General features: G+C 38.2%; 1 protein-coding gene across 13 annotated transcripts; it reads left to right on the top strand.

The window, feature by feature from the left end:
* Positions 1-11,725: 11,725 nt before the first annotated feature.
* Positions 11,726-71,536, top strand: LOC132627114 (ABC transporter C family member 12-like). Of its 13 annotated transcripts, none has more exons than XM_060342237.1 (29): positions 11,726-11,868; positions 12,387-12,886; positions 18,374-18,552; positions 23,361-23,400; positions 23,874-24,030; positions 24,329-24,443; positions 24,533-24,613; positions 24,754-24,778; positions 26,321-26,377; positions 27,258-27,323; positions 29,172-29,246; positions 30,082-30,189; positions 44,528-44,662; positions 45,635-45,741; positions 45,838-45,931; positions 46,417-46,584; positions 47,712-47,852; positions 52,619-52,819; positions 52,992-53,090; positions 53,239-53,391; positions 54,220-54,599; positions 60,439-60,555; positions 61,303-61,483; positions 61,825-62,148; positions 67,128-67,881; positions 68,680-68,855; positions 69,736-69,981; positions 70,090-70,516; positions 71,206-71,536. In XM_060342237.1, exons 2-29 carry the CDS (start codon positions 12,557-12,559, stop codon positions 71,301-71,303), a joined length of 5,034 nt encoding a protein of 1,677 aa, XP_060198220.1. In that variant the 5' UTR covers positions 11,726-11,868; positions 12,387-12,556; the 3' UTR covers positions 71,304-71,536. The 13 variants fall into 13 exon arrangements, 11 of the variants coding, with proteins under 11 accessions (XP_060198220.1, XP_060198221.1, XP_060198223.1 ...); XM_060342238.1 differs by having other exon boundaries at positions 11,864-12,002; XM_060342240.1 differs by lacking the exon at positions 11,726-11,868 and adding an exon at positions 11,950-11,970.
* The last annotated feature ends 553 nt before the right edge of the window (positions 71,537-72,089 follow it).

Below are 72,089 nucleotides of genomic sequence, written 5' to 3'. Positions count from 1 at the left end.
TACTGATACTACTCTTGCTGCGCTTTTGTTGAGTGCAGAGTACGAACCAGGTTCCAGTTCTACACCCCGTGGCTGATACGCGAGGGTGACATCTCTCAGTCATTCAGGGTGAGCTACTTGGTCATCCGTGGCCCCTGAAGGACCTCCTTTATTTATTTCTGTTTTTTGTATTCGACATACAATTTGCAGCCTTCAGGTATTTTCAGACTTTTATTCCATACTATGTTAGCGCTCTTGTACCCTCTGACCAGATTTTGGGGTTGTCGTGACATTTCTAGTTATGATAAGTATTTAAGACTTGATAACTTATTTTTATTTAATTTTTCGCTTATTTAACTTGTTATTAGTAATGTGGTTCGCCTACTCGGAGGGATAGTGTAGGTGCCACCACGACTCGCGAATGGGTGACACTTGTGCAGCTCACATTTTTTCCTGTTATGCTCCATCATTTTTTTGGGTTTTGGCATCCATCTCCCACCCTCTGCTAATATGGCTTTGGCATGCTTTGTTCTTATCACAAACCGCTCCACAACATGCATGAAAGTCATTCTAACCATTGCTGTAACGGGTAGTCCCCGAGCAGATTTTAGCAAACCATTGAATGACTCAGAGCTGTTTATTGTAAGCATCCCCCATCTTCTTCCTTCAGCAGCATGTAATGTCCATTTTTCAATTTCGATTTTCTTAAACCAAATATATGCTTATGGACTCACTGCCTTGATCATCTCTATCCTTACAAGCCATTTTTTTTGTTGATGCTCCATCGCAGCTGCACATATCAATTTTTTGAGTGTGCTATTTCCAAACTTCATTTGAAAATTTGCCTTAATGTGCCTTAAACAATAGCGATGGTAAGCAAAGGGAGGCTGCCACCCCTCCAAAGTAGACATATTGTGCAATAAGTTACCTTGGGGTTTTCGCAACGTCTTTAAGTAGCACTTAAGCAATCATATTTATATCTAAATTAAAATGATCTGCTCGATTCTCTCCCATATCACAAGTGTGATGTTGGTGGAATTTTGTGATAACTCACATACCATCGCACTTAACAATTCCCCGAAGCATCCATTGACAGCCTTGATACTGTCATCTACAAACTAGTCTTCATACTTTTATGGTGGAATCATCAACCCTATACTCCCGCATTCCCTTGCAACTATAAATTTTGATTTTCCTTTGCAATGCCTTTTTTATTCGAACATCATGCCTTTTTCAAGGTAACAATTATCTTTTATAAAATCGGCCAGTTCTTTTCACATTTTTTGGCGACTTTGATCATCTTCTCTGGTGAAGACAAAGGCATTAGCACGACCTTGAAGATTGTCAAGATATGGAATATTGTTTGAATGCCATTGCATTGGGCTTTCAAGAATTGGGTTTTCCGGCATCGGACCTTGCATCATTTCTATTAAATCTGTTTGCTGCATACCGGATTGAACATCGACCTCTTCGTCATCATCCGTTACTTCTGCATTTTTCGGTTCGCTATCACTTGATGATGTCTCACAATAATTTGGACAATCATCACCATCTAGGAAAGGCCTCTTCCTACACGAATAGTAACATATTTTAAATACTAACATCAAATATATATGAATTATTTAATATCAAGGTGATGAAACTACTGATATTGATTTATATTGTCGTGGTTTGGAGAAAGATCAACTCCACTGAACTAAGAGGATTGCCCAAAATCAACATTTGGTACCATTGGCGAGTTTTGTGAATAATTTTCATTGTAATTTTGATTAAATTATTGGTTTGGAGAAAGATCAACTCCATCGAACTGAAAGTTTTGCCCAATATTACTCATATCAAGTGTATAAGCCCTACAAAGATACCAAAAATGGATATTTTCAATAAATAAAATAAACACGTGCTACTACACAAAATAATAATTTTAAAATGGATATTTACCAATTTTTAGTGTAAGTTTGATTAAATTGCTGGCTTAGAGTTTCCAACGACACTTGACCACTCAAAATGTGTTCATAAGAACTAAAGTCCCTATAAGTGTTATCATGAGTAGGCTGGACTTGAGGGACTTCTTAAGGTATCTTTTCAATATACATTTCAAGAACGTAAATGACGACTAAATCCCTATGTTCTTCAAGTGCCCTCAAATACTCCCTCAAAGAGTCATCATCATTGGTATTCCACACACCATAAAGCTTTTGAAACGGTGTGTGGATATCTGCCTATTACAGATAATTCATACTGAGTGGGATTAGTTTTCATTTTTTTGTGTAAGTAACTGACTAATGTTTCGCAATTCAAGGTTGTTGGAAACTTTACATAGGCTTGTGGTTTGATACTATAACGAACGGTATTATTGTCATCAAGTATATCTCCATCCCAAAATAGAGAAACCTTAACAGTTGAAGAAGGAGAAGACATTTTTTCTCTGAAGTTTGGTTTTTTTCAAGAACTTAAAAGACTTAAACTTACCTCATCCAACTTTCATATTAAATAGAAAAAACTTGAGCGCAAAAGTGAACATTTAAAAAATGTGGGATTAACCCCTATTGCGCATAAAAACACTACGCAATACTTTTGTGCATGAAAACACTGGGCAATAGGATAAGATTTCTAAAATAATGCAGCATTGTTGTCAAATCAGGCATAGTGTGTCATAAAAAGCGGTTAAATAATGTAGCATGGTGTTGTCAAATCAAGCATGTCATCTATGGCTCATAATATAAGTTAGTGTCATAAATAGCAGTCAAATAATGCAGCATTGTGTTGTCAAATCAAGCATAGTGTGTCATAAAAAGCGGTCAAATAATGCAGCATTGTGTTGTCAAATCAAGCATAGTGTGTCATAAAAAGCGGTCAAATAATGGAGCATGTTGTTGTCAAATCAAGCATGTCATCTATGGCTCATATATTATGCATTTAAATGTTGCGCAATATAAGTTAGTGTCATAATAAGCGGTCAAATAATGGAGCATGGTGTTGTCAAATCAAGCATGTCATATATGGCTCATATATTTCGCATTTAAATGTTGTGCAATATAAGTTAGTGTCATAAAAAGCGGTCAAATAATGCAGCATGATGTTGTCAAATCAAGCATGTCATTCTGAAACTCATATTTTGCGCATTTAAATGTTGCGCAATATAAGTTAGTGTTGTCAAATCAAGGAGTAGTATATAACATGATTGATGAACAACTAGCATTCACATTAAAACGAGTTATCATGTCATTCTATAACTAATTTGTTGATATTAGTTCTTACATGTTTTACCCCAGCAGACATATTCGAAGCAATGAGTAGTACATGAGAACTAGATGATGATTTTAAATACTCAAATAACCCGAACAACAGATTCAATCGACAATACAATAATACAATGAGAGAGGAGTGGGATTAGCTTATCAGGGAGGCTGCAGCAATGGAACAAAACTTGAGGTCATTAGGGCTTGAACGCCAAAAAAAGTGCTATGTCAATGCCTCGTGACACTCCACAAGAATTAAATTTTGCTCTTAATCATTTTCGCGAAGAGAACAATCGGATGAAAATACGTTGCCTAAGGATAGAATATGGTCAAATGGTTACGTAAGATTTAGATCCAAGTGGGATTCGGACTGTGAGATATCCGATGAAGATTAATATTTTCTTATAATAAAGTAAGTAGGTAGGGTCATAATGACCACCCCCGAGGGTACTTGGGGGCTTGCAACTGTATAAGTAGCCTTTTATTTGTTATTAGACTACAACATATTCAATGTCGAGTAGTAGAAATGTAGATTGGTCTTTTTTCCAAATGATTCGAATAGCAGTGGTGATGATAGTTCAAATCATAGTAGCTATTCCAGTGAAACAAGTTTTCTTGATAACAATGATTCAAACTAGACGATTTGAAACCCCGCCTTCTTATAAAGCGTAATGATGATTTTTGCAGCCTGAAATATTCAGATCCACAAGAATATTATTGCGGGTTACGCCGAGAATGGGCATATCGGCATGCCAATTCAGAATGTCTTGGTCCTGACTTGGAAAATCTTAACGCTCAAATCCCAACAAGGTACTCAATAACCATGCCTCTAGTAGGTCCAAAAACTTGCGAGCTTGTAGTACACATGATTAGAAAAGAAAACAACAGAATGCTAGCAAGACGTTGTAGATTTTACATGCTAAAGTTAGCCGAAGAACAAGCATCATCAACAAGTAGAGAATTAACATCTACAGAAAAATGATATGTCTTAAGAAACCAAAATATTGTTCTGAGGATGATATTGAGGACTTCTATTCTGATGATGATTAGGGGTTATTTTGGTTCACTCTCTTAGATTTTGGGTCCTTTAAATTTCGGACTCATGCAGTTAATTTGTATTTTTAGTTTATAATGAAGTCATCAATTTGAATATTTTTAGTATGTTTTTAATTTGCTTTGATTGTTATAGTCTATTATTAATTTATATAATCTTCTTAGAGTTAATAATACATAAAAAGTTTAATAATTCACAATTTAAAAAAACACACACACAAATAAATTAGTACATAAAGGGTGCGGATTACATAATAAATGAAAACGTGTAACTAGTAAAAACAAAGTACATAAAAATAACAAACTAAATAGAAAATACATAGAAATATCTTAATAAACAAAATACATAGAAATATCTTAATAGACAAAATACATAGAAATAATAAACAACAACAACATAGCAGAAATAATCTTCCAAAATTTCAGTTTTTCTTTCAAAACATTTTTCTCGTGTTGAGTGTCTCTAAGGTTAGCCTTGAAAAAACTTTATTTTTCTTTGGATTCTTTTAGCAAGACCTCCAAAAGGTCAATTTTTTCTTCAGCTTCCATAAGCTTAAACTACAAGTCAAACTTCACGGTATCTCTAGTAATATGTCGGGGTATCTCTATCAACATGAGACTTTTAAAACTTCGCCGCCACCGTTTTATCCACGGGAATGCTATCTTCCCAACGAAAATGTTTACAACCGCCCATATCCTATAAACATTACAAGAAAATAAGTTTTTAAAGTAAAATATGTAGATAATGTGAAAAACATTTAAACCCTAAAAAATTATAAAAACACTTACTTCGGGCACTTTACAACGTCAAAAACGACGCCTGGGATTATCTTGAATCCTTGATGTTCTTAGCTTATAATAATGACCACATTCACAAACATCGGGTTCTATAGAAAAGTTTGACGTTTCAGAGCTTTGAGACATGGTTTTAGGGTGGGGGGGCTAAAGTATGTTGAAAGAGTGAAAATGGAGGAGGTGAAGAAGAGTAACTTGGAAAAATGAAGTGGTAGGGTTTTTATTAACCTCTATTGCGCACTAATTTAGTGCGCAAATGGTAGTTTGGTCACTTTTTTTTAATGAGTTATTTTGGTCTCAAACCCCACTTTTTGGGTCATTTAAGTTGCAGACTCGAGTTATATAGCTCTCTCGAAGAAAATGAAGCTATGGCCGTTGGAGAACTTTGAAAGTACACTAATGGAGAGTGTGAGTATGTGGGACTTTTGGTTGTTTTGTGTTAAGTGACAATTTTACTCCGTGGCGGAGTAGTGAGTGAGGAAGAAGGTGATCGTTTTTGTACATGGCAAACATGGCTTTACTGTGAAAATAAAAGAATACTCCATAATTAAATCGGGTAAATAATTGGTAGTTGGATAAAATTGATATTCCGCCTCAATTTATATGACACACTTTCTATTTTAGTTTGTTCCAAAAGAATGTTATTTTTATAACTAGAAATAACTTAACTTTAAAGTTCATTTTTTATCATTAATGAAAGAGAAAAGGGTCAAATATACCCCTAAATTTTGCGATTTAGAGCATATATACCCTTTATTAAAAGGCGGTGCATATATACCCTCGTCGTTACACAATTTTTTACTATATATAAGGGAGAATACCAATTTTTTGTAGTCTTCACAAGAAGTTTTTTGTCTCTTTTTACCCCTAATTAATTTTTTTTATTACTTTGTGAATCCTCACACATTTTGATAAATTTTGAGAACTTTAAGGGACTTTTTCATACCACCAAAAATGATGATCAAATGCAAAAGGTGATAGTGGACCCCACAAAGTACAATCATACATATTTGAATTAAAACATTGTTCTTATAATATTATTTAGTATTATATATTGATGCTATTTACCATTTATCATTTACTATATTAAATTTTTATTCGTCCGATTAAACGTAATGTTTATTTTTTTATTATTTTCTCCTATAATTTTATAAGGAAAAATAAAGCTTAAAGTAAGAATAATTTAATCTCATTGAATTTTCAATATTTTTTGTTTGATTTAATTTGAAAGAACATCTACAAGAGTATCTTGCAATGCCAAGGCTTTTAATTATTTATAAGTTAACTTTAATGATTTCAATATTGTAGCATTATATATTTTTGATCATAGTTAAATACAACATATCTTTGGCAAAAAATAAGAGCCAATATGGGTTCACTTCAGAGAAACAAATGAAATCAATTTTACATATGATAAAACTCAATTTGAATCATTGGAGAGTATAATCTCAAAGAATTTCAGTAAAATATAAATTAAAAGAGCTTTTGTGCATGCATATGCTTGATCTTTTTTGAGAAACAAAAGTTTAATATTTAAAATAAAATATATTCTCCTTACTATTTTGTATTCAAATATTTTAGAAGTCTTTAGAAAGGGTCAACTGATGTTACATAAACAACAAAGTAAGAGCAAATTTTTTGAGAAGAAAATCAAGAAATTTAATTTTTAATGTTAATTTGGGCTCGGGCTTAGCACGGGCCAAGTGACACTAGTGGTACGTAGGGGTGGGCCTGGTACAATATTTGAAACTTCGGTATGGTAATTTTGGTTTTCAGTTTCTAAAAATACTATACCATTATCATACCAAATTAATTCGGTATTTTAAAGTTCGGTTTCGATATTTTATGATATGGTAAATCGGTATCATAGTTTGTCCGACTTCGACTTACATATACTCATATCGTGGAGAATTATGACTTCCGCTACTTAAGAAACGTCTCAATTATTATGTACTAAACACCTTACACATGTAAAAATATTCAAAAGAAAGTACAAGCAATCCCCTTCGTAAATCAATTGCACAAAAAAGATATTTAAATCAAGATAGAGTAGTCAAAGTTCCAACGTTTAAACAATTAGTTTTCTAATAATACTAGTTTACATATTTGTTAGTATTATAATACTAAGATATATAAATTGTATATGCAATTATATATTTCGGTATAATATTCGGTATTTCGATATAATATTCGGTATTTCGGTATTTTTTTTATGAATACCGAATACCGTACCGAATATCAAACATTTTAAAAATGCATACCAAATACAGTATCAAATATCATAATACTGAAACCGTGATATAAAAAATTTCGATTTTGATATGGTAATGGTATCTACTCTACCATGCCCACCCCTAGTAGTGGTACATATATACACAAATGGTAACATGAATTGCAAAGTTTAGGGATAGTCACAAAAATGTCTGAGATTTGTTTTAAATCACGAATTTCAAGTCTTTTGTATTTACAAACTTTTTGTCTTTTCAAATAGTGCCACATAAATTGGGGGATTTGTTTTGACACAAAGTGTAATTTTCCGTATTTTAGAGAAACAGGATATATGTTTTCGGTATGTTTAAATTTGAACCCTCTTGTTAAGGCGGTCAACTTTATAATTCTACTAACGTCCACTTCCAACTTCTCTTCTACTTTTATTTTTCTACTATTAAGAAAAGTGAGTCCAACTCACTTTCGTCGTCCGTTTTCACTTTAGTTTTAAAAACAAAAATTGTGGGCCCCACCCATATATATTAAACAGCCTCACTCATATATATTAAACAAAACAACTAATATAAAAACAATTGTGGGCCCCATAATTCTATGGTATATATATATCTGTTTCAATTTTTTTTTAAAAAGTTGTGGGCTCCATATATATTAAACAACAACTAATATTAAAAAAATATTGCAAATTAATAATGTCAAAAAAAAAGTGCACCCCATATTAAAAAATCAAACAATATTCATGTAATTTTCAAAGTATCTCATTAAGTCAATAATGATGGATTCATTGCCACGTGCGTATTCGTAGCAAACACTAATATAATAAAGTTTTAAATACGGAGCACAAACTACAATAAGAAAAGTGAGTCCAACTCATTTTCGTCGTCCGTTTCCATTTTTTTTTTAAATTGTGGGCCCCATAATTCTATGGTATATATATATCCGTTCCAATTTTTTTTAAAAAGTTGTGGGCCCCATATATATTAAACAACAACTAATATTAAAAAATAATGCAAATTAATAATGTAAAAAAACAAGTGCACCCCATATTAAAAAATCAAACAATATTCATGTAATTTCCAAAGTATCTCATTAAGTCAATAATGATGGATTCATTGCCACGTGCGTATTCGTAGCAAACACTAATATAATAAAGTTTTAAATACGGAGCACAAACTACAATGTCATATTAATCGTGTTTTGAACAAAAAAAAAAAATTGTGGACCCCATAATTCTATGGTATATATATATCCGTTCCAATTTAAAAAAAAAGTTGTGGGCCCCATATATATTAAACAACAAATTATATTAAAAAAATAGTGCAAATTAATAATGTCAAAAAAAAAAGTGCACCCCATATTAAAAAAATCAAACAATATTCATGTAATTTCCAAAGTATCTCATTAAGTCAATAATGATAGATTCATTGCCACGTGCGTATTCGTAGCAAACACTAATATAATAAAGTTTTAAATATAGAGCACAAACTACAATGTTATATTAATCGTGTTTCATGTAATTTCCAAAGTATCTCATTAAGTCAATAATGATGGATTCATTGCCACGTGCGTATTCGTAGCAAACACTAATATAATAAAATTTTAAATACGAAGCACAAACTGCAATGTTATATTAATCGTGTTTTGAACATAGTAACTCATGTGTGTGTGTGTGTGTGTATATATATATATATATATGCATAAAAATAGTGCAAACTAATAATGTCCAAAAGGGTGGGTCCCATCCTAAACAACACCAAGCAATATAAAAAATAAAAATAAAAAAAGAAGAAACTATATAAAGCATGGGTTTAGACCCATGCTTCGTCGTCCGTTGTCCCTTAAAAAAAAGGGTGGGCCCCATACTAAATAACACCGAGCAATAAAAAAAAAGTGGAACTCACCATCTCCAAACTCATGGGAAAAAAAAAGTGGACCCTATATTATCATAATCAAGCAATATAAAAAAAATAAAAAAAATAAAGGTGAACCCCATATTAAAAAAAATATAATGTTAGAAAAAAAGTGTTGACTTTGTATTTTGTAGCAAACACTAATATAATAAAGTTTTAGATACGGAACACAAACTACAATGTTATATTAATCGTGTTTTGAACATAATATATGTATATATATTATATGCATAAAAATAGTACAAACTAATAATGTCAAAAAAAAAAAGTGCATCCCATAAAGGGTGGACATCATACTAAACAACATCAAGCAATATAAAAAAATAAAAAAATTGGAACCCACCATCTCCAAACTCACTGTAAAAAAAAAAAAAGTGGACCCCATATTAACAAAATCAAACAATATAAAAAAAAAAAAGGTGAACCCCATATTAAAAAAATAATAATGTAAAAAAAAGTGCAGACTTTGTATTCGTAGTAAACACTAATATACTAAAGTTTTAGATACAAAGTACAAACTACAATGTTATATTAATCGTGTTTTGAACATAGTGTGTATATACTAATATACTAAGGTTTTAGATACAAAGTACAAACTACAATGTTATATTAATCGTGTTTTGAACATAGTGTGTGTGTGTATATATATATATATATAAATAGTGCAAATTAATAATGTAAAAAAAAAAGTGCACTCCATATTAAAAAATCAAACAATATTCATGCAATTTCCAAAGTATCTCATTAAGTCAATAATGATGGATTCATTGCCACGTGCGTATCAATCCATTAGTGGGAGTAAATAAAATTGTTTTTCTTCAAAAAGTTAAGTAGTCAAACCATACAGTTTTCTTTCTTTTTTTATATTATCCTGAGATCTAATCTAGATATTAAACTGTTGTATTTGCTATTCCGCCATGTCATTTATTTATTATGTTCACTAAAATAAATATACTTAAAATTTTTATATTTTAAAATAACATAGAATTTAATTACTTTTTTATTTTGATCAAATAATGAATAAGGTAAATTAGTCAAATTATAATTCTAATCGACATTTTCTTAAAAAACCATGCAAAAGACAACATGACAAGTAAAATGAGCTAAACCGAGAATTTGAATTAGAATTATCCAAATCAAAATTTGATAAAAAATAATAAGTATTTTACACCTTTAAATTAATCGAATTAAAATTAAAAGTATCAACTGATGCTTAAATATTGCTATTGTTTTATCTCAAAGAGAGGAAAATAGTTTCCTTTTAAACAAGTCTTCTCTTTTAAAAAATATTAATAAATTTGCCAATTTTGTATTCGTAACAAACATTAATATATTAAAATTTTAGATACGGAGCACAAACTACAATGTTATATTAATCGTGTTTTAAACATAATATATATATATATATATATATATATATATATATATAATTACTATTCAAAGATAACTACATATACATAGATGCATTATAATCTAAAGTGTTGAGCCCGTGCGCAGCACGAGTATAGACTGTCTAGTATTTCTTCTATTTCCCGGTTCAACACCAGATGCTTCCAAAATTGTTAGGGACGCTTATATTTTTGTTTCTGTCCATATTTAAATTTAATTATTTAAAGTAGCACTTCAACTCCGTAAGCCATGACGCTAGCAGTTCTAACATTGTTATTTGGACCTATTCAGATTCTCTGTTGGAGGATTCAACTTCTTTTCTTATTTCCACTATTTTTGTCTCCACATAATTGGATGCTCATTTTTCTATGTCCCCAACTTCACTCTTTCAGCATGACTGATGTTAATCTAAAAAGAAAAGAAAATTATAATTACTCTGTTTTGATTTATATGAACTCATTTAACTGGATACGATATTTAAAAAAGAGGAAAGATTTTTAAAACTTATGGTTCAAAATAAGCCTTAAAAATTTGTGTGACTGTAAATCATTCATTAAGTGAATTTGTTTTCAAATTAAAAAAAAAATTATTTATTTGAACATGAACTAAAAAAAAATAGATTCAAATAAATTAAAATAGAGGGAGTAGTAGTTAAGATATCTTAATCAACAACCCCTTTTTTTTTTTTTTTTTTGGTTATAACCATGGTGTCCGTGGACACCTCAGCTCAATTGGTAGAGGCGAACCTCTCGGGGTTGAAATGATGCTGAGGTTCCGGGTTCGAGCCTCCCTCGGGGTCTGCATGGCCTGATTAAACGAGGGTATAAATGGTCGAGCTGGCAGTACCCTGCATGGACAATTTCTGAGTAAGGGTGGGACCCCGTGGGGATGCCTTCGCCTAAAAAGACGCCTTTTGTGACGACCACCCTCAGGGGACCCACTCCAGGTATTGTCCGTACTCAGTCGCTCAGTATTCGACCATTTATACCCTCGTTTAACCAGGCCATGCAGACCCCGAGGGAGGCTCGAACCCGCGTCCCCAAGCACTTTTGTTCCCCCGAAGAGGACGTCTCTTACCAGTTGAGCTGCAAAGTATTCCATAGGCTACTTGATACCAGTTACCAATACAATAGAGTTACCAATACAATAGGAATAAGTAAATTTCTTAATTCAATCAGCCCAAGCCTAAAACCATAATTATTGGACGGGAGGGAGTACTAATTAAGAGAAAAACTCCTGATAATGCTCATAGTCCAACATTTTGATACTACTTTTAAGTATGACATTGCTTAAATATCACAATTTGAAGTTATCTACTCAAATTTACTGTAAAATTTGAAGAATTTTGGGGCTAAGGGGTATATCTAAGCAATTAAATGGTTAGTGTCAGTACGCCTAAGTCAATGTCATGGTATTTAACTCCGCTCTCTCCCTTTCCCGCTTAGCCTACAGATTTTCATTATAAATATTAGGTTCAAATAAGTCTGGTTTTTGTTAGATCAATAAATATAGAATTGCAAGGACCCTCCACCGTGGTGGATTTCAGTGGGTATGTTGTTGTTAATAAATATAGAATTCCATGTAGGAAAACAATGCTCATCCGGGTGTGAAGCTTTTTTGGGTCTTGTGTTATTTTGTTTCTTTGGTCGTTGTCTACTTTCTGGCTAGTATCTTTCTCATCTTTTCCCATTTTTGAGAAAGCTACAACTTTCTAGTCTTTCTGTGGTGGTCGTTTCCGCGCCTTGATTGCTTGGCGTCTAGCTAATGGCTGCGTATGTTTTTTTCATAATTGCAGTAATTTTTTGCACACAACTGTGAGAAATTCTTGGTTGATTGAAAGTGATGAAGGTTTGAATATGCAGAGACTTTAGTGCACTCCAGATTATTTCATTGGCATACAGAGGACCACTATTTACAGCTAACCCCTACAGTGGACCTGTATTGTGGTGAAAGTAGTTAAAGAAAATGAGTTCCGATGCACTAGTTTGGTATTGCAAGCCGGTGGCAAATGGGATATGGGCCAAAGAAACTGACACTGCTTTTGGTGCTTATACACCTTGTGCTATTGAAACAGCTGATTGCATATGTTATGTGGTTCTTTTTGTGTTGTGTGCGTATCGCTTATGGCTGGTCAGGATGGACCACAAAGTTCGGAGATTCCAGTTGAGGTCGAAATACTACAATTACATATTGATCCTCTTGGGAAGTTGTTGTGCTGCTGAACCCTTGCTCAGATTGTTTATGGGCATTTCAATCTTCAACCTGGATGCAGAAAATGGCCTTGCTCCTTTTGAGGTTATATCTACTTCATGCTATAGTTTATGAGCTTTCATATTTCTCCCATGCACTTCTGACATCAGCATTTTCCTTTCTTTTATACAAAACTAATCTTGTTTTCATTCTCTTACCACCAACCTGTTTATGCATCTGCAATTGCATGTACCTATCAGAAATAGAGAAACCTACAGTTTGCGTGTATAATCATGGCTCAAAACTATGCACAACTTCTCCTTTCAAAGAAATTAAATCATCCTCATCGTTCAATTTCTTAGGTATTTGGTAGGTGACTGACTTATTGTCATACTGTGTCTACTTTCCTTCTTCTTGTATCGTTCGGACGGTAGTTAAGTTTGGTTTAGGGCAATAGGTGGATAGGTGACATTCTTCTCTTTGTTTCTTATATGATTCTTATTTCCATGATTCTCCACTCTCATCATTTTGTATCTCAGAAGGTAAATCATTTTCTTGAAACTTTCATCTTTTCCATAACCTTGATGTTTAGAGAGGAATTTGATCTTGCTATTCTCATAGAAGATTTGTTTCACAAATTTAAGATGTCTACATCTCCCAATACTATAGCTTTCTCAATAGAAGGCTGAAGTCCTCATTTTTTCTTCTATTTTGTTAAGTAATGATCAAGTTTTCTTTCGTCCTTCTGAAGTAACTGTCAAAAGGAGAGATAAAATGTTATTCTGTATTTTTATCATCACAATGTACAACATAGGGGTTTATATACATAAATTGCAAATAAAGCCAGTTAGGGATAATTCTCTACAAATCAGGGAAACAAATCAGATCTGAACTTCCTAGGATAAACATGTAACAGTATATCAGCTATTTACAGAAATATATCTTTTTAAAAGTTGTCGTACAACTGTAACAAATCTATCCTAATCTAACACTCCCCTTCAAGCTGGTGAATAAATATCTTCCAGTGCCATCTTGGTAAGAAGTCCTTCAAAAGTGCTGCTTTGTAGTCCTTTCATGAGAATGACCGCAAGGTGATGCCTGGACGACATGAGTGAAGCACAAATCAGCCCACTATCCAATTTTTCTTGGTTGGACTGTCAATCAACTTTTTAGATCATACTGTACCGAATTATGGGCTGTACTTGTTGCTGACTTATTATCACAGTATAGCTTTGTAGGTGCCTCCCACTTTACTTTCAGGTCTTCAAGATTTATTTTGAGCCACAACAGCTCACAAACACCCTTGCCATTGCTCTGGACTCTGATTCAACACTTGACCTGGCCACATCATTCTGCTTTTTTACTTCTCCATGTCACCAGATTACCACTCAAGAAATTGCAATACTCTGAAGTTGACTTCTGGTAGACTAGGGACCCAACATAGTCCACATCCGTTTATTTTTCTGAAGTCAAGGTGCCTTTCCTTTTGAATAGAAGTCCTCTTCCAGGCGTCCCTTTCAGATATTCTAGTATTTTGTGTGCTGCTCTGAGGTGGACTTACTTTGGATTCTGCATAAACTGCCCTCACGGCATAGACTATATCGGGTCTAGTGTGGGTAGGAAAATTAGCCTTCCAACGAGTCGTTGATATGACCCTTTATCCACAACAAGATCTTCTGATGCTTCCCTCAGCCCGTGATTGTACTCAATAAGTGTGCTGCCCAATTTCCCTGTCTCCTTTAGCAAATCATAGACATATTTTTGGAATAGATATCGAGTGAAGGTTACTAATGAACGCTTTATGGCTTGGCGAGAAATTTTGTAGGTCATGAGTAGCGATAAGAGATGTTTTGTAATATTTCTGGTTCCTTTTCTAAGGGCAATGGGTTGGTCTAGGCCAAGTAGTCAAATGCGGAAAAACACAAAAAAGATTCAAATCCTGTTGGAGCACAACTAAAGCATGAGCTTTAGTGAAGAAAACACCAATGAATAAAAAAAAAAAAAGAGGGTGTATTGCAAAATAAAAGAATTTAACTATAAATGGTCGAGTCCAGTACTCACGCAATTGTACGTGGTCGACAAGTAATATAATGATAAGAGAGATATCGTTCCCGCAAGGTCTTTCATGATTAACTTTCCGGATTAGATCAAACAGTTGCAGTAATTATCTAAGAGTTTATCAAGAGTTAAGTATCAAGTATCGAAAACAGAAGTCGTAAACTAAAGTAATATGCTTTTGAGATTATCAGACGAGAGAGATATTCAGGGTCACGGGTACATGTCTCCAATCCTGTTGTTTATCCACTTTAGTTAGCTATTTCGAGAATCCGGTTTACTAATCACAGGTTAATATGGCTAGTGGGCTCTTCTTGATACCCCTTCCCCTATTCAAACTACCACAACACCTATATTCTTGTGGTTGTCACAAGTATTAAGAACATAGTTGCATCTCCTGTATTTGACTAAGCAAGGCATTAGGTATATATCCAGACCCCACTTGTGAGATTACACTGGGCATGCTGTTGTTTATTGTTTGTTAAGGCAGTAAGGACTTACACACGGTATTCATCGACCTAGAAAAGACTTATGACAAAGTTCCAAGACAGATCCTATGGAAATGCTTGGAGGCTAAAAGTGTACCTGTGGCGTACATTAGGGTGATCAAGGACATGTATGAGGGAGCCAAAACCAGGGTAAGGACAGTAGGAGGAGACTCAGAGCACTTTCCAGTTGTGATGGGGTTGTATCAAGGATCAGCTCTTAGTCCGTTTTTATTTGCCTTGGTGATGGATGAATTGACACGGCAAATTCAAGGTAAGGTGCCATGGTGTATGTTGTTCGCGGACGACATAGTCCTGATCGACGAGACTCGTAGCGGAGTTAACGCTAAGCTGGAGAGTTGGAGACATACTCTGGAGTCTAAAGGGTTTAAGCTGAGTAGGACCAAGACAGAGTACTTGGAGTGTAAGTTCAGTGAAGCACCTCAGGAGGCTGGCTTGGAAGTGAGACTTGGTACCCAGGCCATCCAGAAGAAAAGTAGTTTCAAGTACCTTGGGTCTATTCTGCAAAGCTGTGGGGAGATTGACGATGATGTCACACATCGTATTGGGGCAGGGTGGATGAAATGGAGGCTTGCTTCCGGAGTGCTATGTGACAAGAAGGTGCCACCAAAACTTAAGGGCAAGTTCTACAAAGTGGTGGTTAGACCGACTATGTTGTATAGGGCGGAGTGTTGGCCGGTTAAGATCTCTCACGTTCAAAAGATGAAAGTTGCCGAGATGAGAATGTTAAGATGGATGTGTGGCCACACCAGGAGTGACAGGATTAGGAATGAGCATATTCGGGATAAGGTGGGGGTGGCCTCGGTGGAAGATAAGATGCGAGAAGCGAGATTGAGATGGTTTGGGCATGTGAAGAGGAGAGACACAGATGCCCCAGTGCGGAGGTGTGAGAGGTTGGCCATGGATGGTTTCGACGAGGTAGAGGTAGACCGAAGAAGTATTGGGGAGAGGTAATTAGACACGACATGGCGCAACTACAGCTTACCGAGGACATGACCTTAGATAGGAGGGTTTGGAGGACCCAAATTAGGGTAGAAGGCTAGTAGATAGTCTCGTTTTCCGTTCTTATTAGTAGTCGCATTATCGCAATATAATTTCTTCTGCTCAGATTTATGCTATTATCTGTTATTTCTTGTGCTTTGATTATCCTGTGTTATCTGTGTCGCTTGCATTATTTCATTTCATATCGCTTTGATTCTCTTAACCTTATCTGACTTCTTTTTATGCTTTTATTGAGCCGAGGGTCTTTCGGAAACAGCCGTCCTACCTTGGTAGGAGTAAGGTCTGCGTACACTCTACCCTCCCCAGACCCCACGATGTGGGATTTCACTGGGTTGTTGTTGTTGTAGCTCTACTTTACCTATAATGCAATTCTAAGTAAACCAATTAAACCAATAAGTGAAAATCAATAGGTGATAATCAAATATATGCTAACATAAAGCTTCAAACTACAACATTCATGGATAATCCTGCAACCCTAGAATAAGAAAGCTAGCCATTCATGCTTGTAACGAATATTCAATTCAACTATAAAAATAGGAGAGAGAAGAAAAAAATTGTGCGAATCTCCGCTCCACGGTGCTCTAGCCCTCTTTGTGATCTTTGTCTCTCCAAAGTCTAATTCTCCCTTAAAAAATGTCTAAGATGTAATTATAATGTGTAGAATTGACCTTGGGCCGAAATATCACTTCTAGTCCAAAACTGACCTGGACTGCCAAAAATATGGCTTGGTGCGCCGCAAGGGGTAGCACATGGCACTGGGCACCAAGTCAAAACTTCAGAGAGTCAGAATCTGCAAGTTTTTCTGAAACTTGCATTTGTGTGACGCAAGCCCTGGCAGGCTACACGTCAGGCCATTTCCTACGCTATCTCATTTTTTTTTCAACTTCTTTTGATGCGTACTTGGCCCTCGGGTCCTCAACTCAATCCGAATGTTTGCTATTGACTTCTACTCAGACTTCAAAGCCATTTTCATCTCTTTGTAGCATCGAATCATCATCTTTTCATCAAATCACCTCTTACACATTACACAAGAAAAACACAAATATTAAGAATAAAGTGAACGACATGATCTTAAACACAAGAAAAAGCACAAAATAAGAGGTAGAATATAGCTAAAAGCATGTACTTCTAGCCGTCGATCAATAAACAAAAACAATAATTACTTGGACAAAAGAATGAAAAAACTATAGTTAAGCTATATGTGTTGCTGTACCCTTTAGTAAAAACTCATCGGTGAAGGTACACACACCTTAGTACCTTAACGTGTACACTAAATTAAGCAAGGCGTAGCACACAACATGCGTCAACCAACACTTTATTTTGAGATGACTCAACAAAATCTAACTAGAACTCATCTTTGGGACTATCTTCATTCACAGTCTCCCCTAAATATAGGAGGTGCTAAAGGACTTGGATTTTACAAAAGTGACATCGGAAGAGACAAAATTTTCTACTTTGTGGGTGATGACATTTGTAACCTTTTGAGATGATCACACACTGAAACACGGTATCAGAGCAGGTTGAGGTCCTACATTCGAGTCTGATCATCACCCATTATCAAAAAGAATTTCGCGTGCTTGGCTGAGGAAAAACAACCATGTCGGAGGTGTGGTTGAAGACATAATTAAGTAAATAAAAGTGCGCTCTCTCAGACAACTTAAGCTTTTAGATGCGATGGTCACACACTTCAACTAAAAGAAAGCTATAGGGTATACATCTTTTGATAATTATGATACAAAGATGCTTGGACCATCTTTTGCTGGGTATTCAAGTATTGGTGCTCATGCCTCTTGGAAACATCAAACAGTCAAGACACTTGGTCACTAGTTTGCAATATGATTAGTAGGTCTGGACTGTGGAAAAAGAAAGAGTTGCATGAGAACATACATGTTCATCCAAGATTTGATCAGCTCTTTGCATTTAGTTATACCTAGCAGTAGCAATTTTGATTACTCCTGCTTGTGGACCAGTCTAGTTATGTTTTTGCTTCATTATCTAGCCAACTGATATATTTACTCTTTTCTTTCAGAGGGTTTCTTTGAGCATTCAGTCACTTGCTTGGATTTCCATTGTTCTTATGAATCTAGTGGAAACTAAAGTCTATATCAAAGAGTTCCGATGGTATGTCAGATTCGGAGTAATCTATGTTTTGGTAGGTGAACTTGTGGTGCTCAACTTCATTCTTTCAATGCAGAGTTTCTACTCAAGGTGAGTTTGATTATATTATTTTTGGTCAAATTAGCTGTTTGAAATATTTCCCATCTCAAGGCTACTTAATGTTGTCAAGTCATCTGGTCAACTTCATTAATGTTGGGTGGCCGATGCAAGTGCCTTCCTATTAAGGAAAAAGAAATTAGATACCAATAATTCAGGAAAAATAAGTGCAGTTAGATATTATTATACTCCCCATTGATTTTAAGAATTTGATAAAAGTGGCTGTAAGTAGTAAAATACGAGGATCCCCGACAATTTCAGAGACTAAATGAGTTTGAGCAATCAACAAAATTCGCCACCTATCTTCCTCGTAAGAGCAAACAAGGGTTTCACACCGAACTTAAAAAAGAAAAAAAGCACTCAGGAGATGAATCTCATGGTATTAAAAATAGCTCCTGTATATGAAAGAGAGCTCTGTATCTTGTCAGATAGTTCTCATTAAGAAAAAAAAAACTTGAAAGAGCTGAAACATGCGAAGTCCTTGGCATTATATACTAGGAACCAACAATTGAGAAATCAGATGGTAAGAAAATAATAAAACAAGCTAGGTGTGTTTTTGGAGCCTTGGCACAAATTTAAACTTCTGAAACGTACATGCCAATCTGATTTGTTTAAGGATGCTGGAAAATAAAAGATCCAGCCACCATATTGCCAAATCAGTAGATATTAGCTTGCTGATTTTCAGATTTGTTTGCTGAATCTTACAAATTTATTAGCTGATTTTCTTCTTTACAGACTTAGTTAAATATTGTAAATTAGAAAAAGTTTACTCTTGAGGTAAGGTGAGTTGCACCGATATCCCTTCTGCATTCTTGAGTAACCTATAAATACATACTTCCAAGTATGAGGGGCTAACTTGTCTTTTCCTGGAGTAAGGTTTTCTTCGAAATATGTGCTCCCAAATACACCACAAATTTGGCCAAATTAGTCCTTGGTGTTCTAACGAGGTTATTAACTCTTATGGAGTGGGGGTTTGGAGAACAATCGGAAACCTTTGGCCAAACTACAAAGGAATATTGGCATCAAGGTGGGTAATGGCACCAGAACAAACTTCTGGAAGGACATCTGGGCTGGTCAAGGTCCCTTAAAAGTTTCTTTTCTTGACTTATTTGTGCTATGTAACAACTCTGATGTGATTATCAGTGATTGTTGGACTCATCAAGGGCGGAACTTACTATTTAGAACGCACTTGAATGACTGGGACTGGGAAGTGGGGAGGGTGGCAACTCTGTTGAAGGAGATTGAGGGCTTCACTGGTATCACAACTGGTCCTGGCACAATGAAATGGAGACATATTATGGATGGAGTACTCTCAGTCAACAAGATTTACAAGAAGGAGAACAATGTAGAAGATGGGGGATGCGCAAGGATATGGAAGAATATCTCAAAGAGTATGACACCTATGAAGGTGAAATATTTCACATGGTTGGTGGTTAAAAGGGCCCGCGTCACTCATGAAGTTCTTCAGAAGAAGGGTATGCCATTTGTCACTAGGTATTTTCAGAAGAAGGGGAGACCAGCAACCATTTATTTCTCCATTGCAAATTTACTGCCCAATTATGGGCTATGTTCTTTAGTCTTACAAAGGTCAACTCTATTCCACAACATACTGCTGACTTGATGAACTGCTGGATTAGAAGGGGGGCAGTAAGAGCCAGAAGAAGTGGTGGAGGATTATACCTTCTTGCATTTGGTGGGCTGTTTGGAAGGAAAGGAATGGCAGATGCTTTGAAGATAAACTCAATTCCATCCATGAAGTGAAATGGCATTGTATTGTATCTTTATATTTTTGGTGTAAAGAGATCTGTATAGAGGAAGAGAACAAGTAGATGGCCTTGTAGAATTTTTAGGAGCTCTGTAAATCTGTTTTTGCTGTACTTTCTTTTTCTGCTAATTTTTGGAGGTAGCCAGCATACCCTTAATGCTGAGGGGGAATACAATAGTACCAGTTAAAAAAAAAAAAAAAAAAAAAAAACTCAACATAGTCCAAGACTTGATTTTTGATAGCTAAGGAAGACATATGATTAATAAGATAGCATGATGAGAGAACTGCATCCCCAAAAGTGCAACCGAACGTGATATTATGAGAGTAGGGTGCGAGCAGTCTCATAAGATGCCTATTCCTCCTTTCAGCTACTCCATTTTGTTGTGATGTGGAAGGACAAGATGTTTGCTGAATGATCTCATGAGAATTCATGAACTACTGAAACGGAGTGGATAAACTATTTGGTGCATTACAACAATGAAATGTATAGATAGAAACCCATTGATTTTGGGTTTCAGCATGAAAAGGCTAGAAAATGGAAAACAACTCAGATTGATATTTCGTCAAGAATATTTAAGTGCACCTGGAATAATTATAAATGAAACTGACAAAGTTAACAAATCACAAGGTAGAACTAATTCGACTAGGACCCCAAACATCTGAATGAACTAAAATAAAGGGAGACTGTCCGATTTTCAGGATGTCCAGGAAAAGGGAAATGAGTATGCTTACTGAGCTGACACCATTCACACTCTAAAATAGACAAGTGAGACAAGCCAGCCTTTGATAAACGAGGATATCCCAACCGTCTATGTAATAAATCAGGTGAATCAGTAACAGGATAAGCCGTGGAGGGAGGACAATCTATGAGGGATTTAGGAAGGATAAGGTAATAAAGTCCACGTGGTTCACGCCTGGTACCAATTATCCCTTCGGTACTGCTTTCTTGCATGACAACAAAGTTATTGCAGAATGTCACTTAGCAGTCAAGAGTTTGTGACGAGCGACTAATAGATGATATGAGATTAAGAGGACAACCAAGAACATAAAGAACTGCATTCAAAGTTAAGGAAGTAAGTGAGCTAGCTTGACCTATTCCGGTAGCCACGGTGTGAGATCCATTGGCCACTATAACTGTCAGAAGAGATTGAGAATAAGAAATAAACCAAAAATGTGATTTGATGGACCTGAACCCGAGGACTGAGAGAAGAAGATTGAGTGACAAAAGCTATGCTATTGCTTGTCTGAACAACAAAAGCTATCTCAGAGGATGTCTGCTTACCTATTTTGAGTCGAAGGAACTCAATATAATCAGGTAAAGAAACCATCCGATTATTCAAAGTGTTGGATCCCATTTTGCTACAACCAATTTCTCATATTCCAGGATGAAACTGATATGGGACTTCAGGATGCCAAATCCGACATAGAAAAGATTGGAAAATTGAAAACTTTTCGCCTGAAATCAAGTTTACTTCTATCAGATTTGAAACAACTCAGAAACTTTATGTCGGTGGCTGAATATGGAGATTAGCAGTTGGATAGAGTCAGAAAAGAGAAGACAGCCTCTGAAAAACCAAGATCTTCACTGGAAGTGGCCAGAAAAATTGATTCGCTTGTCAGAACCTTAATCCAGTGGTCAGAACCTGCGAAGCCCCAGATGGGTAGAGTTGGAATGAGGAGAGAACCAAGCCTTCTCGCCGAAAAAAGTCCAGAAGAGGCGCATGCGCTTGGCGCATGAAGAATCTATCGATAGAAAAACTTGGATCTGATTGGCACATATTGGTGCGTGAGATCCCCATTCCCAGCATTTCTTGACGGATTTTCTTGCCAGAGGAAGCTGGGTCTAGTCTTGGTGCTGGATATTTCACAGAACCAACAAAAATAAAGTTAGATGCTGACAGTTGCCAGAAATACTGGGACAACTTTCACAGTCGCCAGAAAATGCGTGACAATGGTGTGTTGTCTTCCACATGTCACTGGTAAATGCACAGCGAGAACTTATTCACATAGGCTCTGATGTCTTGTGAGAAAATTGAGAGGAACTCTGAATCATATTCCTTAAGTACATATCCTAAAAAGGAAAGGAAAATGAATAATCCTAATTGATTTACAGAATATATACACAATCTGAGGTTTCTTTCCTAGATTAAAAAAGCTTACTAATAGTACCAACAACATGTGCAATGTTTGGCCTAGTGCAAACAGTGGCATACAACAAGCTACAATGTTTTTTTTTTTTTTTTGTAAAGCGGAATTCTCCTTTGACTCGATCTTTAATTGAAGTATAGCATTATGAAAACTCTTTCAGAAATTCCAACTAGTACTCAATTTAAAGTGTTCAGCAAGGGGAGTACTAAGCACTTTATATGTCATATTGAACCTTATGTGAGTACTATTTCAATCTAGTGTTTCTGGGATAAATGCAACTCCGTTTTCTCTCTGTGCCGGTGGGTTTGTACGCCCAAAATCTTTGCTGGCCTCAAATCCTTCATTGTTATTTGCTTAACTGCTTCTTAAGATCTGTACTCCTGGAGTTTTGTGAGCGTATTGGTACCGTGAAGCAGAAAAAAGGTGCTTGCCATGGTGATGGTTGGGGTATTTTGGTGGTTGTGATCTGCAATGGCAAGGCTTTGGTAATGGTTGTAAAGCTAGATGGCTTGGCAAATGTGAAACAGTATTTCTGCTTATTTAAACACATTTAAGTTTTTATCTCTTCAAAGAATATGCTAGGTTTAAAGTCTGGTGCTTATTTTTCAAAATAAAGAAGTGAAATTGCAAGCTTCTCTATGAGAACAGGAATAACTGAATATTTTCTGCTCAAAAGAAGAGTGCATGTAACCTGAGACAGATGGAATGCAAGAATTAGACTGTTCTCTGTACTGGAGGATTTTGAATCTCAAGTCATAACTTGTTTTCATTCATTCAATAGATTTACAAGAAAACCTTTTTCATTGCATTGAAAGATGCTTGTCTGTATGTGGACTTATGCTATCTAATAAATCAGCACTGTACTCATAGCTTTTACTAAATTCTGCAGGTTTACACTGTACATCTATTACAGTTCAGTCATCTGTCAGGTACTTGTCATGAGCTTTTACTGGTTGCATTTTTGCATGTTTTCTAGCTTAAAAAATAAATCAGTCATATAATTTTTCAAGGGGATTTGCCCAGGAATAGAACTGATTTACCTTGATGAAAAGATATATTGATTTTGCATGAGGTCTGTAATATACTGTGCCCTGAATATCAGTCTATGTAAGACTACATTCAAGTAGTTTGATCAGTTATAAAATGAATTTACATAGTCGAAGAAACAGAAAATCTTGACCATATTTTGTTGGAGAGAAAATTGTGCCTTGTATCAGGCTGCAGTTGGAACAAACTTCTAGTACCCAAGTTTATCTCTTATTCTGAAATGCATGGGAAAGTAACAGATGTATGTTTGAGTTTCACAGAACGTAACAGTACAAACCAAAATTTATATCTTATACTACCTACATTTTGTTCCATTAGAGACTGGACTACAAAATCTGAAACGTCTCTGATGCAGGTTTTATTTGGGGCCCTGCTTCTTATTCATCTTCCTCATTTGGATCCTTTCCCTGGCTATGTTCCATTAAGGAGTGAGTCCATTGATGACAATAACGATGAAACTATCCTTGGAGCACACCATATTTGCCCTGAGAGACATGCAAGCATTTTATCAAGTCAGTGGGTTCTGCTTATCAGTTTTATCCCTGGCCACTTAATCATGAAAATTGTTTCATTTGGTTCGTTATACTATAAGAAAGTTTGTAGAAACTATATCACTGATTTGCACTTATGGACTTTGCATACATCTCTTGCTCATTCTTTCAGAGTACAATGACTTTATGCCTTCTGTATTAAATTAAATTGAATGTAATTTTCCTTATGACTTCTCATAAATACTGGTAGGTCCTGTGGGACGTTGAACTATCTGCTTTCAATAGCTAAATGATAATTGCAGTTTCTTAACTGTGGTAGGGATCTCTTTTGGATGGATAACTCCCCTCTTGCGACGAGGCTATAACAGACCAATCACTGAAAAGGATGTTTGGAAGTTAGACTCATGGGATCAGACTGAGATATTGAGTGCAAGGTTGTAATTGGTGTATCTTTCTCCCTCAATGTTTGCATAATCAGCTGTAAGAAAGCGTTGTCACACTTTATCCATTTCAACTCTTTCAGATTCCAAAAATGTTGGGCTGAAGAATCTCAGAGGAAAAAACCATGGCTTCTACGCGCTTTGAATTGCAGTCTTGGAGGCAGGTATGATTTTTTCTACATTCTTCTACATTCTATTCACAACAGTCTTCTTTTGCCTATATTGTGAGAAGGCAAATATATCCGTGCTTCTTTCTCCACCACTGTGTGTGCTCTTATATCTATCTATCTGCAATTTTCTACAGGTTCTGGTATGGAGGTCTCTTCAAAGTAATGTGCTTATTCCCTGGATTGTCATAAAATCTAGTTAGCTTTTCCTTTAAAGTTTAGTTCTTTTACCAGATGTTAAAAGTTATTTTGAGAGTCCATTAGCCCTTACCAATAACAACAACAACAACATACCCAGTGTAATTCTACAAGTGGGGTCTGGTGAAGGAAGGATGTATGCAGACCTTACCCTACCTTTGTGGGGTAGAGAGGCTGTTTCCGATAATCCCGTGCCAATAACGTTGGCAATATATCTTTTGAGTTCTTATAGCCGCCCTTAGTGTAGTTAACGAGTCACAAGTCTTTCTTAATATTATCAATTAGCATGTGATCTAAGGTGCTGACATCAAAGGGTGCTGACTTGTTTTCTACGATGATAATCGTAACTTCGATTATTTTTCTTTATTAATTTGAGCTGTTAGTAAAAATCGAACCATTTAGCAGTGAATCTCACTGCCACTATAGTTTATCTGCGCCTGTCATGTTTTGCCACAACTGCATGACATATGCCAATATTTGGAAATTGACTACAAGGAGGTAAGGATGCTGTACTTGTTTGGTTTACAAAAATTGAAACAGGAAGAGGATGAGGACTTCGATGCTTGTAAGACGAAAATATAACCGGAAGAAGAGGAAATTTGCACAGAGCAAGATACTTGTGGTTCAGTGAGCGAAACATATAACCTGCTAGGAGAGACCTGTAGAAATCGGTTCCACAAGGCGTGAATCCTTTTTCTTGTTGAGTGAATGGACAGGAGTATTTTCCTTTTCTTCATCTTTTTCTTTCTGGCTTAGGTGTGGGTTAGAACCTCTTTAGGGGAAAAGTTCCCTTTTCAGATATAAGGGGAAAAGTTCCCTTTTCAGATATAAAAAGGTAGGGTAGCTATTAAGATATCTGACAAGATAAAATATTGTGTATTGAGGGTGACGATTGTCAATGTTAAGGGTAATGATAAAATATGATAACAGAACTAATCAAATGGTTCTAATACTTGTTTAACTGGAGATGCACTGGCAAACAGGTATATGCAGCTTTTGATGCATGAAGGGCGAACAGAGGAGTGAAAAAGATGGGACACAAGGCAGATCTTCCACCCATGCAATTTAAATCGAACAGACGGAGAAAAGTGCTGTTATGCATATTTTTGTTATAGGTCAATTTGGGGGCTGACTTTTTTGGACAAGTCGAGTGTAGCAGAGATCGCCTATAGTGTCCCTCCTCCTTATATAGATTCTGGACTCTCTGCTGTGCAAAATGAGTAATAGGCCAGAAAATGTTATCTCTGATAAAACTGATTTTCTTTCTTCCTCGTTCTCGACTTCATCCTGACATTCAGACTCCTTTCCATCACTCCATCTACAAAAATGCATGCTGGAATCTTCTATGTCGTTAACTATAATTTCTATCACCATGAAAAGATATTTTAGGCTTACGTTTTCCCGTTTGGAACTGAATTTTTTTTACTTGAGTCATCTTTAAACCTTCTACCTTTTCTGATTTTTTAGTTCCTTGTGAATAATTTCTTTACTTATGCCAATTCTCAGGTTGGTAGTGATCTTTGCCAGTTTGTGGGACCACTAGTACTTAATCGTCTCTTAAAGGTAACTTGTGGTTGTTTGGCTTGTGTTTACTTTGATCACCTCTAATTCGGTGATTATGCATTTAAATGTACGTGCAATTTTCTCATAATTAGTATGCACTCAACACACAAAAGAAAAATCGCTGATTCTTGTTGTTTGACAAGTAACAAATATGAAAAAGAATAATATACATCAATGATTGATTAATAAGGAATACAAAAGGTCTACACTTATGATACATTCTCAATGAGGGAATTAACTAGTCTAACATGTCATATCCATCAGCTTATCAATCTTTACTTCCAAATCTCTTTCAACCACTGCTAATATAATATGCAAGTCATCCATCAAATATATATACAAGTCAAACTAACTTGTTAATTTGAAGCTCAATAAAGCAATTTCAAATGGGATAATGGTGTAATTACAAGTTAAAGAACATAATATACTGGGGCGGATGTAGTGTTATTGTTATGGGTTCAATCTAAATAAGTACACATATAGATTTCGAACTTTGTAAATCAAATGGGCTGTGGTAGATTCCCGAACTTGAACATATAAAGTTCAAATCCTGGATTTGCGGAGCGTGCACTTTGTTTAATGGCGGATTTGTTTATTATCCATCTTACCTTAATATTGAGATTGAGATTCAATCTACTATATCTTCACTAGATATAATCAACATAAGTGATGTTAAAAAGATTAAATATATAATAAATTGTGATATAGAGCCTTTAGGAGAGACTAATCCCATTCTATGCTTTCTCCCCTTGGAGCTGTTACCTTCCTGATTCTGCTGTGCCATAGTTGTTTTGCTTTTCATATTATGCATGGAAGAAGTGCACTCTTCTGGGTTGTCTGAAATTGTAAATCTTCATTATTAACTTGCTGTTGCTTACAGTCTCTGGAACGAGGTGATCCAGCTTGGGTTGGCCACTTATATGCTTTTCTGATTTTTGTTGGGGTGGTAAGATTCGATCTTCATCATATTAAAAGCATATATTTCATTTTTTCATTATAATAGAACCAAGAAGCTGTACCAAATTACTATGTATATGATTTAGCATGGAGCTTGGAAGATCGACATTCATTTACTCGGAAAATTCAAATAAGGAAGGAAATCAAAAATAAAGGAAAAAGTTTGCTGTAGGATCGATGTTGATATTCTTGAGTTCTCGTCTATTGTCAATCTGTGTCGACCTAGAATGACAAAGTGGAGTCACTTCTTGAGCTTTTTTTCTGCTTCCCTTAATCTTTTGTAGCTTCCTTTAGTAGAGCAAGATTTACTGCAAATACATGCGATGGCCCAAGGTCCAAGGGCAGAGGCCTAAATGATAGCGACAATATGAATAATAGGTAGAAACTAACTGAGGAGAAGATTGTTTGACTTACTTGTACAGTAGTTGTTAAAGTAATGGATGGTTATGGCTACTGGTGGTAGTTGGTGGTGGAGGTGTACATTGTTGGTGATGACGGAGGTGGTGGCTGGTGGTGTAGGTGGTTGGTGGTTGCAGCTGGCGGTGGAGGTGGTTGGTGGTGGTGGTGGAGATGGTTGGTGGTGGTGGTTGGCAATGGAAGTGATTATTGTTGGTGATGGTGATTGGTATCTGTCAATGGTCGTTGTGCAGTGCATGTTCGTGGTGGAGGCGGTTGGTGTGCGATGGTGGCTGGTAGTTAAGGTGGTTGATGGTTGTGGTTGTTCGCTGGATGCTGGTGTTGATGGTAATGGTTATCTACCCAATGCTTCTCTATGATCTATTAGGTTGTAGCAAACAATATTGTCTATTGTGAAACAGAAGAGAAAATAAGAGGAACTCGGCTTGATTATTCCCTCAAGCTATTGGGGTTTAAATAACTACATTACATGTCCTAAAAAGGAAAGGAAATCAATACCTAATTACAATAGGAGTAAATTCAGCTACCTACTATAATTACACATATTCTAGAATATTCACAAGATTCTAACATCTATTTCAAGAGATTTTTCTTTAGCAAGGGTAGAAATTTTAGATCGTAAGGCTGTGGGTTTATACCAACAGAGAACCTTAATCCTTAATTAGATCGCTGATTTTTCTCATGTTTAAAATGTAACTTCCCACACTGAAATTATCCCATATGCTAGAAATCTTCTTCCTTGTGAAAACAACAGTGGGCAATCTATATGTATAGTTGTGTACTGCTGGAATCGAGCATGGCATTTGGGTGCTATTTAATATGATTCATTTCTCTGGAAGGAAATATATATATATAACTGTCATTTGATATTCCCAAACTTAATTGTGCAGGAACCCAAAAAATTATTTGATGCTTAGCAAAAACCTTGAACTAAGTTATATTATCTGAATTATATAATGGTGATCACGTAATTATCTTCTTGCTCACCGTATATATACATGTATATATAACTGTCATTTGATATTCCCAAACTTAATTGTGTAGAAACCCAAAAATTATTTTATGCTTAGCAAAAACCTTGAACTAAGTTATATTATCTGAATTATGTAATGGTGATCACGTAATTTTCTTCTTGCTCACCATATATATACATGTATATATATATATAACTGTCATTTGATATTCCCAAACTTAATTGTGTAGAAACCTAAAAAATTATTTGATGCTTAGCAAAAACCTTGAACTAAGTTATATTATCTGACTTGTGTAATGGTGATCACGTAATTTTCTTCTTGCTGACCACAGGATAGTTTCAGAACTTGAATCTCTGCTCATTTGATTAACTTTGCTTATTTAAAGAATTTTATTCAATCCAATCACGTGTATATACTTTCTCGATTGTATTTCTTACTTGGTCCAGTCATTTGGAGTACTATGTGAAGCTCAGTACTTTCAGAATGTCATGCGTGTTGGTTTCAGGATGAGATCAACTCTGGTAATTTCTTTCTTAATACTACAGTGCATGTCCTATTCTTATTTTTGGATTTATCCTCCAGTCGCTTCTGTTTTTAAATAATTCGATACAACTTAAGCACACTGCCTCACTTGATTAGTTTCTGTGATATTTGTTTTTACTTTATTCTTTACTTCAATCCCAAGATAAATCATGATAAAACCAATTTCCTTTTTTTTCCTTCTTTCTATTACGACCTTTTTGATGACCACTTACTTAAAATTTCCCACGTTGCCTCAACTCTGAGAATATGGCTATAAGCACTTTAAAAACGTCCATCCTGACTCTACAACACAAAATTTTGGTCTTTGGAGAATGCAAAGTAAAAAAATACAGTATAAAAGCGAACTTTAGTATACTTAGGTGCCGTTTGGACATGGTTTGAAACGATGGTTTGAAACCCCAAATCATGGATTTTGGATGATTTGGGATTTCATCCCATGATTTGAAACCATGAGATGAAATCGCATGTCCAATTGCTGATTTCAAACCACGGTCCATGGTTTCAAATCACATGTCCAAATGCCTACTTACTTAGACAATCATAATTTTTGTGGAGACAAAAGATAAGCCATTCACCTTCCACCTTTTGTGCAAACACATTACCAGTCAATGCCCTTATTTTCCTGTTATTCTTTTTCATCTTATATATTGAATGAATATTCACTATGACAATCCTAGAAGCTGTTTCTAACTATGAAGATATTGCCTATAAAATATAAGCTGTATATCTTAGTTGTGTAGAGGATCGCATCATAATCTGTTTTTGGAAGTCTTGCGAGTGGGCTTAACAAAATTCATTTTTTCTTACATTTAGGTCGCTTCCATATTTCGCAAATCTGTAAGACTAACACTTGAGGGTCGTAAGCAGTTTCCATCTGGAAAAATTACAAATATGATCACAACTGATGCTAATGCACTTCAGGTATGCATGGAGCAACAATCTCTTATGTCTTGATCCCTCCTTTTAAAGTATACAGTGGTGCCACATGATAGATGTGAGAAAATATTATTATTGAATTGTGTATCTACATTATTACATTGAGCCCTATTTATAGACACTACATCCTAATCCTTTTCCATGTGGGATACTATATACAAATCCTATTCCTATTCCTATTCTAACACTCCCCCTCAAACTGGTCCATAGAAGTCATATGTACCGAGCTTGTTACAGATGTATCTAATACGAGGAAGACTGAGTGACTTGGTGAAAATATCCGCAAGTTGATCACTCGACTTCACAAATTTAGTAACAATATCTCCGGAGAGTATCTTTTCCCTGACAAAGTGACAGTCAATCTTGCGGGAAACTCCTTGCCGAGGGCCTGTGCACCCCCGGGATTAGTCGGGGCTCAAAGAGACCCGGACACCCGGTGCTTAATCAAAAAAAAAAAAAGTGACAGTCAATCTCAATGTGCTTAGTCCTCTCATGAAATACCGGATTGGATGCGATATGAAGGGCCGCTTTGTTATCACACACAAGTTCCATATGACTGATTTCTCCAAATTTTAGCTCTCTGAGCAACTGCTTAATCCAAACTAGCTCACAAGTTGCTACAACCATTGCTCGATATTCTGATTCAGCACTAGATCGAGCAACAACACTCTGTTTCTTACTGTTCCAGGACACCAAATTACCTCATATTAACACACAATATCCGAATGTAGAACGTGCATCTGTATATCCAACGATCTGCTCATGGCCACGATCTTTGAAAAACAGTCCTTTACCTGGAGCTGACTTAATATATCGCAGAATGCGGACAACTGCATCCCAATGACTATCACAGGGAGAATCCATAAACTGACTTACAACACTCACAACAAATGAAATGTCAGGTCTAGTCACTGTGAGATAATTCAACTTACCAACCAGCCGCCTATATCTTCCGGGATCACTGAGTGGCTCCCCCTGTCTTGACAGGAGTTTAGCATTCCGATCCATAGGAGTGTCAATGGGTCTACATCCCATCATTCTTGTCTCCTCAAGAATGTCTAAGGCATACTTGCGTTGCGAAATAACAATACCTGACGTGGATTGGGCAACCTCAATACCTAGAAAATACTTTAGTCTGCCAAGATCTGTAGTCTGGAAATGCTGAAAGAGATGTTGCTTTAAATTAGTGATACCATCTTTATCATTGCCAGTTATAACGATATCGTCAACATAAACCACCAAATAAATACTCAAATCTGGAGCAGAATATCGATAAAACACAGAATGATCTGCTTCACTGCGAGTCATGCCAAACTCCTGAATTACTGTGCTGAATTTACCAAACCAGGCTCGAGAAGACTGTTTCAGACCATAAAGTGACCGATGCAATCGACACACCATATTAGACTCCCCCTGAGCAACAAAACCAGGTGGTTGGTCCATATAAACTTTCTCCTCAAGATCACTAGGGAGAAAAGCATTCTCAATGTCCAACTGATAAAGAGGCCAATGGCGGACAACAACCATGGATAGAAAAAGACGGACAAATGCTATTTTAGCCACGGGGGAGAAAGTATCACTGTAATCAAGCCCAAATATCTGTGTATATCACTTCGCAACAAGGTGAGCCTTAAGCTGATCAACTTGGCCGTCCGGACCAACTTTGACTGCATAAACGCAATGACAACCAATAGTACGTTTACCTGAAGGAAGAGGAACAAGCTATCAAGTACCACTCGTGTGTGAAGCAGACATCTCGTCAATCATAGCCTGTCGCCATCCGGGATGAGAAAGGCCATCACTTGTAGACTTAGGAATGGGACAGCATCACTTGTAGACTTAGGAACGGGACAGAGGACAATGATGATACAAAGGCATAATGGGAAGATGATAGACGATGACAACTTAAAAGGGTATAATGTGGGTTAGTATTACGAGTGGACCGTTTACCTTTTTGAAGTGCAATCGGCTGATCAGGAGGAGACAAGTCTGCAGTAGGTGCGGAATCCGACGCATGACATGAATCATCGGGACCTGATATTGGGTCTGATGCTGGACGCGGTCGACGATGATAAGTCAGAAGTGGTGGCACTGTGACTGGAGATGTAGACGTAACTGTAGATTCCTTAAAGGTCGGTGTAGGTAAAACCTGAGGTATAGGTAAGACCTTAGAGATATCAGGATGATCAGAAGGAGATCTAAAGTAAGGTTGAGACTAAAAAAATGTGACATCGGCAGACATAAGATATCGACAAAGATCAGGTGAGAAGCAACGATACCCCTTTTGAACCCGAGAATAACCAAGAAAGACGCATTTAAGAGAGCGAGCAGCTAATTTATCTGTCCCCGGAGCTAGGTTATACACAAAACATGTGCTCCCAAAAACACGAGGAGGAAGAGAGTATAGAGATGACTAAGGATATACTATGCAATATGGAATTTGATTCTGAATAGAAGATGAGGGCATTCGATTAATTAAATGGCAAGACGTGAGGACTGCATCGCCCCAAAAACGCAGCGGAACATGGGATTCAAAGAGAAGAGTGCGAGCAGTCTCAATGAGATGTCTTTTCTTCCTTTCTGCTACCCATCCTACTGAGGGGTGTAGGGACAAGATGTTTGATGAATAATTCCTTGGTGAGTCATAAACTGCTGAAACTCGGAGGATTTGTATTCTAAGACATTATCACTATGAAAAGTACGAATAGAAACACCAAATTAATTTTGTATTTCAGCACAAAAACTCTTGAATATAGAGAATAACTCAGAACGATCTTTCTTTAAGAATAGCCAAGTACATTTGGAAAAATCGTCAATGAAACAAACAAAATAACGAAATCCTAAAGGTGAAACCGAAGAAGAGGGCGAGGAGCGTCGTTAGGACTTTAAGGGATGAAACAGAGCCCGAGCTCTTCGTTCGGAGGATTAGTGTGGCCCCTTCCGTGGCTCCCATTCCGGAGGAGGGTATCACCATCTCACTATTTCCTTCAGCCGGGGAAGGACCTTCAGTTCTGGCATTACACACAGGTGGGGAAGAAATTCATTACCCGACTCCTCTAAGATCGATTGAATTCGTTGATATTTCAGGTGATGCTTCTTCCGAAGAAACCCCCTGCAAAGGACAAGAAGATCCGGGAAAGCAGCTGCTGTCGAAGCTGGTCAAAGAACTGAGCCGGCCCCCGAGAGCGAAGTTCCAACGGATGTTGGTCTGCTACCCGACTGTGAGACTGCCGCAACTTCGGAGATCCCTGCCTTTGCCGAAGCTGTTGAGGTCCCTCCGAGTTCTCTAACTCCGGTTCCAAGATCGGATGAGTTTGGTGACATGTTCTCGGACACTCCTCCTACTACCGGCGAAGCTGCTGGTTTCGAACATCTCCCAATCCCTCGAGGCACGAGGGCGGCTAGTCGGACCACCGAGTCTGGTGCTAGGGATATCTTGGTAGGCACCTTTCTGGCCCCAAAGAGGACAAGGTCGGCTGTGATCACCGTTCTCGAGGATTGCAGCTTTCTTTCTCGCCCGGTGGGTGTGGCGAGCTACCTGAGGCCCCTTGTCTCGGACTCGGACAAACGAAAGATGAATGGAGTCCCTTGGCAGTGTCTCATTAACGAGGGTATGCACGCGGGCAATCGAGTAAGTTTATCAGCCATCCTTGTATAATTTCATTGAGAATTTTAATCTCGTTTATTCAAATTTTTAACTTGCTTCATTTGCTGAGTGTGGTGCTTGTTAACGAAGCCTTCGTCCGTGCCCAACAAGAGGTGGACGATCTCAAGGGCCAACTGGATGCTCAAGGTCGAGAGACGGAGAAATATCTGCACTTTCTACGGGTGAAGGAGGATGAGTTGAACCGAGCAGTTGCTCTTTCCAACCTCCAACCCGAGCTCGATGCAACAAAGGCTGAAAATCGTCGATTAAAGGGTGAGCTGGCCGAGATGGTCGAATATAACCGGCGTCTCGAAGTGGACAAGATCGGCTTTAGCCGAGACAACGCTCGTTTTTCCTCAAGGCTTGGTGAGCTCGAAACCACCATCTCTCAACTCCGGGGGGAGCTGGATTCGGTGAAGTCCGATGCTACGAGCATGGCCGAGAGGCATCGACTGCTCGAATCTGAGAGCGCCCGGTACAAAGAGCGGATGAGGGTGTTTGAGGAGAAAGCAGAGAACAGGGCCCGGATATGTGATGAGCTAAAAATCGAGCTCGAGGGGACGATTGATGCTAATAACCTTAAGGTCGAGATCGAGTCGTACATTCAAATGCAAAAGGTCCTCGAAGAAGATCGGGACGTACGGGTGGCAAAGTTAGCCCAGACTGAAGCTGATTTGGAAGAAGCCCTTAAGAGCGTGGAGGCTGCCGAGGCTCATACTGCTATTGCTGTGGAGTATGAAAAGTGGAAGTCTCGGAGGATCACCCTTGAGCAAGCCGGACATGGCTTTGTGGATCTTCCGGCCCTGATACTCGAGGCTAAAAGAGTCGAGGAAAAGGCTAAGGGTGCCCTCGGGGCTGACTCCGACGACTCCGAGCAGACAGTGTCCGAACACTCCGGATCCAGCATATCGGATAGATCCCTTAGCCTTTTTTTTTCCTTTGTAAGGGTTTCCGATGTAAGAACCTTTGTATAAATGGAACATGCATTTTCTTGATTTTCTTTATTCTTGTTTGAATGTCGGTTATGAATTTTGCCCGAATTATCGGTCCGTTTTAAGGACAAGCAGACTCAGAGTCATTATTCCGCCTGGTGCCTGAATTTTGGCTTTTTCTCTTCGTCCGGTACGTTTTGTCCGGGAATTTGATCGAATTTTTGCCCGTGGGACTTATCTTATGCTTTGTGAATTCAGACGTCTCCGAATCACAATGGGCATTTTTAGGGCCGGTATTTTTCGGCTATTTTTTAGAGCCGGTATTTTTCGGTTATTTTTTAGGGCCGGTATTTTTCGGACACCTGAATCTCAGCCTTAGCTAAATTTTGATGTAACAGTCCCCGTTTGAGGGATTAACGATTTTGGCTCGGTTCACTATGACCTTGTTGCCTTTGTCGAATTTCGACCGTAGTGCCCGGAATAGGGTATATGAATGAAGTAATGCCGAAATACGGTGATGATCATCGGGGTAGAGTGTTTTAACAAGAAGACATCCGAGATATCGTTATCCGAACTTTTGATGATTTTTGTATTGCAAGTATTTGTACAAGATATGAGAATTTTGTTTCCTTCTGCTTTTGCCGTAGCAAATACTAAATGGACACGATTCATTCTGATCGTTTGGTCCTTACATCGAAACCTAATGCAGAAGGTCCGGTTCTTGGTTTTACCGTAGCAAATACTGAGTGGACACGATTCATGCTGATCGTTTGGTCCTTACATCGAAACCTAATATAAAAGGTCCGGTTTTGGTTTGTTGAGCTCCTTCGATTTCCGCTAACCGGGGTAAACTTCGATGTGGGTATAATAGTCCCCTAGCGCTTGTCCGAGCTGCAAGATCAGTAAGCGCTATTAAGTCCCCATTCGTAGGGTGTGACCCCGAGTTTCCGGGCGTTTGTCCTTGTCTTTGTCGAGTAACACGTTGTACTTGTTGCCTCATTAAAACCCTTGTCGGAAAACCCATTTTGGGACAAAACTGTACTAAGGAAAAGAGTGCAACACGTGTTTTCAGACCTAGATTCTAAGTTTATCCGGTACTTGACTTCCTGCAAAAAAGAAAGGTTAATAGAAAAACACGAGGAGTCCATACCTTAGCAGTAGTATCTTTTCAAATGAGCCACATTCCAGTTATTGCGCAACCGTTGCCCGTCCATGGATTCCAACTGATACGATCTTTTGCCCGTTACCTCGGTTATCTTATACGGTCCTTCGCAGTTCGGAACCAGTTTTCCTTCGTTGGGATTCTTGGTGTTCAGGGTAACTTTCTGAAGCACCAAGTCCCCAACTTGGAAATGCCGAAAATTTGCTCTCCGATTGTAGTACCTTTCCACTCTCTGTTTCTGGGCTACAATACGGACCAACACGTTTTCGCGAAGTTCATCTGTGAGGTCGAGTTTTACGGCCATGGCCTCCTCGTTTGACTCCTCGGTGGTATAGCTGAACCGGAGACTCGGTTCACCAACTTCTACGGGAATGAGGGCTTCGGCCCCGTAGACCAACGAGAAAGGAGTTTCTCCCGTGCTTGATTTCGATGTGGTTCTGTAAGCCCACAATACCTCCGGTAATACTTCCCTCCAGTGATGCTTTGATGCTTCGAGTCTTTTCCTCAAATTTTGAATTATTGTTTTGTTCGTGGATTCCGCCTGTCCGTTCGCACATGGGTGATATGGAGTTGATACAATTTTCTTGATCTTCAATCTTTCGAGGAAATCGTTGACTTTGCCGCCCACGAACTGGGGACCGTTATCACAAGTTATCTCGGCAGGGATGCCGAAACGACAGATGATGTGGTCCCATATGAAGTCAATGACCTCCTTTTCTCTAATTTTTTCGAAGGCCTGTGCTTCAACCCATTTGGAGAAATAGTTAGTCATAAACAAAATAAATCGGGCTTTACCTGGTGCCCATGGCAATGGACCAACAATGTCCATTCCCCACTTCATGAAAGGCCAAGGTGACACAACCGAATGAAGCAACTCCCCGGGCTGATGAATCATCGGGGCATGTCTCTGACACCCATCGCATTTCCGGACAAAATTCTTCTAATCTTCCTCCATCTGGTTCCAGTAATAACCGGCTCTGATAATCTTTCAGACCAGGGCTTCAGCACCGGAGTGGTTGCCGCACGTCCCCTCGTGCACCTCTCTCATCACATACTCCGTTTCTCCGGGACCCAAACACTTGGCTAGGGGTCCGAAGAAAGACCGTCGATACAGTTGGCCGTCTACCAAGCAGAAACGCGCAACTTTTGTCCTTAATGACTGTGATTCTTTTGGGTCACTTGGGAGCTTTCCATCTCGCAAGTAATTGATGTACTTGTTGCGCCAATCCCAAGTTAAACCCATTGTGTTTATTTCGGCATGTCCGTTCTCTATCGCCGTATTCATCAAGTGCACCGTAGTCTCGGGGTTGATTTCTTCCCCTTCGACCGAAGATCCCAAATTGGCCAATGCATCGGCTTCGCTGTTCTGCTCCCTCGGTATATGCCGCATGGTCCATTCTTTAAACCGGTGTAGTATCACTTGGATTTTTTTCAGATACCTCTGCATCCGTTCGTGCTTGACCTCGAAGACGCCGTTCACCTGGTTTACGACCAAGAGAGAATTGCACTTCTCCTCGATTATTTCGGCCCCCATACTCCGGGCTAATTCCAAACCTGCAATCATAGCCTCATACTCGGCTTCATTGTTAGTCAATTTAACAGTTCTAATGGATTGTCGAACGGCATCCCCGACCGGGGTTCTAAGGACGATTCCTAGCCCGGAACCTTTGAGGTTCGAGGTTCCGTCCGTGTGTAGCGACCAAATACCCGAGGCTTTCCCCGAGGTTAGCAGAAGTTCTTTCTCAACCTCGGGGACCATAGCCGGGGTGAAATCCGCCACAAAATCGGCCAAGATCTGGGACTTGATGGCCGTTCGAGGTTTGTATTCGGTATCATATCCGCTAATTTCTACGGCCCATTTAGTTAGTCTACCCGATAATTCCGGTTTGTGCATGATGTTTTTTAGGGGGTAAGTTGTCACTACACATATCGTATGGCATTGAAAGTAGGGCTTGAGTTTTCTAGAGGCGCTTACCAATGCCAATTTTTCCAAGTGGGGATAACGGGTCTCCGCATCCCCCAAAGTTCTACTTACATAATAAATAGGGAATTGCGTACCTGATTCTTCTCGGACCAAAACGCCACTTACCGCTACCTCGGAGACAGCAAGGTAGAGAAAAAGCTGCTCGTCCGCTTTTGGTGTGTGCAACAGTGGTGGGCTGGACAAGTATCTTTTTAATTCTTGTAAAGCTCTTTGACACTCGGGCGTACAAACGAAGTCGTTCTTCTTCCTCAGTAAGGAGAAGAAACGGTGACTCTTGTTCGAGGACCTTGATATGAAACGACTCAGTGCCGCTATCCTTCCGATGAGCCTCTGCACTCCTTTGACGTTATTCACTACCTCGATATCCTCGATGGCCTTGATCTTGTCTGGGTTGATTTCAATCCCCCGGTTTGACACCTTGAAACCCAAAAATTTACCGGACCGAACACCGAAGGCACATTTTTTCGGGTTGAGCTTCATGTTATACTTGTTGAGTACATCGAAGGTTTCCTGCTAATGCTTTAAATGGTCCTCTGTTTCCAGGGACTTGACCACCATGTCGTCAATATAAACTTCTATTGTTTTCCCTATTTGTTCTTCGAACATCCCATTAACTAGGCGTTGGTAAGTTGCACTGACATTTTTTAATCCAAAAGGCATGACATTATAACAGTAAGTCCCATATCGGGTAATAAAGGATGTTTTCTCTTGATCCTCCGGGTCCATCCGGATTTGGTTATACCCGGAGTAGGCATCGAGAAAACTTAACATCTCATGCCTGGCCTTCGCATTGATCATTCTATCGATGGGAGGCAACGGAAATGAATCCTTCGGGCATGCTTTGTTTAGATCCTTATAATCAACGCACATTCGAAATTTATTACCTTTTTTCGGCACCACCACTACATTAGCTAGCCAATCCGGGTATTTTACCTCCCTGATAGAATTTATTTTTAAAAGCTTCGTTACCTCGTCCTTTACAAATGCATGTTTTGCCTCTGCCATGGGCCTTCTCTTTTGGTTAACCGAGGGAAACCTCCCGTCTAAGCTGAGCTTGTGAGTTGTTACTTCCGGTGGCACACCTGTCATATCTATATGGGACCATGCGAAGTAATCGGCATTAGCTCGAAGAAATTCAATTAACTTGTTCCTGAGCTCCGAGGTTAACCCCGTGCCCAGGTATACCTTTCTGTCAGGTAGATATTCGAACAAGATGATCTGCTCCAGCTCCTCTATTGTTGACTTGGTTGCATCCGAATCATCGGGTATGACGAATGATCTGGGTACGCCGAGTTCATCCTCTTCATACTCCGGGTCCAACCCCGTGTGCTTTGATTGCTATTTGGTATCCTTTTCCCCGGTTGAATCTTCTTCCTTTTGATCCGATTTTTTTGGGCTGAGGTGTCGCTTCCTCGACTGCGAACATCTCCCTTGCAGCGGGTTGTTCCCCTTGGATGGTTTTTATCCCCTCCGGGGTCGGGAATTTCAACAGCTGATGTAATGTCGACGGCACGGCCCTTATGCTATGTATCCAGGGTCTACCCAGTAATGCATTATACTTTATATCTCCTTCGATCACATAGAATACCGTTTGTTGGATAGTGCCATCGATGTTTACCGGCAATGAGATCTCCCCCTTTGTGGTTTCGCTCGCCATGTTGAACCCGCTGAGCACCCGGGCTACCGGTACGATCTGATCGAGTAGCCTTAGCTGTTCGACCACTCTCCACCCGATGATGTTGGCCGAGCTACCTGGGTCAATCAAAATACGTTTAACCTGAGTTTTAAAAATAAGTATAGAGATTACCAATGCATCATTATGCGGTTGAATGATGCCTTCTGCATCCTCGTTGTTGAAAGAGATAGAACCCTCGGGTAAACAATCCCGACTGCGCTTCTCGCGCACAACAGAAACCTTGGCCCGCTTCATCACCGGCCCTCGTGGGGTATCGTTACCCCCGATTATCATGTTGATTATGTGCTGAGGTTCTACGGGTTCGGCTCGTTTATGAGTCTCCCTTTCTTTGTAGTGACCTTTTGCTCGTTCACTTAACAATTCTCGGAGATGGCCATTCTTTAGTAACCGAGCCACCTCCTCTCTTAGCTGGCGACAGTCCTCAGTTCTGGGCCCATGGGTTCCATGATATTCACACATTACGTTCGGGTCCCGTTGCCCCGGATCTGACCTTAGTGGTCTCGGCCATCTTACATCTGCGATGCGGCCAATGGCCGAGACGAGGCCGGAAGTATTGACATTGAAGTTGTACTCCGATATCCTCGACAAGTCTTTGTTGCCAGCCGAGCTTTCGGCCGAGCTCCTGAATGAGAGACCTAGACTGTTCGATGGGCGCTCAACCCGTTTATCACCCCGATCGGAGAAATGACTCGGGCCAACCCTTGATTTTTTCGACCTCAAGCTTGGTTTCTCCGAATGAGAGTATGGCCGATACCTTTCCCTCGATGATCTGGCCTCCGGTTCGTAATTCTTCCTTGGTCTCTCCGAACTTTTGTTCATAATTACGGGCCCCGGGGGAAGCTCGAGTTGGTCATCCTCCACCCGAATCTTTGACTCGTATCGGTTATGGATATCCGCCCAGGTCATAGCCTCGTATTCCAGCAAGCTTTCCTTTAATTTGAACGAAGCCGTCGAGCTCCGAGGATTGAGCCCCTTTGTGAAAGCTTGTGCAGCCCACTCCTCCGGAACCGGAGGGAGCTCCATTCGTTCCCTTTGGAATCGGTTGACAAATTCACGCAGTAACTCGTCGTCTGTTTGAGCTATACGGAAAATATCTGCCTTACGGGCCTGCACCTTTTTGGCACTGGCGTGAGCCTTTACGAAAGCATCGGCGAGCATTTCGAAAGAAGTGATCGAATGCTCGGGCAGATGGTCGTACCAAGTCAACGCTCCTTTTGACAAAGTTTCCCCGAACTTTTTCAGCAACACAGATTCAATTTCATCTTCTTCCATATCATTGCCTTTTATAGCGCAGGTGTATGAGGTCACGTGCTCGTGAGTGTCCGTTGTGCCGTCATATTTCTGGATATCCGGCATTTTGAACCTCTTCGGGATCCGGCCCTTTCAGAATAGGTGGAGCCCCCGGTATTTGGTCCACCCGAGAGTTATATGTTTCAACCCTCTTTTCGGTTGAGTCTACTCGCTTTGTCAACGTTTCGAGCATTCTCAGTACCTCGGTGGATGAACCAGCTCCGGACCCATTGCTCTCAACCATCCGTGCCTCCTCCCTTCTGGGTTCAGCAACACCCTTCGTATTCTCCGGGGTGGTTTTATCACTTCTGTTCTGCAACTGGGCTATTGCAATTCCTTGTTCGGCAATCACTGCTCTCTGTTCCTGCAACATTTCAAAAATTAAACGTAAGTCAATATTATCACCCGGGGTATCCGACACTTTCCGGCCCTGAGTCCGGGACAAAGTAATTGAATTGTGAGTATCTAAAGGATCGGGTGCCGGAGGGACGACATTCTCCTGATTCACGGTGTTTTGTCGGTTAAGGCCCTCCCTCGAATTAACGGGGTTCGGGTCGGCAGGATTTGGTAATCCTCGTGGTCCACTGTCTTCATTTCGGCCACGATTTCGTTGTTGTTGACGTGACCAGATTGTCCACTGTTAACCATTTGGTCCGTTTTCACAGAGAACAGATTTTTTCGATTCTAACGGGTAAGAGATGAGTAAGATCAAAGACCACTATTATCCTAGCCCCACGGTGGGCGCCAAACTGTTTACCTCAAATTTGGATAATCAATTAAATTTATGAGTGAGGTATAAGATATGTGGTTGAACTTTAATCTATTTTGATTGAGAGAAAATGGTTTAAGATGAGCTATGAGCAATCTGAATAGTGATTGATGGCTTGTAATAATGCATGTATTAAATAATATATGGTATTGCTTTATTGAACAAATTTAAGAACACAATAAATCCGGACCAAAATCAGATAATAAGTGGGAGAGATTTATATATTCTTGCTATTACAAATGTTCTAGAACTCAAGAAGTCAACCCCTAAAAGTAGGGTAATACCCCTATTTATAGTTTTGCCTCATGGGCTTCATACAACATAAGGCCCTAAAGAATAAAGAAAAACCCTCAAAATGGATAAGGTTAGTTGTACGGTCTGACACCTGCACGATTGACAGTACAAGGTGGCAGAACGGTCCTGACGCGTGGCATTTGTGTAACAGATCATCCGGACCAACGACCACGATCAACCGGGCCAACGGCCATGATCAACCAGGCCAACGGCCACGATCAGCTTGGCTATGGAGAAACCGGACCAAACGATGTCCTTCACTTTCTTCGGATCAAGCTCTCCTCCAGTCCCAAAAGAATCTTCATGCTCGTACTTGTTTCTTTCTTTCCTCGGTTACCGGTCTCACCGGTCTAGCATATATCCGATTTTACCGTATACATCAAGGTTAGTAGGAAGTCCAGTAAGTGTAAGAACTAGAAACAACATCTGTCTTTGCTCCTGTTGTTTTTCAACGTTCGTAGTGATTGCCATCAACTGCTCAAATTCCTCCATGACTTCCTGTACCTGTCCCAAGTAAGTAGACATATCTGATTCCTGTTTCTTTAAGTTGGTCATCCGAGATATCACATCATAAAATCAAGATATGTCATTAGTGTATAAAGCGCGAGCCTTTTCCCAAACTGAATAACATGTTTGGAAGCAACGGAACAAGGGCATCAACTTGGGATCAATAGATCGCCACAGAAGGCTACATAATTGAGCATCAACCTTCTCCCACTGTGCTTTGGCCTTTCCATCTGTCTCACTAGCCTTTTCCTTTTTGTCAACCACAATAGCCTTTTGCGTTAAGTGATCTTGAACACCTTGACCCTTGTACCACAACTCAATCGAGGAAGCCCAAGCTAAATAGTTTGAACTTCCCATTAATGGTTCAAAAGTAATCATAGGGCTTGAAGTTCCGATTCCCGTGTTTTTGGAGCCAAAAATATCATATCCGAGAGACATGGCTCAAAACTTCAAGAAAGACACACAAAACAGGGACAAAACTTAGCTTATGGTGCTAAGAAAACAGAGATCCAGAAGCTCCAAGAAATCAGCCGCCGGAAAATTTCGCCAGAAAACTAAAAGTGATTGGAAGTCAGAAATAACTGCTGGGGTAGGTGCGGAATTTCTGACACACCAGGCTGGGAAAAAAAATTGTCAAAAAAGTGGCTGGAAAAATGCAGATCTACCGGAAACAGTGCAACAGTTGCCGGAACCCTAATTCCGACGATCGGAATCTTCTGCAAACTGATATAAAGTGCTCGGAAGACCTGGGCGACCTCAACTGAAGAGAAACAGACTGGAAAACAGTGCTGTATCGCCAGAAAAATAGTGCTGAACTGCCGGAAACACTGTTCACGCGTACTGTTCACGTCGGAAAAATTGTTCTGGTGATAATATTCTATTATGGCTCTGATACCATGTGAGAAAATACTATTATTGAATTGTGTATCTACATTATTACATTGAGCCCTATTTATAGACACTACATCCTAATCCTTTTCTCTGTAGGATACTATATACAAATCCTATTCCTATTCCTATTCTAACAATAGAAAACATTTAGGCAAGGCATGAAAGAAGGGTTCAGTTTACTAGTAAAGTGTGAGATCATATACTAGCGGTGAAAAGCATGATTGACAACAGAGATAAGTTCAGAATTACATATTCGACTAAATGTTCTATGTTGAAATTGAGTCAGAGAAAACCTCTGAAATGATTTCAATATTGAACCCTGGACATATAAGAGTTCCGAATTAGAAAGAAGATCTTTTGTCTACTGGGTAGCCTGCTCCAGTCTCCTTATGAAACTTCCGTTATTGGGTTAGTCATACACTTCACACGCTTCTAGCGATTCACATGGCTTCATCAAATGATACAAGTCTTGGGTAAGAATCTACAGATAAGTACTGTCTATATCCCATGTTATTTTATGCTTTCTACTTGCGAAAATCACAAATATCCAACACTTCTAAAGTACAAGCATTCTCTACAACTTCACAAGTTTCAAGAAATGAAATTCATTTTGCAATTCAATATTATAAATGATTTACATTTTTTTCTATCACAGATACACTTAAACAGTTATTTCAATATGAACATGCAAGTCAAAGGTGTCCTTTAATCTCAGTGACCAGTCAATGATCAGATGCTCACACATCTCCAATGTTTAACTTACTCTTACAGTGATCTATGCTATTATATCTTCCATATGAATAATCTATTAAAATGATATATCGGCTTTATTTAACATCCGGTATGATGGACTACAATATGAAACAGATGCCTCTAAATTGTTTACTAGAAATTAATGCAACCCAAGGGTCTTAGATGCAGTATATTAGAAGTAGATTTGTAACTTTTGAATACAAGCATTCTTCAAATGATTTATCAGCAATATCACTTGTAGCTTTTGGGTATCTAGTGTGTATGATCTTAGAAAACATTGGATGACTAGTGACTACTTATTTTACATGCATTATAGATGACGAGCAAAAACAGTGGATTTTTCATAGAGGTTAATCACTTTGTGTTGATAATGGCTAATATGATTCTTAATTTGTTCAGCAAGTATGTCAACAGCTTCATGTTTTATGGTCAGCTCCATTACGTATTGTCATTGCCATGGTTCTACTTTACCAGCAACTAGGTCTGGCTTCACTTCTTGGTGCTCTTATGCTAGTATTGATGATCCCAATGCAGGTAAATGAATTCTTCCTCCAAGTCTGAATTATTACTGGCAACTAGTGGCTTCATCATCTAATCTATACTTAAAATGGCTTTTAGCAGTGGAGTGCTTATTAAAACAATTTTCCTGTTACACTCTTGCCATTACACTTCTTGCGTCATTTTAATATCGGAAACAGAAGTTTTCTTTTGTTTGCACATTGGAAAGTTTTGACGAAAGATCTTGCTATAAGAAAGTTCCACTGATAAGAGAAAAGAAAAGTAGAAGAGGACAGCTTCATCTCTCAAACCCAATATCCGCTGAATGCATCATATTTTTGTAATCTTGTTGGAGATCCATCAAAGTGATGTCATTAAATGGACAATTCTCTTAATTTCTGTGCTTATTGTGCTGTAGGGCATCTAATCTTTTTTGATAGAGAAGGTGCCACATTACAAACATAGTCACCAATGGCTTGCCAACTTGTATACGACTAGAATAAAGAAAGAAAATCCACATTAGTTGGTGTTTCATGTGAAGGTGTCCAGAAAATGTGTTCATCAGATGTTACTCATCAGCCAGTGATACATTGATTATGGTGTACGATGCGGAATATGTTCAAGGTGGACTGGGTAATACTTGGTTGTGCTAAGACATGCTATCTTTGAGAAAGTAGAAGAGGCTGGCAACTATAACTTTACTTTTTTAGTTACATTTTTGGGACACCTGTAAGTATAAATCATAGGGTGTTTTTCATTGAGAATCGTGTTTTTTGCATGAGATACTATACTTTCTTTTTACACTTTATGGAGGAATTTTGCTCTTCAATCAATAAATTTGGTCACTTCATAAAAGAAGTCCACGTTGCACTAATGAACTATAGATTGGAAGCTTTATTTTTTAACTCAATCTTAGTCATTTTAAACTGTTGTCAACCATTATAACATTATGTACTTTTCCTTTTTCAACTGGTCTCTAAAACATATGTGTTTATCCTTTTGGCCCAGACAATTATTGTTGGCTATATGCGAAAACTATCCAAAGAAGGATTGCAACACACTGACAAAAGGGTTGGTCTAACTAATGAAATACTTGCTGCAATGGATGTAGTAAAGTATGGTTCTTTCTGCTCTCTTTTTTCCTCCTCTATACCTTCTTTTTTTTTCCAGATAATTTGAGAGTGGGCTTGATTTTGTGCTGATCGATATAGATGTTATGCATGGGAGAAGAGCTTCCAATCTAAAATCCAACAAATGAGGAATGATGAACTTTCTTGGTTCAGGAAAGCACAGCTATTGGCGGCGGTATGCTATAACCTGCTTGTGCATAGAATAATACTAAATTAGTGTCAACGAAGCTCTTTTGTTTTACAGTGACACCTCAGTATTTGGTTCCTTACATGCCGCATGTTTTCATTGAAACAATATAATCCAGTAATTGCCAAGGTTTTTCAGAAAGCCTGATCTAGCTTCAAGAGAACTCTAGCTTTGAAGATTTTTACATAGAGTTTCCTGTCTGGGTCAGTTTAATTGGATACACTTCTGAAGCTATCAACAGGCAACAGAATCAAACAACTGGAATCAACTAGTGGATTAGCAATGTGAAAATTTAGGACGTGGTAGAGGAATAATGAACCCGGGTTATCTCTTTGTGATGGAATTAGGTTTGACATGTTTTCTACATGACCTGATAGGGGACCTTGACTCAAATGACTTAGCATATTTTGCTTAAGATGCAGATCATTCTTTTGCTCATTGTTTCTTTCCTTTTTTCCCCTCTCTATCAACAGTTCAACAATTTCATGCTGAACAGCATCCCAGTTTTCGTGACAGTGATTTCATTTGGAACTTTCACTTTGCTTGGTGGAAATTTGACAGCTGCCAGAGCTTTTACATCACTTTCCCTCTTTGCAATTCTGAGGTTCCCTTTGAACATGCTTCCAAACATTATAACTCAGGTTCTTTTTCTCAGCTTACTATATTCTGCTTTCTTATAACATAGCTGCGTGGAGTTCTTTCTCTTAATATAGTATTCTTCATTTGTCTGCTTAATTCTAGATGCAGTATATTCTCTCATCTCTCCCGTGAATCCCTCTAAACATCACTTCAAGTTATTCCCTCTGTGGTTTGTCTACACTCTACAGCTATTTAACCACCGTGTTTTGAAGAACAATACTTCTCTTTATTGAAAAATACACCACATAGGTATATAGGCGTCAGTAGCTCAGCATTCTCCATGAACTCGTAAATCATCTAAAACTATTTCTTTGATATCAATGTCATATAAACAATCGAGGAGAAAGTTCTTGAAGAATGTGGGCAACTGCTTGTTGACCGACTTGCTATGTACTTTTGTAGACGTGGAAGACAAGATTGTAGTTTAATAAACGCATTTTCCAGTCTCACGAAGCATTGTCTCTCACCTATTGCATTCCTTGTTAAGGCTTGCATCCTTGAAGCTGGATGGCTCATCCATTATACAATTTACGCTAATATGATTCTTTTCAAATACATTAATTTAGTCAATCTAGCTTGGATCAGAAACTCTTGACTGCATCATACTTGTCTAAAGGTTGTGGGTAAATTGACGCTTTAAGCTGCTGACTTTTGAAGAACAAATACATTTTAAAGTTGCATTTTTGAGTTTTATTAGAAAATTAAGTGCTTTATAGTGTCTTGTCTTGTTTCATTTAATTCCTCCACCACTCTGTACATCCCTTCCCCCATTCAAGCATTCTCCAGACGTTCTTTAAGTCTGAGAATAGTTTTCCTGTCACGGTGAACATTCCATCTGAAAGGTTTCGATAAAAACTGATAATGATCATATGTTAATATGGCCGACCAGTTATGGGTTAATGACAATTTCTTCAAGTATCCTACTAATAGACTCTTGAGAGCCAAGTCCTCCCTTTCTTTTCATAAAACAATTGAATGAATCGGTGCGGGGCCTAGAACTACCATACGTCTATCGTGGTCGATACTTATAAATAGGTGAGTCTTGTATTAATCAAGTCATCGAGTAATCAATATACCTCTTATGTCACTTATTTTATCACACACTTGGTATCGTCTGTTTTACATACAGGTTGTAAATTCAAACGTATCGTTGCAACGAATGGAGGAGTTGTTCTTAGCTGAAGAGAGAGTCCTCTTACCTAATCCACCACTTGAACCTGGGCTTCCTTCCATTTCAATCAGGGACGGATTCTTTTCATGGGATTCTAAGGTCTGCCTCTTCTGTATCTATCTGTACTGCTGCACTATACCTACTCATGAAATACCGGTGGTTGCAATAGTTATAAGAAGCTTTATCATCATTTGATTTTTCCTAACCAAAGTATTTCTTGTAGCTCAATACCATGTGGATCTAGAATATTGTGTAAATGCACAGGACCTTGAAACTATTTGCTAGTTGCATGCATCTCTATTGCTTTCATTGAAATGCATTTCTATTTTATGCTTGTCAATGGTTACTGTAAAACTCTTATAAATCATTAAATTATCTTGGTGCTGCATGGAATCTCTCTAGTATAACAAATGCGTGAAAACCCAATTAGTGGAACAATTTTGTCATGACCCAAAGTCCCACTAAGCTGTGATGGCACCTAACCCTACCCGGTAGGCGAACCAAACTACAAGTGACCACGATATCAAGACATTATAGCGATAATAAACAACAGCGGAATAACATAAATAAAGAATTTCCAAGTAAATACAACGCAATACTATACTCTACTACCCCCAAGTACTCAGGTCTCACAAGTCATGAGCTTCTAAGAATGGACTATACAACTTTGAGTATGAAGGTACAACATTTGTTTGGAAAACAACAAAATAAATGACTCTAGACTACCAAGAACTAGATGGCAGCTCAACTCTGTGATCTCCCACGAAATCAACGCGTACTCAACAAGTATCATTAACCAACTCCAACAAGGTAGTGGCGAGGGGTGTCCTTAAAAAGATACTCTCTTAGTCCTGTATAGTTCATATAATCTCAACGGATAAAGAAATAATTGCATTAGGTAAATACAACAGAACAATATAGTAGTTACACACAGATACAACATATCAAATATGCTCAGATAGGGCATGTAAAGGAATGCATACTATCTAATTAAGTCAAATACCTTTGCATGTAACTGAATGCAATTAAAAAATATATATGATGATATGCAAGTGCTATGAGTCAGTGATGCAATGCACATGATGCTGACTCTCCACAATTCCTGTCTCAAGTCAGTGCTCCCAAAACTCCACGCACACACTGATCAGGTTGGCGGTGGCTCGGTCAGTGACCCATGCGGACAACCGCATTGTCCATACCTTGTGCGGAACAAAATCTCATCATGCCATAATCATATCAATCTGCCCGGAACAAGATCCCATCGGGCCATAATCATATCAATCTGCCCGGAACAAGATCCCATCGGGCCATAATCATATCAATTCGCCTGGAACAAGATCCCATCGGGCCATAATCATATCGATCAGCACGGAACAAGATCCCATTATGCCTTTACCAAATCCATCCATCTCCGAATATCCAGTATATATATCATGAAATAAACATGAATCACGTATGCAATCATATGACATCTAGATGGTGGATGAAATGAATCTATGTAACCCATGTAACATAAGGTACACGAAATATCCAAAATGGAGTCCTAGCATGTGAATTAATGCTAAATATATTTCCTTAATCAATAAAGTATGCTCAACTAATTATTTAACAGTCAAGTAACGCGGAAGAAATAAGCATAGCAGCTAAATACCTAGACATGGCACTCGGTACCTGCACAAGCGCTCGTCAGCTTGCCTATACGTTAACCCCATATGTAAAGTACATTCCAATTTCAATTTATTTCGGAAAAATTCCTCGAAGTCAAAGTCTTAATTTACCTCAACCTGAAGCCTTTCAAACACCACAAATGGCATTTTCTTTTCTCAAGGCCTCCAAATGCTGTCAATCTATTCAAAAGTGTATTTTACAGGGTTAAAGGAGTCCAACAATACCCATATTGCAATAAAAGAACCGGACTAAAAAGTCAACTGAAAAAGGTCAAACCTGAACTCCGGGTTCAAAATCCGAAATAAATTACTTCTCCTCAGAGTAGTTATGAACTTTGTATATATTTGCACTTTTGTTTCCCACTCAAAATATGTTTCTGGGTCATTTGTTCTCTCAAAAGAAGGAATCTTCATCTTGATACTACTTAAATTTCTATCAACTTCATCATCTCTGTTGTGTTGATTCCATTGCGCATCCCAAATCCTCTGCCATGGCTAGCTCCTCTCCTACCTCCCCATAAACCTTGTCGACCATAATCAACATAATTATCAGATCATCTTCAATTTTTTCAAATGGGTCCTCTTGTGGAGGTACTCTCAATGGCAATGAATCCCTCCTTACATCTTGAGGTGGAATCTGTTTTACTACTGGTGGTGCTGGTACAACCTGATAGCTCTCTACAAGTTTTGTACCTGTAAAGACTAAAGACAGCTGCTGCATTTTGTTGCATCATAGCTTGCAATATCATTAGTTCCTTCGGTCTGAACAGGCGCCTTACTTTTCACTATCCTCAGTGGCAGATATTCTCTCACAATTAAGAATTTCTTACTTTTCACTCATGTATACTCTCTTCGTCACTCTCTTGGAAGCCTCAAGATTTGAACCCGCCTCACAAATCACCTATCCAAGAATGAATTTATGAAAGTAAGTTTTAAAAGTGGAGTTTGTGTAACCAAGAGTGAAATTTAAAAGATAAGCACTAGAGTCAAGGAACTTCTACGAAAAGCAAAGATAAAATCACAAATGAATTGGTACGAGAAAAAATTAGGTCTCAAGTATTAAGCACGGTTTAATGCAAACTAGCACTAGATCACTTAACAAGAGTCCCATTGATTTTTCTACCCAATAATAATCTTTCCCCAACAATCAACTAGCACTTCAGAAATCTCTTGAATCTTTTTTATTTTATTTTTTTATAAGCAACTCTATGAGGGTTTAGTGGAAAACAAGAACAAGATTTCTTTTATAAGCAACTCGACTAGGGTTTAGTTGAGACAACAACACAAGAACAACATTTTTTTTTCCTTTTTCTTAACTACTTTCGGATCTTGATTTCAAGAACTTGGAATGTGGAATTGTCAGAATAATGCCCAAGCCTTCGCGCTGATACTAACTAATAAGATCCGAGATACACAAATCAACAAAATATAAAATAATAATAATTGAAGCAAATTAAAGATATAATTCGATAAAATTATTGACAATATTTGAATACTCAAACAAAGAAGAAACTTAGAACCCCAGATGAATGTCTCAAGAAACACTTGATATATCACATCGATCACCTCCAAAGAATGACAAAGCAAAGCCCAAGATAAAAAGAATAAAGAAGAAAATTACCTTAAAAGATCCCATTCTTGAAACAGGCAATTGTGAGTCAACCTCGAACCAAAAGGTCCAATTTTCTCTCAAAGGAGTTTTCTAGTCTCTCAATATGCTAAAACTAATGAAAAATGAGCCTAGGGTCTTATTTTAAGTCCTCTTTTAGAAGTCTGTTGCAGAGAATGGAGCAATTGTGTGCTGGTTGGCATAATTGCTCTGACCCTTCTGTTTTGGATAATGGCTCCTGGCGGCCTACTGTTTTAAATTTTGGCTCCTAGCGCAATTGTGCAGTGGTTGGCGCAATTGCATAGCACCTTCCTTGTGATCTTTACTCGGTCAGTTCTTCCCAGCAATCTTAAAGCCTTCAAATGTGGTATCCTTTGCATGAAACATTAAAATGATTCTCCAAACACCTTCTAGTCAATTCTTGAAGATCATGCAACTTCTTAGCGTGAATTCCTTGAGCGTTCTTGGACTTGGAGCGAGTCATTGGTCCCGAGACAATTCGAGATCATACACAATGTTCTCTGCTTTTCCTGTTATCCAAGATCGTAATCACTTCCTTGCATGATTTTCCTAGTTATTTCCAGTTAACCTTCAGTGGATAAAATTAGAATTTTGTGCTGATTGTTAGCTGTAAATTTGGAAAGTTACCAAATCCTATTAGGCATAGCTCTAAAGCTGTTTGACAAATAGATGATATATATAATTACCTGTATAGTTATATGGGTAAAGTGAACAAATTTAGAATTCAGCTATTGATATCTGGAGTCTTCTTTCACATGTTGTCTCTCGCGCTTTCCTTCTGCATCAAGCAAATCTTTGTTTGAGCCAATTGTGTAGGGCATCAACGCGATAAGAAGGTATGTGGTACCATCAAAGATAGCCGTAATCTGGGAAAGATTGAAGTAATCTGTGCTCTCTTGTGAGTTAAAGAGAGAACTATAATCAGGCTGGATTTAGGTGCTGATATATCACAATATATTAAATATTATTTCCTTGTTAAAGCTTGAAAATCATTACCAGTGTTTTCAAAAGCGAAAAGTACAAAAAAGCTTTGTTAAAACTTGAAAATCATTACCAGTGTTATCAAAAGCGAAAAGTGCAAAAAAGCTCTAAGGTCAACTAGGGCTTTAAGTGCAAAGCGCAAATAAAGTGTGGGCTTTAATGAAAAAAGTACATATATATATATATATATATATATGTTTAGTCCATGACTAATAATAATAAGCATGAATAACAAATATATGGACAAAGAAATTGTAAAAACATTACGATAAAGTGAAATATCAATTATCTAGTGTCACATCTTCAAGAGAGGCTCATTTGCAAGGAAAAGTATGTCTTAGAGCCTTGATGATGACACTAAAGCGGACATAAAACGAGGCGAAGCGCTCAACATGTTTTGAGCCTCGCTTCAGGGCTTAAGCGCGCCTTTGACAACACTGATCATTACTTCATGAGAGAACTTCGATCTGAGTTCCTCAAATTATTGTTTCACACTCACATTCTCATTTTCCTTGATAACTGTCATGAAGTTGGAGTTTTCTTATTTATTTTTCAATTTTATACATTTTAACCTCCTATATTTACAGCCTGAGCATCCCACTTTGTCAAATATTAATCTGGATATACCAGTTGGTGAGCTAGTTGCAATTGTGGGTGGGACTGGAGAAGGAAAGACATCTCTGATTTCAGCAATTCTTGGGGAGCTTCCTCCCTTAGGCAATACAAGTGTCTCTATCAGAGGAACTATTGCATATGTTCCTCAAGTTTCTTGGATCTTCAATGCCACTGTGAGCTTCAATTTATCCAAATTGCTTGTTATGCCTGTAACATAATTCTGTTTACATGAACATGCTATTTCAGGCAGTCTTTATAATATTTGTGGATATTTGTAAAATGTGGTTAAATTGTTTGTGTATTTATATGAAACAATGCAATTACCTTTAACTTACTGATTTTTAGGTGCGTGAAAATATATTATTTGGTTCCAACTTTGAACCAACAAGATATTGGAAGGCAATAGATGTCACTGCATTGGAGCATGATCTTGAGTTACTTCCAGTTAAGTACATTGACTGATCTTCTTTGATTGTGCAAAAATATGTGGAGCTCAGCATGTCTGGAAGTATATGAATCAATATTTGTGTGTTGAATTCTCTATTTACTAGTAAACATGAAAATGACATGTTCACATATCTAAAACATTCAGGGTCGAGACCTTACAGAAATTGGTGAAAGAGGTGTGAATATTAGCGGAGGACAAAAGCAAAGAGTGTCAATGGCTAGGGCTGTCTACAAAAATTCTGATGTCTATATTTTTGATGATCCCTTAAGTGCACTTGATGCACATGTGAGCCAGCAGGTAATTATCTTGTATGAATGCCTGTGCAACACCATTTCGGCAAGGGAAAGGGGATCCCAAAATGTGGTTTCCATATATAGTTATTATCATCATCCTTCTATTCGCTGAATGATTTTCTTCTCATTTGAGCATATTAACCAGGCCACTCTCTGGGTTTTATTTACGTACTAAGAACTTATTCAGTCAATATTTGATCAGCGGATACAGGATGAGCAAATGGAAGTGAAAGAGGAAAATTAGAAACTGGGTGGAAATGATGACGAAGTACTTAACCATCTGAGTTTGTAAAATTCATAAAAAGTTTGGGTTGTTAGACGTGACTGAACATCTCACACTTTGTAAAGGTATTGGAAAGAAAATAAATTGCGTAGACAGGGCGTGCAACTGAAGGATGTTTATCACTTGTATCCTAAGAACTGCAGATATAGCTAAAGTTACCTGGGGAGCACTGCCCTAGCACAGTGTGATTGACATTACCAAGATAGGCTACTTACTACGTACAATTATGTGCCTGCATCATCGGTGCTGGTAGAACTGCATTATTCTATCTACTACCTAGTACCTCTTTGTTACCCACCAGACTACACCCTCTACTTATGGCACAACATTACCCAAGAGACCTTGCTGTCAATATCCAATCCTCATTTCCACCACCTGTGGATTTTTCCGAATTTAATAACCTCTTGTATATATGTACAGGACTAATATGTAGTAATTGATTGCTTAAAGGAATTCACTGATTGCAATTGTTCCATCCTTCTCTTTGCAGTTTGAAAGCATACACTAGATGCAATTTGGATTTAACCGGCAGTAAATGGGGTTTTTCAGGTTTTTAAGAACTGTATAAAGGAGCAATTGCAAGGAAAGACTAGGGTGCTTGTGACAAATCAGCTGCATTTTCTGCCTCATGTGGATCGGATCATTTTGGTCTCTGAAGGAATGGTGATAGAGAATGGGACCTTTGAGGAGCTTCTGGAAAACGGCACACTTTTTCGGAAGCTAATGGAAAATGGTGGGAAAATGGAAAGCTATGGTGTTGAAACTGAATACGACCCAAACATTGACAATGAGAGTTCACAGTCTTCGACCACAAGGCATGAGCTCCAAAAAGATGTGACCTCTGTAACCAAAAGGAGAGCTGGTAAATCTGTTCTTATCAGGCAGGAAGAGCGGGAAACTGGTATTGTCAACTGGAATGTTTTGATGAGGTAATAAGTTAAAAGTATATGCCTCGAGACATTTATCCTTCAATTTTCAAGCCACTCCTACATGAGAATACTGGTCATTCAGCAAGTTTAGAATCCTATTTTCTTTTGCAGAAATTAACAAGCACGAGTTACGACACTTATTTATATCAATAGAAAATTTCTAGTCACAAACTTTTCTCACACATTCCCAGGTTGTTCTCTCGAGTCTTCCGTGGTATCTAGAGTTCTAGACACTGGTGGGGAGAAAATGTTTTTTTTCTAGCGGTGCAATTGCTTATAGCATCTAGGATAAGAATATTGCATTTTATTTCTAGTGGTTTTTGCCCCCTTTAGGGACTCAATGTCATCGTTGAGGTTTACCGCACCACCATATTAGGGGATGTATCGGCTCTGATACCACTTGTAACGGCTAGGCTCAACTGTCAAGGTATTGTCCACTCTAACGCAACCTTCAAGGCCTCACAGTATTCTCCCCTTCTTCGTTAGTCCGAAAGGCATCCTAACAAATGATTTTTTGACCTCACCTTTTATAGCCCCGAACTTTCTTCTCCTATTCCGATGTGGTATTTGTCTAAGGTAAGCTTCATAGGGAACTCTCTTTCGAGTTCAACCACTAGCAATTTGTGGGCTGTTATACTCACCCCATCTTAAAGACTTAGTGTCCTCGGTGATAATTTTCCCCACCACCATACTAGGAGAGGTATTTGCTCTGACATCACTCAGTCTTGACCCAGGCTCAACAATTAAAATATTGTCTACTTCAGCCAACATTTGTGGCCTCCTCACGGTTTTGTCTTCATGGTCTCTAACTCAGAAAGTGTCTTGACAATTGAATTGCTAGACCACCTTATATGGCCCCTAGCATTCTCCTCCCATTCAGATGTAAGATTTTCCTCAGGTAAGTTTTGCTCCACTTTAGAGTTCAACGGTCAGTGGTCCGTGGGTTGCTCTTCTAAGCTTACCTTAGGAAAATCTCATGTTTTGAATGTTAGGATTCATAAAAGGCATGTTCAACAATATTTGTTGCGGTGTCTTCTTGGTTAGACCCACCGAGGCATGAATGTTGACAAAAGTAGAAAATACCGTAGCAGTTCGGGTGCTAAATGGGAGGGGAATGTTCGGGGCCGTTGAGTTCATGATTCAACTAGACAAAACCATGAGGCCCCAAAGGTTGGGCTAAAGCGGACAATATCTTGATAGTTGAGCTTTAGCCATTACATTTATACTCTTTTAAGATACTAAATTGCCTTCAACCAGAATGCAATATTCAGAAGTAGATCGTTTGCCGGGGGGGGGGGGGGGGGGGGATCTTGCCTAATTTTCTTGTGTACCCTAAAATCTTCTCATGTCCCTGGTCCTCGTAAAGTAATTCTTTTCCTCGAGTAAATTTTATATACCAAACCATATCATCCCGAAGAGTGTCACAAGGAGAATCTAGGAACTAACTTACGATGCTTGTGGAGACAATACCAGATCAAATCACCGTGAAAGAATTCAACTTGCGATCCAGTTTATTGGTCATGAAATTAATCAACCATGACACGACCATATTGCTCAAGGACTTTCATACTTAAACCTTGGGTTATTTTTGTGAGGATGAACTGTTGCTTTCATGATGAATTTTTCCTTTCCCTTCTCACATATAAACATCATTTCGATTGAGACCATTGAAGGTAGTTGTTGTCCATTCAATTTATGATGACCTATAACGGAAAGATGTTGCTTTGGTATTAATGATTAAGATTGAGATGTTGATTTGATATTGATGATTAAGATTGATAGCTTAATTTTATGAATATATTGTATTAATGTAAATGATTAGGAATTGATTGTGTAATATTGTCTTTCCTTATTTAGTCTTAGAACTCATTTATAAGTACCCATTCTTATGGATTGTATATTCATTCAGAAATACAAGAAGCCCTTTCTTCTTGCTAAAAATCTTCATGGTATCAGAGCCATTGCTGCCTTTTTGAGGTGAGTTTTCTCCCTCGCAGCACTAGGGTTCCGTGTTTTATCAAAGAGGTCGAGTTTTTCTCTCTCTTTGTGGCTGTCCGCACAAAAAACTCCTACCGTTCAGTTCGTTTCTGGATTATTTTTCTCTGTTGGGGTCGCTGGAACATTCTGAGCCTATCCCTATCAGTTTTGATTTTTTCCGATCGCTGGAATTAGGATTCCGACGTGGCAGCCAACTTTCCGGCGATGTTTTTCTGGAATTTTTTTTCCAGTTCTCGGGTCGTAGGCCTATTCTAACCCTTCCCATCCAGATAATATAGGTGACACTACTTCTGGAGAGATTTTGTCTCAAGATGAAGTTTAACATCTTCGCCGTCTTCTGAACAAACTTGACTCTTCTAATGTTGCTAGCCCCAATTATGTGCAGTCAGGTATTGCTTTTAATGCTCAGCTTAATTGTTGGATTATTGATTTTGGTGCGAATAGACACATGACAGGCTCTTCTAAAGGCCTTCAAAATTACTCTCCTAGTCCCAAAGGGGATTATGTCAGAATAGCCAATGGCTCCCTAACCCCTGTCTCTGGAACAGGTTCAATCTGTTGTACTCCTGATATTACCTTATCATCCATTCTTCATGTGCCTGATTTTCCTATTAACCTATTATCTGTTAGCGCTATCACCAAAGAACTAAACTGTAGTGTCAGATTCTTTCCTGATTATTGTGTTTTTGAAGACCTTCATACAGGGAAGAAGATTGGCAGTGGTAGATTGCATGATGGCTTATATTTGATCAATAGAACTCGAGACTCTGGTCAGGCTTTTTTTGTAGGAAATAAGGATGTCAACCGAGAAATAATACAGTGGCATAGACGGTTGGGACACCTATCTTTTTTTGCTTTAAAAAAGTTATACCCTGGTTTATTTTCTAGAATTGAGTTTGAATCTTTGTCTTGTGATGCATGTGAATATGCCAAGCACACTAAAAACTCTTATCCTCTGAGTGACAATAAAAGCACAATTCCCTTTTTGACTATTCATTCTGATGTTTGGGGTCCTACTCAAACACTTTTTTTGTCTGGTAGTCGATGGTTTGTTACTTTTATCAATTGTTGCACTAGAATGACATGGGTATATCTGTTAAAAGCCAAAAGTGAAGTTTTCTCCTGTTTTAAGTCATTTCATAAAATGATTTATACTTAGTTTGAGGCTAAGATAAAGATATTTCGAACAGACAATGGCACAGAATACATGGATAAAACTTTTGGAGCTTACTTGGAGTCTTTTGGGATAATCCATCAAACTAGTTGTTCTTATACTAGTGCACAAAATGGGGTTGCTGAAAGAAAAAATAGGCATTTGTTAGAAGTAGCACGATCCTTTTTGTTTACCATGAATCTGCCGAAGCCTTACTGGGGGGATGCCATTCTAGTAGCTGCCTACCTCATCAATAGAATGCCACTTAAAACTCTTAATTTTAGAAGTCCTTTAGAAGCTTTAAAGGGTAAAAATGATTATACTGTTCCTCCAAAGATATTTGGGTGTGTTTGCTTTGTTCACGCTAGGAACTCTGGGAAACTTGAACCTAGAGCTCTTAAATGTGTTTTTATTGGGTATTCTCCAACACAGAAAGGGTACAAATGTTATCACCCTCCTTTTAGGAGATTCTTTGTCAGTATGGATGTTACCTTTCGGGAATCTGAGCCCTATTTCAATATTACACCATCACCTCTTCAAGGGGAGAATTATAAGGAAGAAGAGATGGTTTTTCCTAGTTCTATTGTTGAAACTACTGCCACAAGGGAAAGTGAAATTGGAGAAAGAATTCAGGGGGAGACTATTGAAACTACTGCCATAAGAGAAAGTGAAATTGGAGAAAGAATTCAGGGGGAGACTGTTGGGCGTTTGGATAGGCCTGATTTGATAACTTACTCAAGGAGAAATAGAGCAGAAGAAGCCATCATGCAACCTGCCGAAGCCGAACCTTCTTCTTCTGGTGAGTTATCTATACTTCCTAATGAGTTAGATTTGCCTATTGCTCATAGGAAAGGAGTCAGATCTTGCACTAAACACCCTTTATCTAACTTTGTTTCCTATAATTCTTTATCGCCCTCCTATAGAGCCTTTGCCTTGTCTATTTCTTCTGTGTCTATTCCCAGAATTGGAGGTAAGCTTTTGCAGATTCTAAGTGGAAGCAAGCTATGATGGAAGAAATAAAGGCCTTATCAAAGAATGACTCTTGCGAACTTGTCGCATCACCACCAGACAAGAAGTTGGTTGGTTGCAAATGGGTCTTCACTGTAAAACATAAAGCTGATGGTTCCATTGAAAGGTTCAAAGCAAGATTGGTGGCTAAAGGATTCACTCAGACTTATGGAGTGGATTATTGAGAGACATTTGCTCCTGTTGCAAAAATGAATACTATTAGAATTCTTCTATCTTGTGCAGCTAATCTTGACTGGGACTTGCAATAGTTTGATATGAAGAATGCATTTCTTCATGGAGACTTAGAAGAAGAGGTGTACATGGAGATTCCTCCTGGTTTTGGTACTGAACAAAGTCAAGGAAAGGTATGCAGACTGAAGAAAGCCTCGTACGGATTGAAGCAATCTCCTAGAGCTTGGTTTGACAGATTCTATAAAGCAATGATCTCCTTTGGTTACCAACAAAGCAATGCGGATCATACCCTCTTTATAAGGCATTTAAAGGGTAAACTCACTCTTCTCATAGTTTATGTTGATGACATAGTAATGACAGGAGATGACAAAGAGGAGATGACCCGATTGAAGAAGTTGTTGGCACAGGAATTTGAGATCAAGGATCTAGGAAAATTGCAGTACTTCTTGGGAATTGAAGTTGCTAGATCAAAAAGAGGAATCTTTATTTCTCAAAGAAAGTATATTCTGGATCTCTTGAAAGAAACAGGTATGACAGGTTGCAAACCAGCAGAATCACCCATTGAAAGCAATCACAAACTACAAAGCGGAGTTGGAAAGTCAGTTGATAAAGAGAGATATCAGAGGCTGGTTGGAAAACTCATTTATCTCTCTCACACTAGACCAGACATAGCCTATTCAGTCAACCTAGTGAGTCAGTTTATGCACGATCCTCGAGATCCTCATATGCAAGCTGTCTTTCACATTTTACGGTATCTGAAGTCTGCTCCAGGAAAAGGTCTACTTTACTCCAGACATGGTCACCTCCAAATAGAAGCCTTTACCGATGCAGATTGGGCTGGATCTTTAGATGACAGAAGGTCTACATCCGGTTACCGTACACTCGTAGGAGGAAACTTGGTCACTTGGAGAAGCAAGAAGCAAAGTGTAGTTGCTAGATCAAGTGCGGAGGCAGAATATAGAGCTATGGCCCAGGGTGTTTGCGAACTTTTGTGGTTACAAAAGTTACTAGAAGAATTGAGATTGTCTGAAAAAAGGAAACTTTCCTTGTATTGTGACAACAAAGCTGCAATCAGTATAGCTCGAAATCCAATCCAGCATGACCAAACAAAGCACGTTGAAATTGATCGACACTTCATCAAAGAAAAAGTCACGGGTGGTGTCTTGAGTTTATTCCACGTGTCATCAGAAAAACAACTAGCTGATGTGTTTACTAAAGGCCTCAACAAACGGACTTTTCATACACTGGTTTGCAAGTTGGGCATGTACGACATCTTTGCACCAACTTGAGGGGGAGTGTTGATTTGGTATTAATGATTAAGATTGAGATGTTGATTTGATATTGATGATTAAGATTGATAGCTTAATTTTATGAATATATTGTATTAATGTAAATGATTAGGAATTGATTGCGTAATATTGTCTTTCCTTATTTAGTCTTAGAACTTATGTATAAGTACCCATTCTTATGGATTGTATATTCATTCAGAAATACAAGAAGCCCTTTCTTCTTGCTAAAAATCTTCAGAAGAAGATTGTTGTCTGCTCCTCCGTTGCTACCTGGAACAATGGCTTTTCTACCAGAGGTGATACTGGAGGAGGAGAAGTATGCCTCTCATTTCCGCCTTGTTGATGATCAAATGTGGCTGCTAGGGTCCGAAGATTGCTCTACCATTACGAAAAACAGAGAAACAATAAGAAGAATCTCTGTAATGTGTCTTGTTAGTTGTTACTACGAACTAGTTACAACACTACATCTAGCTGGAAAACAGAAAACTAAAGTCTAACTTGCTGATTTGATTTCCTTACTTGGTGGAGACCAATCTCTCATTCAAATCAGGAAATTAATCTGGCCAAGGAATGACTCAAATTGATTTGATTTTCTTATTTGGTAGAAGAACTCATCTCCAAATCAGGGAATAAATTTGGCAGATTCAGTTTCCTGATTTGGAGTAGAAAAAGCCTCTCGATAGAATCTGGTAATTAATTAGCATTGGCTAATGGATAAATAGAATCAAGCACAATCTGATTTACAGAATTATTCAAGTCCCTTTTCTTTTTCTTCAAATATCATCATTCATTTTTTTCCAAATAATAACCAATATCTAACCTAAATATCTAACAAATACCATTAGGTGAATATGACTATGTTTATAATGGATTTAAGGGAGCTTTCACCATGTCACCCTTGGAAAGTTTACATTACAGTTTAGATGATATAAAAGTTACAGAGAAACTCTTCAACGTTTCATTCATCATCATAGGCTCAAGAAAAGATTCTTATTTAACCAAGTTTAATAGAAACCCTTGGCTTACGGTTTTAAATGTAGTTTTCTTCAAATTTCCTTTTCAGGTACAAAGATGCTTTGGGAGGCTTGTGGGTTGTCCTGATACTGCTTGTCTGCTACACATTGACTGAAATCCTTCGAGTTCTGAGCAGCACCTGGCTAAGTGTCTGGACAAAAGCAAGTTCCTCAAAGAGCAATGGAGCTGGATTCTATATTTTGGTGTATGCTATTTTGTCGTTCAGTCAGGTTTGATTGCACTTTTCCACCTTTATTGATTGCAATCAGTGGTGATCATCCTTAATTATTCAAGTTGCTGTGCCACATATACTTTTATTTTCCCCATCTTCCTTACATCTAAAGATGGGACCTAGCCTTATCTAAAGGAGAAACTTTCCTGCTACAGAATTTATTTCCTTTAAGCTTGAAGCCCAATAATATATTTCAACTGTATCAGTTAAAAAGAAGACAACAGCTGAAAATAACAGAAAATTTGCTAACTTTGATTATGTTTATTCAGAGGAGTGTTGTAACTCTCAAGTCCATGAACATAAATGAAATGAGGCTCATTCTGGATTCACTTTCTACAGGTAATTGTAACACTGGCAAATTCCTTCTGGTTGATTATCTCAAGCCTAAATGCAGCTAAAAGGCTTCATGATTCCATGCTGCATTCTATACTTCGAGCACCAATGGTATTCTTCCACACTAATCCATCTGGACGCGTAATCAACCGATTTGCAAAGGATCTTGGTGATATTGATCGCAATGTTGCAAATATTGGTAATACGTGTCTCAGCCAAGTTTGGCAGCTGTTCTCGACTTTTGTTCTCATTGGAGTCATCAGCACTATATCTATGTGGGCTATAATGCCACTTCTGATCCTATTTTATACCGCCTATATATATTATCAGGTTCGCTAAACTGCTAAACTCCATATGTTTAGTTTCCCTTTATTTTGTCTATCCCTCGGCATATGGTTTTCTCTGCTTTCCTTGAACTCCATTTTAATTTTATTTTTGTTGAGTCCCACGTTGGTGTGGTGTTTTAGGGTTGAGATGGTCTCTTTGTATGGTCTTGGGCAGTCCTCCTCTCATGAGCTAGCTCTTGGGGTTGAGTTAGGCCCAAGGTTCATTTTTTTATAATGTTACCGGTGTCAAGTTGTCACGACCCAAAAATCCTTAAGCCGTGATGGCACCTATGCCCAACCCGGTAGGCGAACCATTTTCTTATTTTAATCCATTTACATTATTAACATGCATAAAGTAAGCATAATTAGTGATAAATTATAAAAGATGTCTCGAAATTACATAAGTGCGGAAGATACAACCAAAATACCCCAAAGACCCGGTAATATGAGTCAAGGACACCTAACTGAAAGTATAATACAAGAGTTTTGACACCTCATGTCTAGAAAATAGAAAGACAGTTAAATAAAGAAATAGAGTCAGAGTCCGCTGCTGCGGATCGGCTAGCAGCTCACCCCGAAAATTCCAAATAGCAGAATCTAATCATCCCATCAAGTACAAACCTGCACATAAAAGTGTAGCAACTGTAGTATGAGTACGGAAAACACGTGTACTCCGCAAATCTCATGACCGTCCGCAACGAAGTAGTGGCAATGTTTGGTCTTGAAAACATTAGCTTAAAAAAAAAAAAAGGGCAGCCCGGTGCACTAAGCTCCCGCTAAGCTAATGTTTGGTCTTGAAAACATTAGCTTAGATAGATATAATTCTCAATATTTAAATAATAAACAAATAAGAGGGCATTAACTTCATAAATCAGATGAACATCTCGTATTTAACCAAGTAAAGTAGATAAATCCGATTCTTCCCAAGAATCCAAAGAGAAGTTAAAACCACATCATAAAGTCAGATAAAGATGAAATGCAATGACCATATGCAATCGGTATACACACGCTCCTTTAATAGGGAGTCGTGATCCATGAGAGACTCGCGAAGTCCATATACTCAATCTCAGTACGGACGGTCTCCACGTACTGATGGTCTCAACGTACTAACCCGAAACCATTTCCCCTCGGATTTACTTCACTCCACTCGGAACCATTTTTCCTCGGACATAACCATATGAATCATCAGTGTGTTATACGCATGAGATATCATATAAGAGCATGAAATACAAATTAATCATAGAAATCGTCCCGCCAAGCCATAACCTAACAAATCATCAAAGAAAACGGATATGTATGATCATATAAAAGCATGAATACCATATGCACACATGGGGCATATATACTATAAGAAAATGCATTACAACGACTTTTCATTTTTCACAAGTACAAATTAGCTGGAGTGATGTCTGAACACTTAATCAATTAATCATGATAATCATCTTTCAACTTAGTCACAACATGCTTTTTATCAAACAGTCACGTAATTCGATAAATACCCAAAACATGGAACTGGTATCCGCATAAGTGCTCATGACGTCACGAATACATACCCCTTCTTTTACCCTTAAACCCTTGTTATCATTTAATTTACAAAAACATTCCTCCAATTGAGGTCAAAGCTTAACTTACCTCGATCTGAGCGAAGCATTAAGTCTTTCCGAAGCTCTACAGTGGCCGAAATCACCAAACGAGTCCAATCTATTCAAAATAGTACTCTACAAGGTTAAACGACTCCAATGATATCCATATTGCTATACAAGAGAGTCGGACTAAAAAGTCAACCTAGATCCCCGAGGTCAAAATCAAAAATTTCTTTCCAAATCGAATTACCCATAACCTAAGTCTTAAATCTCAAATTTCACCCAGTTCCATCCACTTGGGTCTCAAATCATCAATTTGCATTCTCTTAAACTCTAGAGCAAAAACCCTAATTTCTCCAACAATTTCATGGATAAAAACGTAAATAACTGAATGAATCATGGGGAAATACCAAAGTGGAGATTAGATTCTTACCCCCATGTTAAATCGAGAAGAACACCGCAAAAATCGCCCAAATCTGAGCTCCCTAGCTCCCAATGATCAAAATACCAAAAATCTCCGAATCTGCCTTTTAAAACACTCCCATGCATTTTCTTCATCCTATGGCAGAAGACTTTCTGCGATCGCAAAGAACAAAACTTGTGTTGACGGGTCCTAAGTTACTTGGACTCTCCTAAAATGTCATCGGGTGCGTGTCGGATCCTTCAAAAGTAGTGTATTTTTAGAGGATCGGACACGAGTGCCACAACATTTTTGAAGAGTCCGAGTAACTTAGGACGGGTCAACCCTCAAATTCCTTCTTTGTTGTCGCGGAATACCCTTCGCGATCGCGAAGAACAAATCTTGCACCAGAAGCCAGCAACAATCATTCGCGCTAAAATGACCATAACTTTCTCATACGACATCGGAATTCGACGATTCTTGTTGCTATATTTCTGATTCCTAAATCATGACATGAATCTAATGGTTCAATCAAAGCGCAATTTAGAGCTCATTTGCTTAATGTGGTTCCATTCATGGTCAAAACTACGTCCGAAACTAATTGGAATCTAACCAAAACTTGCAGAAAAGCACAAAATCATCATACAAACCTGTTGGAACTTTCAAATCATGAATCTGGACTCGTTAACTCAACTATTTGACCGTGGTCAACTCTTAACTTTCAATTGTATTAGAATGCAACTCAAGCGTCCGAATCACTGTTGCACCCCTCGGGACTTGTCCAAGCTATCCAACTAAGTCATACATTGCCATCCGGACCTATGGGAACTTTGAAACTTCGATTCCAAATCTATTTACCCCGATGTTGACTTTGGTCAACTCTTATTTTTTTCGCTCAACGCCTTTAGTTTTTTTGTTTTCTTCTACGGTATGCATCATGTTGCCTCGGGACCCATTCCAACCGTCCCCGTAAGTCATAATATGCATGTTGAACCTACAAGAAGTGTCATTTGGGGGAAAAGGTTTCAAATACTCAAAGCGACCTGACGGGTCGTTACACAAGCCCATCCAATTCATTGTTTGCTTGATGTTGGCCCACCATCTTATATTTTCCATGCTGCCCCCTGGGGGTGGGGGGTGGGGAATGTTGGAGTCCCCCATTGATGCTTTAGGGGTGGGATGGTCTCTTTATATTGTATTGGGCAATCCTCCCTTCATGAGCTAGCTGTTGGGGTTGAGTTAGTCCCAAGGTCTATTTATACTTCTAATTACTCAAAGAGCGCAATTAGAGAAGCAACACTTCTTATGCGTTCTTTAACTTAGGTTGAACTACATGGCATCCTATTTGAGTACTTTGATGCACCCTCCTTCAAAATAATTTTGTTAAATTATGTGACAACCTCATCTAAAAGGTTAAGTGATTACAGACGCACACTTTTATTTATGTAATACATGTTTAACACTCCCCCTCACGTGGTTATAAAAAAACAAACACCCCTCACATGCTGATACCATTCTAAATTAGGTACCACCTCATCTAAAAGTTTTAATTTGTGAGAAATAAAACACAAGATGAAGTGTTTATGGGAATGCATGACTTCAATGCCCAACACACCTATCTATTCATATGCCCATTTTACAATGAATACTTCACACTTGTCCAATATGGGACACTAATATGTACAAGACAATAATAGCCTATGCAGCAGTCCTCCTCAAGCCGGCATACACGTCGTATGTGCCGAGCTTATTACATTTGTAACCAACTTGAGGACCTGTGAGAGATTTGGTTAATCTATATGCAAGTTGATCAATGAATTAACAAATTTTTCAGCATTATCTCTTGAGAGTATATTCCCTCGGACAAAGTGACAAGTAATTGTTGTGTACTTGACCCCCTCATGAAACACTGGATTCGAAGAAATACAGCACAAAACTTGATTATCACAAACCAGTTCCATCTGAGTGATTTCTCCAAACTGCAATTTTTCAGTAATTGTTTGATCCATATGAGTTCGCAAGTCACAACTGCCCTGGTGCGACATTGAACTTCGGCACTGGATCTCACAATCACACTTTGCTTCTTGCTCTTCCAGGATACCAACAATCACACTTTGCTTCTTGCTCTTCCAGGATACCAAATTGACTCCAACTAGAACAAAGCATTCAGAGGTTTGACGTATATCATCAGGAGACCATGTATCCAATCATCATTTGTATACCCAACAATTCTCTCATGTCCTCGATTCTCATAAAGTAACATTTTTCTTTGAGCTGATTTATATACCGAAGAATACAAACTATTGCATCTTAATGGAATTCACAGCAAGAAAAACTGCTGACAATACTCACTGAAAAGGCAATATCAGAGACTCCGCTCCTGTTGAGCCTCATCTCTCTCTATTTCAGACCAAAAAGAGGCCAAAATAAATAAATAAAAGAAAGTCAAATTTACGTGTAAAACCCATAATCGGGTTACATGTGCCGGAGGGTATTAAGGCATGCTTCACTATCCCTTATCAGCTACGTAAGGGTTTCCAATGGGATTTATAAAGATGCTAGGATACTCCATCCATTACTTTAAGGTTTTGGATTGGATGATCAGATTCTTTTACAGAAATTAGTCTTGGCATTAGTTCTGTACCCTTGTATTTCCCCTTTTGGCTTTCAGGACTACATGTGAAAAGTCTCGCTTCTCTATATTAATACTTCACCTCATCTGTGACTGTGCGCCCTCCCTGGCTGTTGTTTTTGATGAAGGAGATACTTCCGTACCTTGTATTTTCTTTTTAGCTTTTAGGACTACATCCTGAAAGGTGAGGCTTGTCTGTGTGAATACTTTCACCTCATCAGTGATTGTGTGCCTCTGGCTGTTGTGCTTGATTAAGCAGACATATTACCCAATCATATGCACAATCCATGATAATTCTTCAACTTTTGATTTTACAATATTCTACACTGAGGATCAGATGATACAATAGTACTATGTATGTTTCGCAGAATACATCCCGCGAAGTGAAACGTCTAGATTCCATTACCAGGTCCCCTGTGTATGCACAGTTTGGAGAAGCTATAAATGGTTTATCAACCATCCGTGCATATAAAGCACATGACCAGTTAGCTTCCATTAATGGGAAATCTATGGACAACAATATCAGATTCACTCTTGCCAACACAAGTACAAACCGCTGGCTGACCATAAGGCTTGAGACACTAGGAGGCATAATGATCTGGTTGACTGCAACATTTGCTGTTATACAGAACGGGAGAGCAGACGACAAGGTTGCGGTTGCTGCTACTATGGGTCTGCTCCTAAGCTATTCTTTGAATATTACTACCTTACTCAGTAACACTCTGAGACAAGCAAGCAGAGCCGAAAATAGTTTAAATGCTGTTGAGCGTGTTGGTACATACATAGATTTGCCATCAGAGGCTCAAAATGTTATTAGCGTTCGGCCTCCTCCAGGCTGGCCGTCATCAGGGTTCATCAAGTTTGAGGATGTTGTCCTACGTTACAGACCTGGACTTCCTCCTGTCTTGCATGGTTTGTCATTCACAATTTCTTCAGGTCAGAAAGTTGGCATTGTTGGAAGAACTGGTGCTGGAAAATCGAGCATGCTTAACGCTTTATTTCGAATTGTGGAACTTGAAAGAGGGAGAATATTGATTGATGGTTGTGATGTTGCTAGTATTGGACTGACAGATCTTCGAAGTGCTCTTAGTATCATACCACAATCACCAGTTCTTTTCTCTGGTACATAATTCTCTTTCAGTTATTTTTGGTACTATGTCACTCTTCCACAGCCCAGGACTGGCAAGTTGAAAAAAATCTAACAAGCAACTTAAATTGATGCATGCATACATTGATTTAGAATCTGTCTACTCAATGATTTGGAATTATAATATAAGAAAAACGTGAGAGTTTATTCTTGGTGTTGATGAATGAGTTTGTACCCCATGTTCTTTCCCTTCATACAAATTCACATTCTCTGGTAATTAGTACATATGTGGAAGGTTTATGTATATTTCCATGACAACTTGTGAAATGAAACTCTTAGTGTTTTACAATCTTCTCCCTGAAAACCAAGCTTTGAGGCACGCAATCACATATGAGGTGAAGTGGCTCCAACTAACCATATAAATTTTTTATCTGGGTTTATCCCGCATTTGGTAGCACAAGGTATTGGACAGATAAGGATCCTTTATCTGGTTTTGGGCTTTAATCTATCCTGGGGGTACGGGTGATATTGTTATCCAGGACTAGATAAGCCTCAGAATTTTCTAGTTTCCTTTCATTTTCTCTTCTTTCAATTCCTTCTACCTTCATTCCCACTCCCTTAGCTACCACGAAAATATAGACATACATGGGTCCTGATCTTTCTTACCCTTGATATAATCTGCCATTATAATACCAAATCTTGCCCCAGACCAAGTGACCCCTTATTTATACTCAAATATCTGCTGAAGTTATTGTTGCAGGACTACAGATTAGCCCTAAAATGCATTACTGGTATGCATGTTTTCTCATTATTCAGCTTTTCATTTTCATTAGGTACTGTACGATTTATGCATGTTTTCTCATTATTCAGCTTTTCATTTTCATTAGGTACTGTACGATTTAATCTTGATCCTTTTAGCGAACACAATGATGCTGACTTGTGGGAGGCATTAGAGCGGGCACACTTGAAGGATGTCATAAGGAGGAATGCCTTTGGTCTAGATGCTGAGGTGAGCTCTTGTCCTTTCAATCTGCTTCAAGTTAAAGTCATTAGTGTTAAAAGTATCGGGAGGTGTAGAAATTTCCGCTTTTGAGAATTAGCCCACTACACTGAAAAGCTAAATTTCATTCTTTCAAGATGAAATTCAAGTTGCGGCACCTAATAAGTCCTTGTAAGGCGGAGGGGTATGTCTTGCATGATCAAAGTCCTTGTAAGGCGGAGTCTGAAAAGCCGTAATCCACTAGCTCTAGTGAGTTAGCGAACAACTCAGTGTCTTGTTTCTCTTTTTGTTTTTTTTTGTTTTTTTTTTGTTTTAATTACATTAGGTTAAAGGAAGTTAGGGTGGGGTCATGATGAGGGAGTTTAGCCTATGTGAGAACTTTGAATTGTGAACAATGCTATTTCTATTCTTAGAAGGCTGTTTTGACAGAAATGTGATTTAGGATGATAAAAACGTCTTGGACCATTTACAAGAAGTCATGGTAATTAGTGATTTATGTTCAAGATTAATAATTTTTTTCCATTTTTCGTACCACCGAAGAATTTGTTTATCTTAAAATACCATAATTCAACATTAGGTAGCTACATAGAGTAACATAAACTGGATTATGCATTTGAAAAGAATAAAAAATTGATTGATTTACGTATTACATATGTAGCGGTGGAAGAAAATGTTATGATAACTAGACAAGTTTGTGACAAGTTTGTTTGGTAGAAAAACATCATGTTCTAGATTGTACTTCAGTTGTTTAATGCATTTGTTAGAATTTTACTTGGAATGCGTCAAATTTTGGGATGCTTCAGGGGGGAAAAGGTATTACATATTGAGATGCAAGGAGTGACTGAAAAAATGTTGCTTTGGTCATAATGTTGTTTTGGGCTATATCAAGGTTTCAGAAGGTGGTGAGAACTTCAGTGTTGGACAGAGACAACTATTAAGCCTAGCTCGAGCAATACTACGAAGGTCAAAGATCCTTGTTCTTGATGAAGCCACAGCATCTGTTGATGTTAGAACTGACTCACTTATTCAGAGAACCATACGAGAAGAATTCAAAGCATGTACAATGCTCATTATTGCTCATCGTCTAAATACAATAATTGACACTAATCGTATCCTAGTGCTTGATGCTGGGAAGGTATAGCTTGTGAATCTTGTTCTTTCACTGTTCTTTCTTTTTTCTTTATTTCCTACTATACTTTTTCTATTTTCCTTCTTTCAAACATTTGCTACTTGCTTATATTAGGTTGTTGAGTATGATACTCCACAGAGCCTCCTGCTTAGGGAAAGAAGTGTTTTCTCTGGGATCGTTCGGCGCACAGGGGCCGCAAATGCCCAGTATTTACGTAACTTAGTGCTTAATGGAGAGAGAGATCAAACATTCATGGAAGAAGAACTCATGCATATAAATAGGAAGAGGAGATGGGAGGTATCTTCCCAGTGGAATGTTGCTGCGCAGCATGCTCTTGCTACAAATATTTCAGCTTCACTGGATGATTTTCAGGTGATGGAATGTCAAGATAGAAACAACATTTTGCATGCAACAAAGCAGGCAGTTGTAACACTGAAGGATGTTTTGGAGGGAAAACATGATAAAGCTATTGAAGAGAAACTAAGTTGCTCTAAGGTGCCTAGAGAAAGATGGTGGTCATCTTTAGTTCGTGTTATTGAAGGTACAATTTTTCTTTTGCTTCTACACTTCTTATTCCCCCTTTTCACCGTATTACTCCTAACTAGGTAGGTTCCTCACATTTCACAAAAACATAAATGAGCCTCAAGCCAATAATATAGAAATCATGTGTGAGTTGAGATGTGGTTTTCTATTTCCAAAAGAATTTTGATACTTGGAACATGTAAAGCAAATGCAAGGTTGTAGTTACTGCGAGTCTTCCTGGCATGCACGCCACACCCTCAATTGGAGTGATACGAAAATGCAAGGTCATTCCTTCAATTGAAGTTACTGCTAGTCATGTTGTTCAAACTCTTTATTTTCCAAGAAGTAAAATTTTGAACAGAAATCTGTTACCATTAAAAAAAAAAAATTGAACAGAAATGCAAAAATCAACGTGAAATAGGGCTAATTTCTCTTTATTTTAGCAATGTCGTTCCAAGATTGACTAGTGAGATGCATATTTGCTTCCTGGAGGAGAATTGACACGAGTGCAACTGGTGTTGTAATATTCTGCAAATGTTTATTTCAAATTACATGTTTTGAATTTTCTTCAGTAACGTCATCTTGATGTTGCATCTCATCACAATGGTTTTCCTCATTGGTGTTATTTCTCATTAATTATGCCTTTCAAAAGACCAAAACTAAATCAAACTTCAGTATGACAAAGTTCATGCTTCTATTTTGGTTCAGGTCTTGCTGTGATGAGCAGGTTGACGCCAGAAAAAGTTCCTCTCCTTGGAGATGCTTTGGAAGAGAGATCAGAACATCAGAATCCTGATGAAATGTAGCGAGATCTTTTTCAGTTCTTTTTTTCCACTATTTCCATATTGTATTTTAATGTACTGGAATACAGCCTTTTATTTCCAGATCAAACTGGGATTTAGAAGTTCGGCTCAGGGAAAGGAAAGGAAAGGATTTTGATGAAGATAATTTATGTACGCTACCATTCTCTGAGAAAGAGAGGTTAAGAGATACTAATAACCATCATTATCATATAAATTTTCTCATATTCTTTTTGACCTGCCAACCTTTGATGAACAATTGCTTTAAAATAATCTTTAATTATACTTTCTATAAATCATCATTTCATTAGCATTTGTCAAACCTTGAGCAGTGACTTGCTCTCTTTTAGTATGATTGATAAACTAAAAATCAATTGAATGGAACTAGCCTAACCCTTATTCTATCACAGCTCGGCCCATCATTTTTAATATTTGCATCCCATTTCATATTTTGAGATTTTAAATAAGTTTGAGGTTGAGTTTTCAGACCTTTTGGGGTTGTTTTGGTTGTTACTCAAGGGACTCTGGCGAGTTTCGGCACTTTTGAAACACTTCGGAATTTTTTTGAAAAATGAGGCCATGCTTTGGTGCAAGCGCTCCATTGCATGAGGCAGGCGTGCCCAGTGTGTGCCTGGTCGCGTGAGGTGTGTTACGTGGTGCGCCTGCTGTGTGAGCTCCTTCTATGTGTTGGGCGTACATCGCCTGATCTGTGGCACGGGGTGCAAAAGTATATATACACGGGACAATCGGGAATTTTGAGTTTTAGTTATTTCTCACGTAATACTTGAGAGT

Source organism: Lycium barbarum, chromosome 2, assembly GCF_019175385.1.
Source record: "Lycium barbarum isolate Lr01 chromosome 2, ASM1917538v2, whole genome shotgun sequence".
Classification (NCBI taxonomy): Eukaryota; Viridiplantae; Streptophyta; class Magnoliopsida; order Solanales; family Solanaceae; genus Lycium; species Lycium barbarum.
Note: the sequence above shows the minus strand (reverse complement) of the source record. Positions and strands in the feature narration are given on the sequence as shown.

Bases quoted from the DNA above. Each gene is read 5' to 3' on its own strand.
- LOC132627114 (XM_060342237.1), top strand. From the start codon at position 12,557: ATGAGTTCCGATGCACTAGTTTGGTATTGCAAGCCGGTGGCAAATGGG. The intron at 60,556-61,302 runs GTATGCCTCTCA...TTTCCTTTTCAG, and splicing joins GTGATACTGGAGGAGGAGAA to GTACAAAGATGCTTTGGGAG. The intron at 68,856-69,735 runs GTGAGCTCTTGT...GGCTATATCAAG, and splicing joins CCTTTGGTCTAGATGCTGAG to GTTTCAGAAGGTGGTGAGAA.